We start from the raw sequence: 72,089 nt of genomic DNA on the forward strand, positions 1-72,089 counted from the left end.
TTTTTAGAGAACCATTACTGGCACCTTCCAGTGTAGTCTTATCCTGGGGGTTCATGCCTTGGGTGAAGTAGCTGATCAATACTAGTTTACCAATCATGTGATGGGGACATGCATCCAGGAGATTGTTGAAGCGCTCCCAATATTCATAGAGAGTCTCTGATTTACCTTGAACAATGCAGGAGATCTCTTTTCTCAGTCTATCTGTGACTTCAGCTGGGAAGTATTTTTTCAAAAATTCTCTCCTGAGTGTATCCCAGTTGGTAACAGTTGCTTCAGGTTGGGAGTAGTACCACTCCCTTGCCTTTCCCTCAAGAGAAAATGGGAAAGCGGTTAACAGAATGGAAGTTTCATTTGCACCATGACGCCTAACAGTAGAACAGGCTGTCTAAAAATCCCTAAGGTGCTTAATAGGCTCTTGAGCAGGTAAGCCATGAAACTTGGGCATCAAGTTGATCAGTGCGGTTTTTAGTTCAAAATCTGCAGCTGCAGTTGGGTGATGCACTTGATACGGCTGCAGTGTAAAATCTGGGGCTCCAGCTTCTTGGAGGGTAATTCTCCTAGGTGCTGCCATAGTATTTGCACGTGAATCAACTGAATCAGTAGTAAAGGAGCTTGTTTCACTCTCAGATGGCGGTTCAGATTTGCCCTCAGATGAGACTGGTGAATTGATAATAATCACTTCACCACCCTCGGAGGCTAACCAACGTCGAGTTCGTCTAATATGTGAAAGAGTTCTTTCAATTTCAGGATCTAATGGGACTAAACTTGGATTAGGCAATGAATGCGTCATTCAATGAGAAAAACAAATAGCTCATGGTAATAGAAGTAAAAAAATAAAATATGCAAATAAAAATAAAATATATACACTAATTAATAATTTAGCATACTATTGCAACTCCCCGGCAACGACGCCAAAAATTGATGCGTGGCAGAAGTTAACCAATTTAGAGATTTCAATTAAGAGACAGCGTTGCACGTATAGCTCTTAACCGGCTAAGATCTGCCTCACCAATTTAAAAAGGGTTTTCACAAATTTTAGAAATAAAATACTAGGAGTATGGGTCCCAAGTCGTCTCCCAACGAGTTGCAGGAACTAACTCTTACCCTCAGATCCTAGTCCTCTCCCTTGGTGAGGTCTAGTTTTAGTACGTATGGAATTAGCTAACAACGTCCAGTTTAACCAAGCACTTGAGCATTCCAACTCAAGTATCGCCTCTTAATCAACCCCCATGTCAAGTAGAAATTCTACTCCATTGACATGAAATCAATAATCATAAAAATATGAGAAGACATAATTAATTAGAATAAAATTTCAAAACGCAACATAATTATCTGAACAGAGTCAATGAGTAACTAATTGAAAATAAGAGAATAAGGAAACAAACTAAAGTACTGTCTTCAACGGAGGTAATGACTCTCAGCATCCAAAAATCCAAGCAAAAGCATAAACTATCAATGTAATGCCAATCTAGAAACTCATATCTAAAACTGAAGTAAGCTTACTGTGATCAATCCCAATGTGTGTGGATGCTTCTTTGAGTTTTTGCATGTTCCCTAGGTTTAGTCTGTGTTTCTGGGCCGAAAACTGGGTCAAAAAACGGCCCGAAATTGCCCCCAGCGTATTCTGTCATTTTTGCAGATCGCGCAGGTCAGGTGTACGCGTCGTTCATGCGTTCGCGTCAGTCGGCGATTTTCCTTGTCACGCGTTTGCTTCGTCTACGCGTTCGCGTCACTCGTGCAGACTCCAATCCACGTGTTTTCGTCAGGCACGCGTTCGTGTCGCTGCGAATTCTCCATTTTGCGCGTTTGCATGGGCCATCCGCTCGCGTCATTGCTCGCTGGTCATCTCTTTAGTTTCTTGTGTTCCTTCCATTTTTGCAAGCCTCCTCTCCAATTTCCAAGTCATTCATGCCCTATGAAGCCTGAAACACTTAACACACGGATCACGGCATCGAATGGGATAAAGGAGAATTAAAATACATAATTAAAGGTCTCTAGGAAGCAAGTTTCCAACCATGGAGTGATTTTGGGATGGAATTGTAAATACATGCTAATCATATGAATAAGTGCGTAAAGATTTGATAAAACCACACAATTAAACCCAAGATAAATCATAAAATAATGGTTTATCAATATGCCCACCTTGAAGCAAGCTTATTGTCTTTCTCTTTTCTTTCTTAGCTTAGCTTATTGGGTGCTTTCCACTATGAGTTTAGCTTTGATTCTAAGTGCTTTGTTTTCAAGTTTTACCACTTGATACATAAGCACCACAAGCATGTGACCAGAGGACTCTTTGAGCCTTATATTTGTTTCTTTCTTTTCTTTATAGTCATTGATGCTCAGAGCCTTGAGGTTGAGGGAGTGCTTTGCACTTTTGATCCTAGCCTTGACTCTAAGTATTTTGTTTTCAAGTTTTTCTTGATACATAAACACCACAAGCACTTGACTAATGGTTAGTTATTGGTACTCAGAGCCTTCGGCTTCTCTTTCTTTCCCCTTTCTTACTTAATCATGAATTTGTGACTTTTGCTTCTTCAAATTTCTAAATAATTTGTAAGGATTTCATAAAGTTTCTCTAAACTAAAACCTCAAACAATCAGGTTCAAACGTGTTGAGCGAAACAATTATTTTAGCCTCTCAATACTCTTATGATCATGCTAGTTTCTTCTTTATTCAACCCTTGTTTGTTTTCATTTATGTTCATGATTCCTACTTGCCTTGACTAACAAGTTTCAATATAGTGAATATAATGAAACCGCAGCATGATGCAACTCACAATAATACTCCTAATATGCTCATACTAGAAAGGAAAATCACACATGCATACACTAGAAATAGAAGACAATCATGCATTCAGTTGAAAGTAAAGAAGGAAAATAAGAGGAAAAGAAACTTAGCCACCTTGAGGATCACTCATCTTCATTGTTATTGTCATTTTTCTTATTAACTTCCTCTCCAACACCAAACTTGGAATAGTTGCTTGTCCTCAAGCAACAACAAAAAAATAGTGGTGATGAAATTATGATAAATCATGTATATCTCCAAAAAGTGATGTAGGTAATGCATGCTTTTATTCAAATAAAGCAAGCAAAATTAAAGACAAAATAACAAAATAAAAGAAATAGATAATATGATTGTATGAAAAAGTGGGTTGTGCATGATACATTGCATGGAGAATACGTGCTAGGACCAAACTTGGTGTGACACTTTCATCTTGGAACTATGCTAAGTACCCTAGTGATGATTAAGATTCATGTAGTTGTAGGACAACACCAAACTTATTCCATACAATCATATACTAAATTATTTAAAAGTTAAAAAAGTATAGCAAGAAATTTAGTTACCAATTGTTGGGTTGCCTCGCAACAAGCGCTCTTTTAACTTCACTAGCTTGACGATTGATCCTTACTAAGTTGGGGATGGATCGTTGTGCTTCATCTTCTCCTCTCTCACTCTAAACTTCCATCCAATGTCCTCTTTGGTGATCTTATCTCCAGGTGAAAGGTCACTTGTAGGGATTTTCTTATCTCATCAACCTCTGGGCTTCTTCAAATTCTTCTCTTCCCCCTTGGGTGGTGGTACACACTTAACACTAGACTTAGACTCAATTTCAAGAGGGTTCTTGTTGGTTGCCAAAAATAGAGGATTAGGTTGCAAATTCTTGTAAGCTCCTTTGGTGCCTTTGGCTTGTTGCACCACTTCTATTTTTTCTTTTACTTTCAAATATGGAGGTGATTCATTAGGTGCTTCCTTCAAGTTTGGATCCATTGACTCAACCTTCATGCAATTGTTCTTTCCACTTGAATGGTGCATAGTCTTGAAAACATGAAACACTAAGTGTTTATCATGCACCCTCAACATAATTCACCCATCTCAATATTAATTAAAGCTCTGCTAGTAGCTAAGAAGGGTCTCCTAAGAATGATGGATGCATTTTTATCTTTCTCCATATCAAGGATGATAAAATCAGCTGGGAGGAAGAACTTTCCTACTTTCACCAAGACCTTCTCTATGATGTGTGAGCATCTTGTTTTTAGTTGGATTTATTTAGTTTTACTTGATTTCAGAGCAAAAATCCCCTTTGGATGTTACTTTGAGTTGTTTTACTATTTTTTATGATTTCAGGTGAAATTTGGAGCAGTTTGGCATAGTTTGGAGCTAAAAAGGAAAAAAGCTAGCAACACTCCCCTTGGCGCTAAACGCCCAACAGCAAGGGACTCAAGACCAGAAGCGCACTACCCCCCTTAGGGCATTAAACACCCAAAATGGCATTTAACGGCAGCAGCAGTCTGAATTCACTCTCCCTTGGGCTTGTCAAGTGGATTTAGCATTTATTAGTTATATTTTATTTTCCTTTTGTAATTTTTATTTACGAACAATATCTTTTATTCTTAGGTTTTATTATTTTATTTTATTTCCATATCAAATTAGGTTAGTATAAAAGGAAAAAGATCACTTGTGACTCGAATCCTCTCCCTTTCGCACGTTTTTCAGAACCCTAGTTTCTCTGTAAGTCATGAGCAACTAAACCTCTTGGTTAAGGTTAGGAGCTCTGTTTATTTCTATGGATTAGAATTATTGCTTTGCTATTTTAATTAATGTATTGATTTAATTCTAAGGATTATTTTCGTTCTTAATCTTATGAATCTTGGTGGAATGAGAGTATGACCCTTATTCTACCTGAGTTCTTGTGATTCTTGAGAGAGTTATCTCGCTTGAACAACAGCTTGAAAACAAATTCCTCCTAAATTCCTAATTACACAAACTAATTGGGATATGTGACATATAATCCTGTTAGCTTTGGGTAATTAGGGGTTTTGTGGCCATAAACTAGTTTTTGAACTTAACCCTCTAATTGGAATTAAGTAGTGGTTAATGAAGGTTAGAGGATGCTAAATCACTAAGAGATTAGGGTTTAGACATTTACAATTTACCATGGAATGAATCATACATTGTTATAATAGTTGGTAAGAACTTTTAATCCAGAAAGATAAACATCTCCGAAGCCTTAACAGTTTTCTTATACTGTTTTTTTACACCAAACCCATTTATTGCTTTCTTTACTTGCTTATTTACTATTTTATGCATTTCAACCATCAAACCTCTTTTCTACTTGCATAACTAAGTCCAACTGGATAACCATTGTTGCTCAGTCCGACAATTCTCGTGGGATCGACCCTCACTCACCTGAGGTATTACTTGGATGACCCGGTGCACTTGCCGGTTAAGCTGTGGATATTCTCAAAATCCGCACCACTCTACCACTCCTTATGCATGCTTCATAGATCTATCAGCCAATTGTAGAACTATTTTCGTTGGCCTCATCTCATGAATTTATAGCTTCTTCATCACAGAGAGAGGCATTAGATTGATAATTCACCCTAGAGCACACAATGCTCTTTCAAAGGTTGTTTCCAATGGTGCAGTGAATTTGGAAGCTCCCTGGATATTTCTTCTTTCTTGGCAAATCCCTTTGAATTTTGGCACTACATTCTTTAGTCATGACCGCAGTTTGACCCCTTCAAGGATCTTTTCTTGGATAACAATTCCTTCGTAAACTTAGCATACGTTGTCAATTGTTCAAGTATTTCTCTGTATTGAATGTTAATGTGGAGTGTTGATACGGGATTTTACAATCTCGCATAACTACCAGCAAGTGCACCGGATCGTACCAAGTGATAAACTCATGGTGAGTGAATGTCGATCCCATGAGGATTAAGGAATTAAAAAAGTAATGGTTGATTGAGTATTCTAGTAAGACAATTCACAATTTGATGAGGAACATTTGATAATATAAGCATGAATTTTAAATGACTTGAGCAATAAGTAAATGGAGGCAATAAATGACTGGAAAACAAAGAACGTAAATGTAAAATTGTTGGGAGTTTAAATTGCTTGAATGTAAATACTAAGAAAGTAAATTTAAAGAAAAGTAAATTGTGAGATTGTAAAGTAAGCAATGTAAATGAGCATTAATTAAAAGCAATTAATAAAGAAAGGGAATAATAGAATGAGGGAAGATCATTGGGGTACATAGCTATTGAATTCTCTAGATCAAATAGTTTTTCATCTCAATTTCAATCATGCAATCATTGATCTCTTGGCAAATTGATGAGCGGATAATTTATACCCATTTTGGCATTGTTTTTACATAGTTTTTAGTATGTTTTAGTTACTTTTTATTATACTTTTATTAGTTTTTATGCAAAAATCACATTTCTAGACTTTACTATGAGTTTGTGTGTTTTTCTGTGATTTCAAATATTTTCTGGCTGAAATTGAGGGACCTAAGCAAAAATCTGATTCAGAGGTTGAGAAAGGACTGCAGATGCTGTTGGATTCTGACCCTCCTGTACTCGAAGTATATTTTTTGGAGCTATAGAAGCCCAATTGGCACGTTATTAATTGCGTTGGGAAGTAGACATCTTGGGCTTTCTAGAAATATATAATAGTCCATACTTTGCCTGAGATTTGATGGCCCAAACTGGCGTTCAAACGCCCACTAGAGACCCTTTTCTGGAGTAAAACGCCAGAACTGGCACCAGAACTGGAGTTAAACGCCCAAACTCGCACCCAAGCTGGAGTTTAACTCCAAGAATGGCCTATGCACGTGAAAGCTTCAATACTCAGCCCAAGCACACACCAAGTGGGCCCCCGAGGTGGATTTCTGCATTCTCTGCACTTAGTTACTTATTTTTTGTAAACCCTAGTAACTAGTTTAGTATAAAGAGAATTTTTTACTATTGTATTCGTATGCTATCATAATATCATACATTGGACTTGGAGGCTGGCCACACGGCCATCCCTAGACTATTTTCTCTTATGTATTTTCTACGGTGGAGTTTCTACACCTCATAGATTAAGGTGCGGAGCTCTGCTGTTCTTCATGAATTAATGCAAGTACTATTGTTTTTTCTTTCAATTCATGCCTACTTCTTCTCCAAGATATACTCTTGTACTTAATTCAGTTAAGTCAGAATGAAGGGGTGACCCGTGACAATCATCCAATCTTCGTTACTCGCTTAGCCAAGATCCGCGTGCCTGACAACCACAAAGCGGTCTACATGATGTTCAACGTAGTCATTGGACGACAGTCGGATATATTCTCTTGGGTATCTAATACACGAACCGAGTCTGTGAGATTAGTATCTTCGTGGTATAGACTAGAACCATTGGCAGCCATTCCTGAGATCCGGAAAGTCTAAACCTTGTCTGTGGTATTCCGAGTAGGATTTGGGAAGGGATGACTGTTACGAGCTTCAAACTTGCGAATGTTGGGCGCAGTGACAGTATGCAAAAGGATAAGGGTCCTATTCTGACGCCAGTGGGAACCGACAGATGATTAACCGTGCGGTAGCTGTACTTGCTATTTTTCATCCGAGACGAGAAATCCGACAGTTGATTAGCTGTGCAGAGATAGTACCTGGTATTTTTCATCCGAGAGGATCATACAGCTTGCCATGGAAGGGAGCATGCATGGTTGGAAGAAGACAATAGGAAAGCATTGGTTCAGAAGCAACAAAGCATCTTCACACGCTTATCTGATAATCCCACGAATGAATTATATAAGTACCTTTATTTTATTTTATGTTTTATTTATCTTTTAATTATCAAATTCTCATAACCATTTGAATCCACCTGACTAAGATTTACAAGATGACCATAGCTTGCTTCAAGCCGACAATCTCCATGGGATCGACCCTTACTCACGTAAGGTATTACTTGGACGACCCATTGCACTTGCTGGTTAGTTGTGCGGAGTTGTGAAAAGTGTGAATCACAATTTCGTGCACCAAGTTTTTGGCGCCGTTGCCGGGGATTGTTCGAGTTTGGACAACCGAGGATTCTCATCTGGTTGCTTAGATTAGGTAATTTTATTTTAATTAAGCTTTTTATTTTTATTTTTGAAAAATTCAAAAAATATAAAATAAAAAAAAATTGTTCTTCAGAGTTTTTAAGAATGAATTCTAGAGTTTCATGAGATATGTTGAAGCCTGGCTGGCTGTTAAGCCATTCTAATCTTTTGGACTGAGGTTTCCACTTATCTTTGTAGGAGCCTTTGGATTCCTATCTATTTGGTTGTTGTATGTAATGCTCTGCTAAAGCTTGGCTGGCTATTTGGCCATGTCTAATTCTTTTGGACCGAAGCTTTAGACTAACATTGCACGAATCCTGGAATTCTTATTAAAAATTTTGAATGTCTTTATTTTCTTTTTCCAAAATAATTTTCGAAAAATATAAAAAAAAATTAATAAAATTATAAAACCAAAAAAATTTTGTGTTTCTTGTTAGAGTCTTGTGTCAAATTTTAAGTTTGGTGTCAATTGCATGTTTTAATTTTCCTTAAATTTTCGAAAATATATACATTGTGCTCTTCTTTGATCTTCAAGTTGTTCTTGATGATTTTCTTTGTTTAATCTTGTAATTTTCTTGTTTTGTGATTTTTGTTATTTTTGATATGCATTTTCGAATTCATAGTGTCTAAACACTAAAAATTTCTATGTTTGGTGTCTTGCATGTGTTTCTTTTCTTAAAAATTTTCAAAAATATGTTCTTGATGTTCATCATGATCTTCAAAGTGTTCTTGGTGTTCATCTTGACATTCAAAGTGTTCTGGCATGCATTATTTGTTTTAATCTTAAATTCTTATGTCTTTGTGTCATTTTGTTGTTTTTCTCTTTTCTCATTAATTCAAAAAAATCAAAAATAATATCTTTCCCTTATTTTGCTCATAAATTTCGAAATTTTGGGTTGACTTAGTCAAAAAAATTTTAAAATTTAATTGTTTCTTGTTAGTCAAGTCAAAATTTCAATTTAAAAACTTTATCTTTTCAAATCTTTTTCAAAAATCAAATCTTTTTCATTTTTCTTTCATATTTTCCGAAAATTTTTTAATTAATTTTTAAAATATTTTTCTTATTTTCGAAATTAATGCTAACATTTAATGTTTTGATTAAAAAATTTCAAGCTTGTTACTTTCCTATTAAGAAAGGTTCAATCTTTAAATTCTTGAATTATATCTTTTAAATTTCTTTTTCAAATCTTTTTCAAAATAAATTTCAATCATATCTTTTTCAAAATTTAATTTCAAAATCTTTTTCTAACTTCTTATCTTTTCAAAATTTATTTTCAAAATCTTTTTCAATTAACTACTTGACTTTTTTTTATTTTAAAAAGTTTACTATTTCTTATCTTTTTCAAAACCACCTAACTACTTTTCTCTCTCTAATTTTCGAAAACCACTAACAACTTTTTTCAAAATTCGAACCCTCTCCCTCTCTCTGTGTTCAAATTCTTTTATTCCCTCTGTACCTCATTCTTCTACTCACATAAAGGAATCTCTATACTGTGACATAGAGGATTCCTCTTCTTTTTTGTTCTCTTCTTTTTCATATGAGCAGGAACAAGGATAAGAACATTCTTGTTGAAGCTGATCCTGAACCTGAAAGGACTCTGAAGAGGAAGCTAGGAGAAGCCAAAGCACAACACTCTGGAGAGGACCTTACAGAAATTTTCGAAAAAGAAGTAGAGATGGCAGCCGAAAATAACAATGGTGGAGATACAAGGAAGATGCTTGGTGATTTTACTGCACCAACTTCTGACTTCTATGGAAAAAGCATCTCAATCCCTGCAATTAGAGCAAACAACTTTGAGCTTAAGCCTCAATTAGTTTCTCTAATGCAGCAGAATTGCGAGTTTCATGGACTTCCATTGGAAGATCCTCATCAGCTCTTAGCTGAATTCTTGCAAATTTGTGACACTATTAAGACCAATGGGGTTAATCCCGAGGTCTACAGATTTATGTTTTTCCCTTTTGCTGTAAGAGACAGAGCTAGGATATGGTTAGACTCACAACCTAAAGAAAGCTTGAACTCTTGGAAAAATTTGGTTAATGCTTTCTCGGCCAAATTCTTTTCACCTCAAAAGTTGAGCAAGCTTAGAGTGGAAGTCCAAATCTTCAGACAGAAAGAAGGTGAATCCCTCTATGAAGCTTGGGAAAGATACAAGCAATTGATCAAAAGGTGTCCTTCTGACATGCTTTCAGAATGGAGCATCATATGTATATTCTATGATGGTCTATCTGAATTGTCCAAGATGTCATTGGACCACTCTACTGGTGGATCTCTTCATCTGAAAAAAATTCCTGCAGAAGCCCAGGAACTCATTGAAATGGTTGTAAATAACCAGTTCATATATACTTCTGAAAGAAATCCTGTGAATAATTGGATGACTCAGAAGAAAGGAGTTCTTGAGATTGATACTCTGAATGCCATATTGGCTCAGAACAAAATATTGACTCAGCAAGTCAATATGATTTCTCAGAATCTGACTGGAATGCAAGCTACATCTAGCAGTGCTAAAGAAGCCTCCTCTAAAGGAGAAGCTTATGACCTTGAGAATCCTGCAATGGAAGAAGTGAATTACATGGGAGAATCCTATGGAAACACCTATAATCCTTCATGGAGAAATCATCCAAATTTCTCATGGAAGGATCAATAGAAACCTCAACAAGGCTTTAATAATAATAATGGTGGGAGAAATAGGTTTGGCAATAGCGAGCCTTTTCTATCATCTTCTGAGCAACAGACAGAGAATTCTAAGCAGAGCCTCTCTGACTTAGCAACCGTAGTCTCTGATCTATCTAAGACCACTCTCAGTTTCATGACTGAAACGAGGTCCTCCATCAGAAATTTGGAGGCACAAGTGGGTCAGTTGAGTAAAAGAGTTACTGAAACTCCTCCTAGTACTCTCCCAAGCAATACAGAAGAAAATCCCAAAAGAGAGTGCAAGGTCATAAATATACCCAACATGGCCGAACCTATAGAAGAGGAAGAGGCAGTGATTTCCAGTGAGGAAAACCTCAATGGACGTCCACTGACCACTAAGGAGTTCCCTCCTGAGGAACCAAAGGAATCTGAGGCTCATACAAAGACCATAGAGCTTCCACTGAACATAGTGTTGCCATTCATGAGCTCTGATGAGTATTCTTCCTCTGAAGAAGATGAAGATATTGTTGAAGAGCAAGTTGTTCAGTACCTAGGAGCAATCATGAAACTGAATGCCAAGTTAATCAATAATGAGACTTGGGAGGATGAACCTCCATTGCTCATCAATGAACTGAATGCCTTGGTTCAACTGAAATTACCTTAGAAGAAACTGGATCCCAAAAAATTCTTAATACCCTGTACCATAGGCACCATGAACTTTGAGAAGGCTTTGTGTGACATGGGGTCAGGAATAAACCTCATGCCACTCTCTGTAATGGAGAAACTAGGGATCTTTGAGGTACAAGCTGCAAGAATCTCACTAGAGATGGCAGACAAATCAATGAAACAGGCTTATGGACTTGTAGAGGATGTCTTAGTAAAGGTTAAAGGCTTTTACATCCCTGCTGATTTCATAATCCTAGACACTGGGAAAGATGAAGATGAATCCATTATCCTTGGAGGACCCTTCCTAGCCATAGTAAGAGCTGTGATTGATGTGGACATAGGAGAGTTAATCCTTCAATGAATGAGGACTACCTTGTGTTTAAGGCTCAAGGATCTTCTTCTGTAACCATGGAGAACAGGCATGAAAAGCTTCTCTCAATACAGAGTAAAACAGAGCCCCCACACTCAACTTCTAAGTTTGGTGTTGGGAGGCCACCATCAAGCTCTGAGTCTCTGTGAGGCTCTCTAAGAGCTCACTGTCAAGCTATTGACACTAAAAAAGCGCTTATTGGGAGGCAACCCAATGTTAATTAATTATATTTATTTATTTTCCATTGTTATTTTATGTTTTCTTTAGGTTGATGATCAAGTGGAGTCATAAAAATAGCTGCAGAATTAAAGCAAAATCAAAAACAGCATCAAAAATAGCACACCCTGGAGGACAGGCTTACTGACGTTTAAACGCCAATAAGGATAGCAGAATGGGCATTTAACGCCCAGTCTGGCAGCATTCTGGGTGTTAAATGCCAGAATAGGCAGCACTCTGGGTGTTTAATGCCAGAAAAGGGTGTCTGGTGTCTGGCTGGTGTTAAACGCCAGAAATGGCAGACAGACTGGCGTTTAACGTCAGAAAAGATAGCAGAGTTGGCGTTAAACGCCAGAAATGGCACACAGAGGGCCTTTAAACGCCAGAAAGGTGCAGGGAGCAGAATTCCGTGACACCTCAGGATCTGTGGACCCCACAGGATCCCCACCTACCCCAACTCACTCTCTCTCCTCTTCACACCTCTCCATAACACTCTTCCCCAAATACCCTTGACCAATCCCATCAATACCTCTTTCCCAAATACCGTTCACCTATCAAATCCTACCGTCTTCCCTACAACCTCTTCACCACTCACATCCATCTATCATAAAACCCCACCTACCTCACCATTCAAATTCAAACTACTTCCCTCCCAAACCCACCCATTCTCACATGGATTCCCTGATAAACCTATATTTTATGATATATATTATGCTCAATTTGAGTGATTTATTCAATCCTTCACCCACTTATTCATGTTAATTGCATGGTTTTACTTTCCCTTCCTTATTATGTGATGTATGTGAAAAACATGTTTCCTATGCTTTAAAAATAATTATTTTAATTACCCTTTACTTCCATTCGATGCCGTGATTCGTGTGTTGAGTAGTTTCAGATCTTCTAAGGCAGGAATGACTTAAAGGATGGAAAGGGAACATACAAAAATGGAAGGAAAGCACAAAATGGAGTTTTTGAAGAAACTGGCAGTGACGCGATCGCATGGACGATGCGGCCGCATGCCAACGCAAAATAGCAGTGACGCGACCGCGTGATTGACACGATCGCGCGCCATAAGCGAAACGCATATGACGCGGACGCATGACAGAAGCGACTGCGTGACAAGAAAAACTCCAAATGACGCAACCGCGTGACCCACACAGACACGTGACAGAGGCCACGCACCATAAAGTACAGAAAACGCTCCCAGCGATTTCTGAAGCCCTTTTTGGCCCAAATCCTAGTCCAGAAGGCACAGATCAGAAGTTATGAAGTGGGGGAATGCATCCATTAGGAGGAGAGTCTCCAATTTAGTTAGTATTGATGAATTAGATGTAGTTTGGCGGGAGAGGTTCTCTCCTCTCTCTTTTAGTATTTAGAATTAGGATTTCTTTTGCTTTCAGGATTATTTCTTTTTATCAGGTTCAACATTCCTTTTTATTTATCTTATCAATTTAGTTTATGAATTCTTCTATGTTACAGATTATTCTTTGAATTAATGTTATTTGAGGTATTTCAGTTTATTATTGCTCTCTTTTATTTATTTTACTATTGCTTCCAATCTGAAGACATTTTTATTCCAGTAGATTTACTTTTTCCCTTTTGGTCTTGGTTAAGAAATCAGTAACTCAGGAGTTATCAAACCCAACGTGATCGATAATTGTTATCTTTGCTAATTGAATTGAACTTCAATAATCCAAATCTTTTTCTAGGAATTAACTAGGATTTGAAGATCAAGCTAATTAGTCACTTGACCTTCCCTTGCTCTAGTAAAGGTTAACTAAGTGGAATTAAGATTCAATTTTCATCATCATTGATAAGGATAACTAGGATAGGACTTCTAATTTCTCATACCTTGCCAAAAGTGTGTTTTACAGTTATTTATTTATTTTATAATCTTTTACTTATTTTAATTGCAATTTAAATTACTTGTTCCTCATCTTCAAAACCCCGATTTACAATCTTCATAACCAATGATAAGAACATACTTCCCTGCAGTTCCTTGAGAAGACGACCCGAGGTTTAAATACTTCGGTTATCAATTTTTAAGGGGTTTGTTACTTGTGACAACGAAAACGTTTGTAAGAAAGGTTGATTGCTTGGCTTAGTAACTATATTTGCAACGAGTGTTTACTATAACCTCTAAACCATCAATCTTCAGTTCTTTTTCAAAATGGCGCCGTTGCCGGGGAATTGCAATCGTGTGCCTTATTATTGGTTATTGTAAATATTTTTCTTTTACTTGTTTATTTGTCTTTATTTTCTCCTTTTACTTCCATTAGCTACTATGATATCTCACCCCCCTCGCTTTGAGTTTGGTTCTAATATTGTTGAAAGGAGTGAAAGTTATAATAGGAACATGCATCAAGGTCAGAGCAATGAAAGATGGATGGAGCCAAGAGGATCTGATCAACCCTTTAGGCAACAACACCCTCGAAGATATCATGGACAAAGACCATTCTACAATGCATACCAAGCCAATAGACATGGTGGACAACCTTGTAGTTACCAACAAGCCCCACCTTGTGCTTATAGACCATCCTCTCAACGTAACTTCAAACAACCACACTCACAAGCTCCTTTTCACCATTCACCACCTTATGATCCTCATTTACCCCAATTCCAATCCAATTACTCCCAAACACCACCACTTTCCCGTGTACCACGTCCAAATTCATCACCCCGAGAATTAGAGGTTCGCCTCAAGGAAACAGTAGATCAACTTCAAACAACCCTTCATCAACTGGAGCAAGCTATAAGTCAATTATCTTCTAGACGTTCGAACATTCAAGGACCTTCCACAGCCCCATGTGGACAATCTAAAGAAGAGCGTAGCATGAAGGAGATACTAGAAACTCCAGTTGAAAGAACAAGGCATGACTTCGTACTGGAACAAGTAGAGGAAGCTATCATTGTAAACAAAGAAGAGTTGGTTGAATACTTAGGAGACGCTGAACTTCCATGGGAATCCAGAGTTATGGAGAATTCTGTCAAAAATGTTACAATTGATGCTAAGGAGGATAGTGCACAACTCCCAAAGCAAGTCTTTTATGAAGAACTAGACGGAATAATCCAAGAAGCAAGTTTCTTTGATGATGATAATCTCAAGTCAAGTTCTCCCAGTAATGAACTTGCATCAGCAAGTGAATTCTCTGAGATCGAAGAGTCTTTCCCAAGTGAATACGAAGATGATGCGGAGGTAGATTTCTCTCAACCCCCCATTTATGACTTAAGTGACGAGGAAGACATAGAAGGCTTTGATCAGGACATGGATGCAATTGATGAAGTCTACAAGGAAGTGAAGAAATTCACCGAAGAGCACAAGGGAGTAGAACTTACAGAACCACTGGAAACACCTATCCCAAGGCCATTACCAACCAATACAAGCTTTAAGTGGGTACAATCCTTAACCTTTAGCTTTATTTTCCCACTTGAATATGGTTTGCTTGAAATAGATGGCCAGCTTAGAGCTCTCTGCGGCTTTAAGAGTAAGAGGGAAATGGCTCGCACTCAGAGCTGGTGCACAAGGATCAATAAGGTTCCACGCTTCAATTCGAAGCGCACGGATTGGCATCATGATCAATCGAATGGATCTCGGAAAACGTTTGGTCATCTTGGTGAAAATCTACTTTCTAAACCGCCCGGATGAAAAAATATAGATCAGGACGAAGGCAGATTTAAAAGCAAAGTTTGGGATTCTGGAATCTATTCTGACATTCGTCACCCCGGGAGCCTGACAACCTGCTTGAAGATACTCAGAAGCTTTACATGCCGAGTTTGGGACCCCGGAGGCTGTTGGTATTCCAAACATTGGTGGAGATTTCTGGACGAATTTAAGCGCAAGCCGCCATAACAGGAAGCTCATCCAATGTCCAACTTAAGGACTTTAACTAAAAGTGCTAGGTGGGAGACAATCCACCATGGTATGGTCGTTTCTTTTTTAGTTTTATTTCGTGTTATTTATTTTTGTTTTCCTTTTCAATTGAACCTGAATATTATTCATTCGCATTGCATACTGTATAATTGCATACCTGCATAAAAAAAAGCGAGTAGGCGTGCGATGTGACTGCATCAGTCATGCGATCGCGTCAGTTGCGAAAAACAACCCCCCATGCGTCCGCGTCATTCACGCGGCCGCGTGACCTGGAAATCGGCGTAAGAATGCAACGCCCAGAAAGTTGGGCTGGAATCATGCGGCTGTTATGCGTTTCGCACAAAACGATCCACGCGGTCGCGTCCATGACGCGATCGCGTCACTTGCACAACACCAATCCCACGCGACAGCGTGAATGACGCGATTGCGTCGCGTGGATTGCACAACACCCCAAACGAGACAGAGAGTTGCGCTGAATCGACGCTGGAATTGCGCGTTTAGAACAATTTCCAGCGACGCGATCGCATGCCTCATGCGACCGCGTCATTCATCCTTTTACCCATTCCATGCGATCGCATCACTCACGCAATCGCGTCAACCCCCATTCCACCCCAGCCACGCGACCACGTGCCCCACGCGATTGCGTGGATTCAAATTCGATAACCCCCCCAGCCACGCGAAACCCTACCCTTTTGCGCCCCCCCAACCCCCTTCTCCTTCTTCTCTTCTCTGCAACCACCACCACCCACTTCCAGCCACCACCACCAACCACCACCCTACCGTCGACCACCCAGACCCCACTGCCGCCGCGCCACCTGATGCACAGAAAACTTGTCTCGTAACAAATTTTCTTCGACAAGTGTACCGAATTTCATCGTCAAGTAAATACTCACAATAGAGTGAGGTCGAATCCCATAGAGATTGATTGATCAAGAAACTTTAATTAGAGGACCATTACCCCCTACCCTACCCCCATTACCCCACCCGAACCTCCTGCCTCCGAACAGACAACACCACCGTGCCACCCTCAACCACCGCGTCAGCCGCCACCACCACCATTCCCCAGCCATCTCTCTACCCCACTTTCATTCATCCGCCTACCAGGTTTCGCCAAACACCACCCTTCTTTCAATTCCCAGTTATTTACATATTTTTCTGTTTATGTTCATAATTAGCCTAGTTAGATATGCATGTTGTAGTGGATTCTAGGTGGTTAGGTAGCCTAGGATGTGGTTAGTGGATTTAGGCCTGATTAATTGCGCTGTTCATGCTTCTTGTTTTATAATTCTTGCAATTCTACTGTTGCTGTGATGTTAGTATTGTTCATATGCTGTTCTTACTCTTCATGCTGCTATTGCAAATGTTCTTTCTTGTTCACACTAATTATATCTAATTGCAGTTTGTTTTAATTCATATGAATTGTCCTACTTATAGTTTATTTCCTGGGAACATCTAATTTTAGCCGGAATGCTGCCCAATTTTCTGTAAACTGTTTTGTTTCCATTCATGTCTTGGTTTTGGCACTTTGAACTCTGCTTTACTCTGCTTTTACCAAACCAATTCATGAATACCAGGGCAAGCTTTCTTATTCTTTGTGATTTCCTGGTTCATAATCTGCATTTTTGATGTCTAGCTTCCAATTTTTGATTCATCATCAACCTGATTCCCTTGTTTGGATATGAGTTAACTGTAGCTTCTAATTGAGAATGCTTGTTACTTAGAAATGATCATCATGCCACTTACTCTAACCCACTTTTTACTAATTCACTAATTTTAACCTCCTAAACTCTTTTTTCATTCCTAACCAACCTAACCTTTCAAAACATCTCTTCTGGTTTTTCACTATTCTCTTTAACCATCTAACCAAGGCATGATGATAATTTTTCCTAATTAACATGATTTCGAATACATTTTGGATTGTTAATTTTTCTTCTCGGACTTTTAACTCCTATTCAATCCTTAATGCACATTTACTTGACTCATTTTTATTACTCCACTGCTCCTTTGCCACTATATGCTTATTTTGTGATTTTCCTACTTGTTTTCCTATTTTTATTATATCCTGGTTTTCCGTTTTTCAGGATGTCTGACACCCAAAGAAAAGAAAAAGGAAAGGCAACAACTGGCAAATGAAAAAGAGGAGAATCCTCCATGTCCATCCTGGACATCATGCATGATGACTCCTGGTGGGAGAAACACTTTACTCCGCAGGAGAAGGCTGACCAGCTACTCCCTGCTACTGATCCCATTAAGTTTGCAAACCGATACTGCGAGATGAAGTATCCGGTGTTTGCAACCTCCAGGAACCTGTACCTGGAGAGGACTCTGAAAATCCCAAAAGAACTCCAGTAATACACCTCTGATCAGATCAAATAAAGAGGCTAGTTCTTCCTGGAGAGAAACCTGACTGAGGTCAATGCATCTTGGGTAAGGGAATTTTACTGCAATTACTTCAAAGCTTCCCTAGATGCAGTAAACCTAAGAGGGAAACAGATACTGGTCACTGAAGAGGCCATAGAGGATGTTTTGAAGCTCCTGCCTAAATCCGATCAGCCGGATGGTTATCAAAAGGCTGAGGAGGACATGCGCTTCATGAAGTTTGACTGGGATGCCGTCAAGGCAAGGATAGCCCTTGACCCGACTGTTCCATGGGTCATGGGTCAGAACACCACCATGCCTAAGGGAATCAAACGGGCATACTTGAACGATGAGGCTCGGCTATGGCATCAGATCCTAAGCAACTTTATTATGCCGAGTACTCACGAGACAGAGCTACCTACCGCTATGATCACCCTCCTATGGTGTGTGATGGAGGGTAAGGACCTGTACCTGCCACGCTTCATTCGGTACTACATGGCCAGGGTCCACGTCCGAGACACTCTCCCCTTTCCATATCTGATTACACAGCTTGGCCGTCGAGCTGACGTGCCTTGGGAGGATGCTGATGAGAAGCCACCTGCTGCAAAATGCAAGAAAATTATCCCTCACAGCAGGAACTTTCTGGCTTTGGGCTACAGACCTCCATTCCTCACTCCTACTGATGAGACAGCCACACCATCTGCCGGCCCCCTTCCTCTACAGCTACCCTAGCTACCCCTGCTACCACCACTGCACCACCACCTGCCTCAGAGCCAGTTTATCACTTAGTGCACCCCCTGTTTCCGCAGCTAGACCAGATGGAGCACCGCAACCGACGGTGATACGAGAGATTTGAGTGTCGCAGCAAGCGACGCTATGAGCACCTGAAGCTGATGATCCGTTCTGGCAGCGACATCCCCTCCGACCCTGACACCCCATCAGAGCCATCTGAGGAGGAGGCGGATGATCACGAGGCGGAGACCCATCCAAAGAGAGAGGTTGCACAGGCAGGCACGGAGCAGGTTGCGACCCAGCAGGAGGCCCCGCATCAGATTCAGGCTGCAGACCCAGAGGTTCCTATTTAGTCAGCACCTCCTCTGCAGCAGGCAGATCCTCAGACGACCACCACAGAGACTCCAGCTACCCATCCTTCCAGTGATGACACCCCTTTACACCCTGCTTGAGTGAGCATCAGGGACGATGCTTCATATTAAGTTTGGGAAGGTTGCCATCTCTGGCGTATATTTTTTGGTGAACCACTACAAACTCTTTTTACTTTATTATTTTTCTGTATTTTTCTCTTTATTTTTATTTTTATTTTTTCAGTACTTATACATTGCTATTTTCATGTATTTTTACTACATTTCTGCATGTTGCACTTTAGTTCATATTTTAGCCATTTAGTTTAATTGCAATTCTAACTTATTAGTTATAGAAAATGTGGATTAATTAGTATAGTTTACCCTTTTTAGCATAAAATAACCTAGTTTAAATTAAAAATATAAAAAGGAAGTAAACTAGAGACTTTAACAGAATAAAAACAACCCACACCTTGTATATATAGTGTTACATGTTAGTTAGTTAACAACATTTCATCAAGGAGAAACACTAGAACTTTAAAGCCACCTTAAGATTTACATTGAGAATAATGGGAACTCTTAATTTTTACTTGCTTGACATATATAACTGATATATGATTTTTGAGTTAGAGAACACACAGCCTGTGAGTTTTGAGCTTAATTGTATGGTTACATTTAAACTATAATATTTTATTCCTGTGGGTTCTGCCCTTCTTATTTATTCTGGTGTTCTTTACTTTGTTTTGATCTATATGTCCGATTATAGAATATAGATACATACCAAGAAAGTGATTGAGGCCATTGTTTGATTCTAGCTCACTATTCCCAAATTAGCCTACCTTTTACATCACCCTTGTTAGCCCCCTTGAGCCTTTAAATCCCCTCTTGTTTTATTACCACATTACTAGCCTTAAGTAGATAAACAAAATAAAAATCCTAAGTTGAATCCTTGGTTAGCTTAAGATAGAAATTGTGTATTGTGTAAGTGTGGGAACCTTATGGGAACATGGATGATAGAAAAAAAAAGGGGGTAGAAAGTTAAAAAGAACAAAAATTTTTATTTTTAAAAGTTTTGGGAAGCATGCTCATGTGAAATCAAAATAATTTAATTACCATGTGCATTCAAAAAAAAATATTATTTTTCAGTATTTGAATAAAGGGGATACAAAAGAATTCTCCAAATGCAAAAAGTGATGCACATGGGATAAACATAAATAAAAATTAAAATATGAGCATGTAACATAAAAAGTGGGAAAAATATGGGAAAATAGGTAAAGAAGCTTTGCTTTACAAAATATGTATGTTAGGTGATATCTTAGACTAATCAAGGATTCACTTAATTAGCTCACTTAGCCTTATACATATACCCTTACCTTTACCTTGGCCCCATTACAACCTTAATTAAAGACCTCATGATTTTTGTATGCCTATATTCTATAATTGTTGATTGGTTAGATGAAGAACAAAGTTATTGGTGCACGAATTGTGAATCACACTTTTCACAACGCGTACCACTAACCAGCAAGTGCACTGGGTCGTCCAAGTAATACCTTACGTGAGTAAGGGTCGAATCCCACGGAGATTGTTGGTTTGAAGCAATCTATGGTTATCTTGTAAATCTTAGTCAGGAATTCAATTATTTTTATCAGTTGAATTGTGAATAACCAAGAGAGCATAAATTAAAGGTTACTTGTTGTGCAGTAATGGAGAATATGTTGGAGTTTTGGAGATGCTTTGTCTTCTGAATCTCTGCTTTCCTCTGTCTTCTGATTCACGCACGCACGTCCTCCTACAGCAAGCTGTGTGTTGGTGGATCACCATTGTCAATGGCTACCTTCCATCCTTCCAGTGAAAACTACGCTCACGCGCTCTGTCACAGCACGGCTAATCACCGGTTGGTTCTCAATCCGGTTGGAATATGATTTACTATCCTTTTGCATCTGTCACTAACGCCCAGCCTTCAGGAGTTTGAAGTTCGTCACAGTCATTCAATCCTTGAATCCTACTCGGAATACCACAGACAAGGTTTAAACTTTCCGGATTCTCATGAATGCTGCCATCAGTTCTAGCTTATACCACGGAGATTCTGATCAAGGAATCTAAGAGATACTCATTCAATCGGGCGTTCAACTCCCGTTTTTGATCCTTTTCTGGCGCTGGACGCTAGAATTGGGCAGAGGACTGGCGTTGAACGCCAGTTTACGTCGTCTATTCTTGTGCAAAGTATGTACTATTATATATTTCTGGAAAGCCCTGGATGTCTACTTTCCAACGCAATTGGAAGCACGCCATTTCGAGTTCTGTAGCTCCAGAAAATCCACTTTGAGTGCAGGGAGGTCAGAATCCAACAGCATCAGCAGTCCTTTTTCAGCCTGAATCAGTTTTTTGCTCAGCTCCTTCAATTTCAGCCAGAAAAATACCTGAAATTACAGAAAAACACACAACTCATAGTAAAGTCCAGAAATATGAATTTTTCCTAAAAACTAATAGAAATAGACTAAAAACTAACTAAAACATACTCAAAACTATATGAAATTATCCCCAAAAAGCGTATAAAATATCCGCTCATTAGTTATAGACAGTAAGGATAAAAAAAAAGAAGAATAGAGTGATTAACCCAAAACACTGAGTGACTAGAGAGTAAACACAAAATCTAGTGAGGGTTCAATAGCTCATCAACATATATCTCTGCTTAAATTATTAATTGTCTTGCAAAATTGTAAAATGTTTTTCTCTCCCATCTCAATTATAAAGGTACTTTATCACTATCTAAGGTTTGGCTATATATATAAGATTCCTTGACAATGTGAATTAATTCAACTACATGTAAGCTTTATACACAAGGGAATAACAAATTAGAATTGCATGATTCATTTAGGTAGTTGCATTTAGAATAGATTGCATTGCATGAGATTCCACCACTTTAACCTTACCTTACTCTTTGTCTTGGATTTAGCATGAGGACATGCTATTGTTTAAGTGTGGAGAGGTTGATAAATCTATATTTTATGATATATATTGTGCTCAATTTGAGTGATTTATTCAATTCTTCACTCACTTATTCATGTTAATTGCATGGTTTTACTTTTCCTTCCTTATTATGTGATGTATGTGAAAACATCCTTCCTATGCTTTAAAAATAATTATTTTAATTACCCTTTACTTCCATTCGATGCCGTGATTCGTGTGTTGAGTAGTTTCAGATCTTCTAAGGCAGGAATGACTTAAAGGATAGAAAGGGAGCATACAAAAATGGAAGGAAAGCACAAAATGGAGTTTTTGAAGAAACTGGTAGTGACGCGATCACATGGACGACGCGGCCGCATGCCAACACGAAATAGCGGTGACGCGACCGTGTGATTGACGCGATTGCGTGCCATAAGCGAAACGCATATGACGCGGACGCATGACTGAAGCGACCGCGTGACCCACGCGGACGCGTGACAGAGGTCACGCACCAGAAAGTACAGAAAACGCTCCCAGCAATTTCTGAAGCCTTTTTTGGCCCAAATCCAAGTCCAGAAGGCACAGATCAGAGGTTATGAAGTGGGGGAATGCATCCATTAGGAGGAGAGTCTCCAATTTAGTTAGTATTGATGAATTAGATGTAGTACTACAAGAAAAAAGGTCTATGGCCACGCTTTTTTTTTGCTACGCTTTAAAAGCGTAGCCAAAAATGGTCTATGGCCACGCTTTTATGAGGGTGGCGATAAAATAAAGATTTGGCCACTTTTTTTTTGCTACGCTTTAAAAGCGTGGCGAAAAGTGTCAATGGCCACGCTTTTATGATAGTGGCAATTGATGCAAGATTTGGCCACGCTTTTATTTGCCACGCTTAAAAAGCGTAGCCGTAGAGAGAAACCGGCACGCTTTTAAGGCGTAGCAACAGAGTTTTGTTATTGCGGCGTTCGAAAAGCGTAGCCATTTCTTAGAAGCCTTTTGGCACGCTTTAAAAGCGTAGCCAAAAGGTTCCCTCGGAAAAAAAAAAAAGATAGGGATAAATTCAAAAAACCCCTTCTTCGTTTAAAGACTCAGTTCACTTAGAGAAAAAGGTTCATTGTGCTCTGCCCTAACCCGTTCTTGTTCGTGCTCTGCCCTAACTCCTCCATCAAAAGCCCCAACACGACGAGACACTCACTGCCCTAACTCCTCCTCCTTCATTGTGCCTCGCCCTCACTCACCGTGGATGCTCCCCTTTGCCGCTGTTCCATTACTTCGCTGCAAAACCCTAACCCCCTAACCCCTCCCGCGCCGCTCCCTTCCTGCTTCTTGCTTCTTTGTAAGTCCTCTTCCTTTATTTCTTTTCCTATTTCACCTTACCCCCTCTCACTCCCTCCCACCTTTCTGTTCATTTATTTTTTACTTTTAATTATCTTTTACTTTTAATTACCTAATTCGTTGAAATCAGGATGTATTGAAGGCAATCTCGTTGAAGCAGAACTGGGATTTGAACGATTTGCGGGTTCTTAATTCGGAATCTGTTGGGAACAGGTTCAGGTTCGGAACGTTTCAGAACTTCGAGTTCAGAATTGGGTTTGGGAAAAAGAGCAATTTTTCTGTGAAATTCCCTTAGCCACAGGCGCCGCAGACGCAGAACGCGGTCACCGCCGAGGCGCCGCACAAGGCACAGAAGCAGAAGCACTTCGTCGCCCTCTCCTCCTCCTCCTAAATCACGCAGTCCCAGTGTTGTTGCGAACCATCAGAAGCTCAAAAAAGACGAAGAAGAAAAGAGAAGGTAACTGATTTTTGTTATTTATCCCTTCATTTATTTATCTATTTTGTAGTTTGTCTTCGTGATTTTTTTCCTGAATTGGTTGATAATTTAGTGTGTAATATTGGTGAGAAAATGTGAAACGAAGAGAATTCTATTGGTTGAGACTAGCAATTTCTGATTCGTGCTTGCTAGTTTTAACCTTAATTTATGAAGAATGCACCGCACTGGAAATTGGGTATGTTGAAAACGCGTGATAATTTTTGCAGTTATTCGATGTATTTTAGCAGTTATTCGATGCTTGCTAGGTTCTTGGGGATCCCAAATATAATTTCGAGAGGGTGAGCCTTTGTATTTCTACAGTTAACATGAATATGAAGATATAAATCTGATAGCAGTTTGGAGATTATGTATGTGTGCGGATTAGGATAAGCATATTTTTGTCTGACAAATCTATTATCATCAAAAGCTTATTGACTGTGAGAGATTTTTTTAAAATGGTTTTAGAAAGTTAAATGTAGCATGCTTGCAATCTAGGTAGATCTTTTGGAATGAATTTCCTTCTTCTTTGAGGGTAAGTGATGCCAATTTGAAAATGCAACAGGTTAATTTCCTTTCAGAATTCTGATTTTGCTGTACTCTATGTGCAATTTGGTCTTCAATTTATGAGTAGAGGAAATTGGTTATGTGGCTATGAAAATTAAATATATATATATCTCACATTAATTAATGTTTACAAGGTTAGTAGCTATAGGTTCTAATGATTTCACTGTCACTTTCTTTGCTTCACACAGTTGTTGGATTAGATCACATGACATGACATGTTGGTAAATGGTAATTTATGTGTGTTTATTTTAAAAATGAGTTTGCCAATATTAAACAAGTAATCTGAATTCAAGTTTCAACACAGAATTTAACACGCAATGTAACTTGTTTTGTTGTTTTGTTCTAAGGCCTTAATCAAAGAATATTTGAATTGTGCAGTGGATCTGAAAGGTTTGGGTCAAATTCATTCTTTCAAGTCCTTTTTTTCTTGTTTAATTCAATTTAGCGATTGGTTGGGTTAACCTGAAAGCCCACTTAATTGAATTTACGTCCACTTGATGATATATGATTGTATAGAATGAATCACAAAGTAACATTTAAAAAAAAATTAGAACTAATAGAAGCTGAAAGTAGACTTGCTTGAACAAAGCAATCATGGAAATGAAGGCAAAGAAGGGAAGCTCCCATGCGAGCTTCTTTGCTCACAGCAGAGTTCATTGTTGACTTAATTGTTGAAAGTGTATTCGGACATTTTGTGGCATAAAAATTAGATGACAATTGAGCTGGCTCTAATCCTATAAGACACATGAATATTAAGAAATCAACTTTGCTAATTGGAAGTGTCGTGCTGGCAATGAGGGAAAGGTTGGAGAACTACACTTTGTCGGTTATTAGATATGATTTTGCAATTTCTTGGATTATGATATTATTACAGGGACAATAGTAAGGGCTTTATACTTTATATGAAATTGCATCCCATAATTCATTGGGCTGTAATTTATTTTTTAGTTTAAATCAGTCTGAGTAGTTTAGGATGAATTTTTGTTGAATATGATGCTAGAGCATAGATTATAAAAGCTGATATATCTAACTTAAGAGTGTATAACGTGGTTGCTAGATGTTGAAACTAAAATCCAGTTTCCTCTAATTAATACTTTGTTGATCTTAGCATGGAATTTGCCTCTTGTAATTGACAGGGAATGAAACTGCTTCCAACTAGTCGGAAGAGTTCCCTTGGTCGAATTCTAGTTAAGACCTGCAAAAAGAATAAGCCAAATATTAATTAGATACTAATTGTTCGTGTAAATATCAAAAGAGATACAATTATCATAAGTCATTACCAGTTTTCAATTCTCATGTTCATCAGGTCATAGCTACCGGACTGACTACTTTTAGTGAACCAGAGTCTGATCCGGTCTGGCATTATTTCAATATACAGGTTTGGAAATTTTTTTCGTACCCATTATTTGAAATAGTAATTTATTTTCATATTTTACTGCTAGAGTTGTTGTAACTTTGCATATATATTGTGTAGCTCTATAGCTCCCCTATCCAATGTCCCTTTTACTTTTAATATTCTCTCTTCAATTGCAGATCTTATCTTGTTGGTGGTTACATTAACCAAGATTACTTTTTTCTTATGATTTAGCTTTATGTTGGGGATGCATCTAAGAACTGGAAGTTGGTTCAGTCGAAAGGGAATAGTCGATTCTCTCTGAGAGCCATCAGAAAATCTGATCTTGCTGGACTATACTTCAACCGAGAAATGGAAGGGTATTGTAGATTTCGATGATCATCTTGACGATATAAGCAAGTAAGTGCTTTTGCCAGGCAGCACTTTATATTTTGGTATTATAATTGATTACACACAATCTATAATGATGAGAGCAGAATGCAATTAAACCAAAATTATTTATCAACATTCAAATTGGTTTCTTTTGTTCTGCAGGAAAGACTGGGCCAGCTGTAGCAGCATGATGGCAAAGTAGAACTAAAGAAGCATGATTTCTTGCACTATTCTTATCTGTAAATGTTCTTCATTATTGATTACTAATGAGCTTGTACTGATGTTTGTGCCTCGGCCATTGAAATTTTATGTTAATATGTACTTTATAAACGTGCTTTTAATTTCTTAGTCAATGCCCCAATGGTCCTTATGTTGATTTCTGGCAAAATCATGGTGCTGTTGTACTTCCATTGTATAGTTGCATTATTAGTTATTGATATCATTGCCTTAATGTGTACAGATATTTCCTTCTCCTTTTTCTAAATTATATTCAAGTTTAAGTGCTAATTTTATTGGGGAAATTCGTTAGTTACATTGATCATTGTTAATTGAGCTCCAAGTTTTCTATGCTAAACAGGATTTTTTTTTTCAAATTTGACAAGGCTATTGGCATGCTTTAAAAGCGTGGCCATATATCTCTATTGGCACGTTTTAAAAGCGTAGCCATATCTGGCACATATGGCTACGCTTTTAAAGCGTGGCGATCTTTAAAAGCGTGGTAAAAAAAAGCGTGGTGATAGATCACCAAAAGCGTAGCGATAGAGCAACCGGCACCCTTGCAGTTGTGACCCTTTCAAAAGCGTGCCGATAGTTCAAAAAGCGTGGCGAAAAGCTATCGCTACGCTTTTTTGGACTTTTCGCCACGCTTTAAAAGCGTAGCAAAAAGCTTGTTTTCTTGTAGTGAGTTTAGAGGGAGAGGTTCTCTCCTCTCTCTTTTAGGATTTAGAATTAGGATTTCTTTTGCTTTCAGGATTATTTCTTTTTATCAAGTTCAACATTCCTTTTTATTTATCTTCTCAATTTAGTTTATGAATTCTTCTATGTTACAGATTATTTTTTGAATTAATGTTATTTGAGGTATTTCAGTTTATTATTGCTCTCTTTTATTTATGTTACTATTGCTACCAATCTGAAGACATTTTTATTCCAGTAGATTTACTTTTTCCCTTTTGGTTTTGGTTAAGAAATCAGTAACTCAGGAGTTATCAAACTCAACGTGATCGATAATTGTTATCTTTGCTAATTGAATTGAACTTCAATAATCCAAATCTTTTTCTAGGAATTAACTAGGATTTGAAGATCAAACTAATTAGTCACTTGACCTTCCCTTGCTCTAGTAAAGGTTAACTAAGTGGAATTAAGATTCAATTTTCATCATCATTGATAAGGATAACTAGGATAGGACTTCCAATTTCTCATACCTTGCCAAAAGTGTGTTTTACAGTTATTTATTTATTTTATAATCTTTTACTTATTTTAATTACAATTTAAATTACTTGTTCCTCATCTTCAAAACCCCGATTTACAATCTTCATAACCAATGATAAGAACATACTTCCCTGCAGTTCCTTGAGAAGATGACCCGAGGTTTAAATACTTCGGTTATCAATTTTTAAGGGGTTTGTTACTTGTGACAACCAAAATGTTTGTAAGAAAAGTTGATTGCTTGGCTTAGTAACTATATTTGCAACGAGAGTTTACTATAACCTCTAAACCATCAATCTTCAGTTCTTTTTCATTCCCTCTCACCCCTACCCTATAAATACCACATCCTTACTCCTCCACTTTCCACACATCACAAACACTTCTTTTCCCCCTTGGCCGAACCACTCACCCCCCTCCATTTCCTCCATTTCTTTTTATTCTCCTCCTTTCTTTCTTCTTTTTTCTCGAGGACGAGCAAACATTTTAAGTTTGGTGTGAAAAAAAGCTTTACTTTTTGTTTTTCCATAACCATTAATGACACCTAAGGCCGGAGAAACCTCTAGAAAGAGGAAAGGGAAGGCAATTGCTTCCACCTTCGAGTCATGGGAGATGGAGAGATTCATCTCAAAGGTTCATCAAGACCACTTCTATGAAGTTGTGGCCAAGAAAAAGGTGATCCCCGAGGTCCCCTTCATGCTCAAAAAGAGTGAATATCTAGAGATCCGACGTGAGATTCAAAGAAGAGGTTGGAAAGCTCTCACCAACCCCATCCAACAAGTCGAAATCTTAATGGTTCAAGAGTTCTATGCTAATGCATGGATCACTAAGAACCATGATCAAAGTATGAACCCGAACCCAAAGAATTGGCTCACAATGGTTCGGGGGAATTACTTGGATTTCAGTCCGGAAAATGTGAGGTTGGCATTCAACTTGCCAATGATACAAGGAGATCTTCACCCTTTCACTAGAAGGGTCAACTTTGATCAAAGGTTGGACCAAGTCCTTAGGGACATTTGTGTGGAAGGAGCTCAGTGGAAGAGAGACTCAAGATGCAAGCCGGTTCAACTAAGAAGGCTTAACCTCAAACCCATGGCTAGGGGATGGTTGGAGTTCATCCAACGCTCTATCATTCCTACTAGCAACCGGTCTGAAGTTACAATAGACCGGGCTATCATGATCCATAGCATCATGAAGGGAGAGGAAGTAGAAGTTCATGAGATCATACCTCTAGAACTCTACAAGGTGGCGGACAAGCCCTCCACTTTGGCAAGGTTAGCCTTCCCTCATCTCATCTGTAACCTATGCAATTCAGCTGGAATTGTCATAGAGGAAGACATCCTCATTAAAGGAGACAAGCCTATCATTAAGAAGAGGATGGAGCAAACAAGAGAGCCCACTCATGGACCTCAACAAGAGCATGAGAAAATTCCTCATCAAGAAATCCCTGAGATGCCTCAAGGGATGCACTTTCCTCCACACAACTATTGGGAGCAAATCAACACCTACTTAGGAGAATTGAGTTCCAACATCGGGCAACTAAGGATGGAGCACCAAGAGCACTCCATTATCCTCAATGAAATCAGAGAGGACCAAAAGGTCGTGAGGAAGGAGCAACAAAGGCAAGGAAGAGACATAGAGGAGCTCAAGCACTCAATAAGATCTTCAACAGGAAGAACTAGCCGCCATCACTAAGGTGGACCCGTTCTTTAATTTCCTTGTTCTTATTTTTCTGTTTTTCAGTTTCATGCTTTATGTTTTGTCTATGTTTAAGTCTTTATTACATGATCATTAGTGTCTAGTGTCTATGTCTTAAAGCTATGAATGTCCTATGAATCCTTCACCTTTCTTAAATGAAAAATGTTTTTAATTGCAAAAGAACAAGAAGTACATGAATTTCAAATTTTATCTTGAAATTAGTTTAATTATTTTGATGTGGTGGCAATACTTTTTATTTTCTGAATGAATGCTTGAACAGTGCATATTTTTTATATTGAAGTTTATGAATGTTAAAATTGTTGGCTTTGAAAGAATAATGAAAAAAAGGAGAAATGTTATTGATAATCTAAAAATTCATAAAATTGATTCTTGAAGCAAGAAAAAGCAGTGAAAAACACAAAGCTTGCAAAAAAAAAAGGCAAAAAAAATAAAAAAGAAAGAAAGAAAGAAAAAAGCAAGCAGAAAAAGCCAATAACCCTTTAAACTAAAAGACAAGGGTAAAAAGGATCCAAGGCTTTGAGCATTAATGGATAGGAGGGCCCAAAGGAATAAAATCCTGGCCTAAGTGGCTAAATCAAGCTGTCCCTAACCATGTGCTTGTGGCGTGAAGGTGTCAAATGAAAAGACTGAGACTGAGCGGTTAAAGTCGTGGTCCGAAGCAAAAAGAGTGTCCCTAACCATGTGCTTGTGTGCTTTTATTAGTTTTTATGCAAAAATCACATTTCTAGACTTTACTATGAGTTTGTGTGTTTTTCTATGATTTCAGGAATTTTCTGGCTAAAATTGAGGGACCTGAGCAAAAATCTGATTCAGAGGCTGAGAAAGGACTGCAGATGCTGTTGGATTCTGACCCTCCTACACTCTAAGTGGATTTTCTGGAGCTACAGAAGCTCAATTGGTGCGTTCTCAATTGCGTTGGAAAGTAGACATCTTCGGCTTTCTGGCAATGTATAATAGTTCATACTCTTCCCGAGATTTGATGGCCCAAACTGGCGTTCAAATGCCCACTAGAGACCCTTTTCTGGAGTAAAATGCCAGAACTGGCACCAGAACTGGAGTTAAACGCCCAAACTGGCACCCAAGCTTGCGTTTAACTCCAAGAATGGCCTATGCACGTGAAAGCTTCAATACTCAGCCCAAGCACACACGAAGTGGGCCCCGGAAGTGGATTTCTGCACTCTCTGCACTTAGTTACTTATTTTCTGTAAACCTTAGTAACTAGTTTAGTATAAAGAGCATTTTTTACTATTGTATTCGTATGCTATCATACTATCATACCTTGGACTTGGAGGCTGGCCACACGGCTATCCTTTGACTATTTTCTCTTATGTATTTTCTACGGTGGAGTTTCTACACCTCATAGATTAAGGTGCGGAGCTCTGCTGTTCTTCATGAATTAATGCAAGTACTAATGTTTTTCATTCAATTCACGCCTACTTCGTCTCCAAGATATACTCTTGTACTTAATTCAGTTAAGTCAGAATGAAGGGGTGACCCGTGACAATCACCCAATCTTCGTTACTCGCTTAGCCAAGATTCGCATGCCTGACAACCACAAAGCGGCCTACATGATGTTCAACGTAGTCATTGGACGACAGCCAGAGTATATTCTCTTGGATATCTAATACACGGACCGAGTTTGTGAGATTAGTATCTTCGTGGTATAGGCTAGAACCATTGGCAGCCATTCTTGAGATCTGGAAAGTCTAAACCTTGTCTGTGGTATTTTGAGTAGGATTTGGAAAGGGATGACTGTGACGAGCTTCAAACTTGCGAATGTTAGGCGCAGTGACAGTGTCTAAAAGGATAAGGGTCCTATTCTGACGCTAGCAGGAACTGACAGATGATTAGCCATGCAGTAGCTGTACTTGGTATTTTTCATCTAAGACGAGAAATCTGACAGTTGATTAGCAGTACAGAGATCGTACCTGGTATTTTTCATCCGAGAGGATCATACAGCTTGCCATGGAAGGGAGCACGCATGGTTGGAAGAAGACAATAGTAAAGCAGAGGTTCAGAAGCAACAAAGCATCTTCACACGCTTATTTGAAATTCCCACCAATGAATTATATAAGTACCTTTATTTTATTTTATGTTTTATTTATCTTTTAATTATCAAATTCTCATAACTATTTGAATCCGCCTGACTAAGATTTACAAGATGACCATAGCTTGCTTCAAGCCGACAATTTCCATGGGATCGACCCTTCCTCACATAAGGTATTACTTGGACGACCCAGTGCACTTGCTGGTTAGTTGTGCGGAGTTGTGAAAAGTGTGAATCACAATTTCGTGCACCACAAATCATAAGTGATTAAATTCCAATGTCTTGGTAATTGATGCGGATTTTATAAATCTCAAAACACCGACAAGTGCACCGGGTCATATCAAGTAATAACTCACGGTGAGTGAGTGACGATCCCACTAGGATTAACGGATTAAGCAAGAAATGATTGATCGATTAATTTAGTGAGACAATCAATTTAGGGTTTTGAAAGACTTAAGCATAAACAGCAAGTAACAAGAGTAAACACTGAGAATTGAAAGGATGATATGATTAAGAAAATTAAAGTTTTAGAGATATTAAAACTTCCAGATTAATGCTTTTCACTTTTCACTTTAATCATGCAAAGATACTTCCGTGGAAAATCATTAGTAATCAAACCCCAATCCCTTAGTGATTCAATTTCTCTTTAACCTAATTAATCGCTAATCCCTTAGTCAATTATTTAAGAAAAGAGTTATGCATGTTCACTGATTTATAAATCCACACCATTCATAAGAATCTCCCCTAGTTAATTCAATGTCACTTATCAAGTCTAGTTTTAAAACTTAAGAGTTATGACAATTGGTTTTCATGCTTAATTCAATTAATCAACTTTTCCTAGAGGTTAAGGGAATTCAAGTTAGAGAAGAATTGTTTCCCAACACATTCAAACCCTTTAAGATGAAGAGCAAAAACCTTTTCTTAAAAAGGAATCAATGCATGAATTAGAGGTAGAAAAGCTAGTATATTAAACCATGGAATTAACAGTGCTCCTAACCTTAACCAAGGAGAATTAGTTGCTCATGTTCTTCAACGAAATCCTTAATTATCAAAAACTCAAAACTACAGATGAGTCCATATTTGATGATATATTTTGACTCAATTTGGATGGATTTCATCACATAAACTCACACTTAAGCACCAAAATAGCATACTTTTGTGATTTCTCCCCAATTTGATCCTAAATGTGAAAACATGTGCTTTTGTGCTTAAATTGAGTAATTTAATTCCACTTTCATGCCATTCGATGCCGTGATTTGTTTTGTGAGTGATTTCAGGTCATTTTGGCAAGATTGGTTAGGAAAAAGTGGAAGAAGGCATGTACAAGGGAGAACAGTTGAAGAAAACAAGGAAAAGTACACACAGACAAGTGTGCATGCGCACAAGCTTGCGTGCGTGTACACAAGAGGAAATTTGTATGTGTGAGTGCGCACAAGTACCTGTGCGTACACACATGTGGATTTTTAGCAAAGTGTGCGTACGCACAGGACCCTGCAGGTGATTTAATTAATGAAACACGTGCTGTGCGATTTCTGAAGGCTTTTGGCCCATTTTGGAAGGCTTGAAGGCTGAATTGAAGTGCTATATGAAGGGAATTCAACACATATGAAGGCATGCATTATTATTAGGTTTATTTTTAGTTTTTCTTAGTTAGGAAGCTTCTATAGGAGTAGTGTAGAGTAGAATGCATTCTTAGGGTTTTATCAATTTTGATTGTAGCATTTTATAGCAAGTTTGATCTTGGATTTTGCTTCTCTAATTGTAAGTACTCTTTAATTCCTCTTTAATTACATCAATTTTACTTTCAATTTCCCTTTGGTTCAAGTACTTTGTTTATAATTGCAATTTTGAGTTCTCGAGGTTTTGATTGATAAATTTAATGCTTTATGCTCTCTTTATGTTTGATTGCTTGTTTATATTTGGTTTTGTGAATAGTTGGTTATAGTTTTCCATTTTCCCTTGCAAATTCTTATGTTTTGGTTTTATGCACACAAGGTGTTTGTGGAAATGCCAATCTTAGAATTTGAGTAGATTTTCACACCTTGGCTTGGAATTTGAGTTCCTAGGATACTAGAGTCATAATGTCCGACATTTAGTGGTAATTCTTGGGGAGTTAGTTGACTCCTGTTTCCATTAAAGCTACCCTTTTATCAACTAGTTTGGTAAGTTGGTTAAGACTTATGGATTAAGGTCAATTATGCTTGCTTGACTTACTCCTCGATGTTTGGGGTTAACTAAGCAAGATTGACTTATGATAATTACCATAGTTGTGGTTATGGCAATGATAGGATTCCTTGGATCCTCTTATTTCCAAGTCAAGGCTCTTTTACATATCTTTGCATTTTCACTAGTTTTAATCTCATCTTCTCTTTAATTGCATTAATTACAATTTTTCTCATTCCTTAGTTCTTTCATTTCTTAAGTTCTTTTAATCTTTAGTTCTTTGATTTGATTCAAAAACCCCTTTGCCCTCACAACCGAAAGCGTAACACTTTCAATTGCATTCCTAGGAAGAACGACCCGAGGTTTCATTACTCTCGGTTAATTATTGATTTGAAAATTAAACTTTGATTGAGAGGACTATTTGTTAGTTTGGACTATGCTACCAATGAAGAAATTGTTTTGCTAAATTTCTGAACCAACACTAATTCATTCATCAAGTTTTTGGCGCCGTTGACGGGGAATGCAATTGAGCGCTATCTTTTAGTTGTTGTGAATATGTTAAGAGTGTAAATAGCACTTTTTGGTTGTTTGTTTTCTCTTGTTAGTAAGTTTTATTTATATTCTCTTTATGACTTTTTTACACCATTACCATAATGCACCCTGATGAGTAGATAATTTATACGCTTTTTGGCATTGTTTTTAGGTAGTTTTTAGTATGATTTAGTTAGTTTTTACTATGTTTTTATTAGTTTTTATGCAAAATTCACATTTCTAGACTTTACTATGAGTTTGTGTGTTTTTTTGTGATTTCAGGTATTTTCTGACTGAAATTGAGGGACCTGAGCAAAAATTTGATTCAGAGGCTGAAAAAAGACTGCAGATGCTGTTGGATTTTGACCTCCCTGCACTCAAAATGGATTTTGTGGTGCTTCAGTAACCCAATTGGCACGATCTCAATTGCGATGGAAAGTAGACATCTAGGGCTTTCCAGAAATATATAATAGTCCATACTTTGCCTGAGTTTTGACGACGCAAACTGGCGTTCAAATGCCAACTTCCTGCCCTATTCTGAAGTTAAACGCCAGAAACAGGTTACAAACCAGAGTTAAATGCCACAAACAGGCTGCAACCTGGCGTTTAACTCCAAGAGAAGCCTCTATATGTGTAAAGCTCAATGCTCAGCCCAAGCACACACCAAGTGGGCCCCAGAAGTGGATTTCTGCACTATCTGCACTTACTTACTTATTTTTTGTAACCCTAGCTACTAGTTTAGTATAAAAACAACTTTTAGAGACTTACTATGTACCTGATGAGATTTTTGATGGCATGAGTCTCTAAATCCCATGGTTGGGGTGAGGAGCTCTGCTGTGTTTCGATGAATTAATGCAATTACTACTGTTTTTCATTCAATCACGCTTGTTTCTATTCTAAGATATTCACTCGCACTTCACCCTGATGAATGTGATGATCTGTGACACTCATCATCATTCTCACCTATGAACGTGTGCCTGACAACCACCTCCGTTCACTACAAGAAAATAAGCTTTTTGCCACGCTTTTAAAGCGTACCGAAAGGTGCAAAAAAGGGGTACCGTTAGCCTTTCGCCACGCTTTTTGAGCTATCGGCACGCTTTTGAAAGGGTCACATCTGCCAGCGTGCCGGTTGATCTATCGGCACGCTTTTCTTGATCTATTGGTACGCTTTACTTTTTGCCACGCTTTTATCTATTGGTACGCTTAAAAGCGTGACTGTATGTATAACCCTATAGCCACGTTTTTAAAGCGTGCCAAAAGATGAATATACAGCCACGCTTTTAAAACATGCCAAAAAATGGATATCCAACCACGCTTTTAAAACATGCCGAAAGATGGATATCCAACCACGCTTTTAAAGCGTGCCAAAAATTAAAAACTTATCGTTACACTTCAAAAGCGTGGCCTAATCCTTTTTCAAATAAAAAAAAAAGAAAAATAAGAAAAATAGAAATACTAATAAGTTAATCTTTCAAATAAAATATAATACTAAAAAATTAATCTTCCATTGATTTATATGAATTATGTACATGATAAAACATGAATAAAATATTTAAAAAAAATAAATTCAAATTCCAAAATAAACATTTAAAAAAATTACAATTCTATGTTATAAAAAGTCTAATATAATTCCTAAACAACATTCGGACTAATTTGTAGCACACGAATGGTTGCCCGCAACTCTTGTATAGCTGTTGGAGGTGGAGAAGCTGTTGAGCAACAGTAACCTGTATGCATGAGAACTATACAACAAATTGCAAAATCAGTACTAATTTCAACCATGTCAAATTTGTCACTTAGTAATCAAAACTAGTAGCCTCCTTTTTATAATAATACGTACCTGCAACAAGACCCGAGTCATATGTGTAGACATCACCTCTGACCTGAACATATTAATATTAACTCTCATTACTTGGTATAGCATCAGAATTCAGAATATTAGAGGCTAAAGGCAGATTTAAATTTCATACATTGGGTTCCCAAATAAAAAATATAGGTACATTTTTCTAATAGCAAAGTGAACAAATGAAAATTTTCATCTCATCTCATTAAATCATTTCATTAACTGAATTAATGTAAAAAAATTCATGCCGGCATCAAGGAAGCATTAGTGAAAAGTATGCATTAAAATCACATAAAACATTGACAAATGGAATGTAAACATTGCATTGACTGCAACGATAGCAAGCAGCCATAATGAATCAAATGATGCATATAAGTTGGCACTAGTTGAGCATGTTCAAACTTGAAACACCAGTTACATTAAAAAAAAAAAAGAAAAATACTCGATGTCTAAGCTGAGGTTTCAACAAATACAACAAACATATAGCTATTACTAAGTAGTGGAATTTCACACTAAGAAGAATAGTGGCAAACCATATGGTGGTAGTGTCCAATTACAGCCAATACCACTATACGTTAATGCATCATCTGTTATCTGAAAGCTCATCAAAATTCACAGCACTGAGTTAACATACAAATGAAACCTAGAAAAAAGTTATGATACCTTGATAGTCTCGCTTAAATCTCCAAAACCGTGGAAGCTGTGCAGGGGGCAGAACTACCAGCGGGAAATTTCCCAGCCTTTGATAGTGGCAGTAGTGTTTGCAGAACTAATCCAAATTCAAAACTTGTTAATTTCCCAGCCTTTGAACACCTTTTGATGCGCCCACTAAAACTGCTTTAGCAGACTCAAATGATTCTAAGCACAAATATTGCATGGGAAAGAAAATAAACATAAGAATACTCATGTTAATCATTAACCCTGAGCAACAAAGTGGATTAAGAATGAGCTATGATATAAAACCCTACCTTGAAGGCCTCCATATGGTTTCAACTTCTCAAGAACTAAAGCTAGAATTGGTCCATGAATGTCCAAAACTTACTGTCATTGCAGCAGAGGCTGGCTTCAGAAGTTGTGCAGCTTCAGCAAAACTGCTTTGCACAGAAAGTTGCCTAGATAACCAATCAAAAAGTTCTTTACGCCCCTTCCGCACCAAGTTTAGAATTCGTCAAAGCAATTGTAATATAAGGAACCTACAATAGTAACATACTCAGAGGATAGACACAAGACAGAAGAATCACTTAAAAAAAGATTGAAACAGACCATTTTATCAAATTGAACTCCTCCCAAGTCAAATTGAAGTGTAGTCTTACAACTGTTTGAGAGTGGAATTACTTTCTTGACTTACTTTCTTGACCTCCAAGCCTCTGAACAGCATGGACAAAGGAGAGATGAAGATTAGGAGTCCAACGAAGCCTTAGCATCTTTGATCTCACATATTGTCTCACACCACTCCATCTCTTCCCTTCTCTTGATGCTGTGCTGCTGCTACTTGGGTTTGCTGAATTCCCTTCTTCATTGTTATCCTCCTCCTCCTCCTTTGCTTCATTATTATTCTCTTCTTCTAATTCCTCATCATCACTCATAGCTGCTCCTTCATTCATGTCAAATGAATTTTCCTCACCCTCATTATCATTACTACTCTTGCCGCCACTTCCTTCATTATTCTCTTGATGAATCTCAAATCTCTTTGACATATTTATTTATTTTAGGAGATGCGATGGTCAGTATAAATGCTACAATAATTTCTTGAATTCCTCCTTTACTAAATTACCTCTGAAAACCAAAACAAGGATGCAAACATTTAAACATACACACAACTAAAAATAAATAATTAAACAAGAACATAGAGGCTGTAGTAGTGACCACTCTCTATCTATATATACAGTAGTAATTAATTACTAGCTAGCCTTTAAAACCTATATTCACTGAAGCAATTAAGCTGCCTACTTCGCTATCTGATCTTTAATATACCTTAGCTTGAAGAGCGCTGTGAAAAAATACAAGAATAAGTTATTCCAAAATGTCTACCTGAACAAAGTTCAAAAGAATAAAAAGAAGAATCAGAACCCATAGGAAGCTTATCTTCTTCCATTAGATAACATGATGGAAGAAAAAATACAATCAAATATCTCATAGTTTTTCAGTTATAGAAATGTAAGGGATAAAGCTGACCTTCCCAGGGTGATTATACAAAGACGAAAGATCAGAGAAAAGAGATGGAATTCCCTGGAGAGAATACAAAAGAAAGAAATCACAATCAACTTCGAAAAACCTGAGCGAGGCATAATTTGAAGCTAAAAAGAAACTTGAATACCTTAGTTAGGGGAGGCCTAATGTAATTATCTGCTGTTGCTCTAAATTTGCCACCTTGCAAAAAATCTAGAGGTATTCTCTGCCAAACGAGATTCAGCAAAGAATGAACTCAAAGAATGAGCACCACATATTAGTAGCTGAGCGCTACCACAGCTACAGCAGAACAGAACCAAATGTCAAGAAGTTTAGAGAAAAAAAAACCCTAAACCATAGATCATATTAGAACAAAAAATAGAAATTTAGAAAAATAAAAAAAATGAAGAACCAAGAAAATCAAATTCAAAAATCAAATAATCAGATCAAGGAAAAAATTGACCAAATAATTTACCACGGCATTGTGAACGTTGAACATGGCTGACGGAGGTGCGACGAGTGAGGGAAAGGGAGACGGCGGCGCGACGACTTCAGAGAGGGAGACGGCAACGCAACGGGTGCTGAACCATGGAGGGAGGAGCGGCGATTGAGGGTTTGCGAAATAGAGTGAGCAACGATTGAGGTTCCGAATCCAACAAGGGTTTGCGAGACAGAGACCACTGAGAGAGTAGGAGGGCACGCCGAGACAGAGACCACTGATGGTGCGTGGACAGAGCAACACCGATGGAGGGTTCCAAATCTAACGAGGGTTACGTCGATGGTGTGAGGGTTGGGTGCGAGAGACCGTCGAGAAACAGCTGGGCGCGAGAGATCGTTGATGGTGCGGGGTTGGGTGCGACAGAGAGAGGGATGGGTGTGAGGGCTAGATGAAGGGCTGGGTGTGAGGGTTAGATGAACATGACGACGAGCTGTGTGGTGCGACGGTCTTGGCGATAGGCAGTGATGAACTTAGTGCGATGGCTTGCTGGGTGCGACGGCTTGCTTTTAGGTTATCTTCTAGGTTAAAAATGAATTTGGAAATAAAAGTGAAGTGTATGAGAAGTTACAACTTCTATAGGTTAAAAGTTAACTTAGAAAAAAGTGAAGTGTGTAAAAAATAGGGTGGCACTCTATCGGTACGTTTTTGTAGGGTGCCTATATAAACACAGTATATGGGCACGCTTAAAAAATGTGACTGTTAGAAAAAAATTAGTCACGTTTTTAAAGCGTGCTGATTTCTCTCTATGGGTATGCTTTACAAGTGTGGCAATAAGAAAGCGTGGCCAAATTTTAAATAAGTGGCCACCCTCGTAAAAGCGTGCTGATTTCCCTCTATGGCCACGCTTTTCAAGTGTGGCAAAAAAAGTGTGACGAAATCACAAATCAGTGGCCACCCTCACAAAAGCGTACCCATAGACCACTTTTGGGCACGCTTTAAAAGCATGGCAAAAAAAAAGTGTGCCGACAGACCTTTTTTCTTGTAGTGGTTCTATCTGTACTAGCTTGAGTGTGTATCTCTTAGCGTCCTGGTTCATGATCAGAGTCTTCGTGGTATAGGCTATAATTATTGGCGGCCATTCCTGAGATCCGGAAAGTCTAAACCTTCTCTGTGGTATTCCGAGTAGGATCTGTGAAGGGATGACTGTGACGTGCTTCAAACTCGCGAGTGTTGGGCGTAGTGATAGACGCAAAAGAATCAATGGATTCTATTCCAACATGAGTGAGAACCGACGGATGATTAGTCGTGCGATGACAGCACATTTGGACCATTTTCACTGAGAGGATAGATGGTAGCCATTAACAACGGTGATCCACCAACATACAGCTTGCCATGGAAGGGCACCTACGTGCGTGAAGAAGAAGATAGTAGGAAAGCAGAGATTCAGAAGACAGAGCATCTCCAAAACCTCAATCTGTTCTCCATTACTGCATAACAAGTATTATTTAATTTATGCTATTTACTCTTCATAAATATAATCACTCTTATCATTGATTTCCTGACTAAGAATTACAACATAACCATAGCTTGCTTCAAGCTGACAATCTCCGTGGGATCGACCCTTACTCACGTAAGGTATTACTTGGACGACCCAGTGTACTTGCTGGTTAGTGGTACGAGTTGTGAAAAGGTGTGATTTACAATTCGTGCACTACACCCCAATGGAACCCAAACACTTACCTTTCTAGTCACCAATTCTATACACCATCACTTCACTACATACAAAACCAAAACCCTCACCCTCATGAGTTGGATTGTCAACCTTCATCACCTCAATTTTCATCTTCATATGTGGATCAAGCCACACAAGAAGAACTTTTAATGCTCATTCAAGAAGAACAAGAGTTTCGAAAGAAGCAAGAGCAAGTCATGTCTACTTTGGCGGAAACTCTTGATTGATTAGCTTCATTGTGTTCATGCCACAACCAAGAAACTCTAGTGGATGAATGTGTGGAATCAAGTGTAAGGTGTGGAGTGAACAAAGAATTGCAAAATCAAGTAGAAGATGATAAAGTTCTCTTAATTGACTTTGAAGGAGATGTTGATGTTGACTTCACACAACCCCTAATTTTTGACTTAAGTGATGATGAGGAGGATTTAAAGGAGGTTGAGGAAGATCTTTGCTACCAAGAAGTGAAGGTATTTGTGCAAGAGACAATTGAGTGGGTGAAGATTTCTTCAACAAACTTTTTAGGCCCGCATTAATATGCCATCTTAGAAATGGATTATCAACTTCAAACCATTCTTAGAATAGTGGATGGTGGAGAGAAGAATGTTAGTTGGCAAGAAAATATAAAGTTCATCAAGGAAGCCAATTCAACATTTGGAGCTCAATTATGGTGCAAGAGTAAATTTAGTGGATTCCCGGGAGTGTACAAGTGTGTCAATGGTGACTCAAGACAAAGTTCATCTAAGTGCAAGAGTGAAGATCAACAAGAAGATGAACAAGAAACTAGAGTATGGGATCCAGGCATTGGTTTCAAGAGTCAACAATTATGAATCCTAGTTGCTAGCTTGGGATCTCTCAAGAGTTTGATGCAATTCATTTGGGACCCTGGAGGTCAAATCAAGAGCAAACTTGGTTGGAGATTCAAGGAGGAGTGGAAACATAAGCCGCTCTAACAAGGATCTCCTCAAAAGTCCAACTTGAGGACTTTAAACCAAATGATCTCCTCAAAAGTCCCTTTCAACACCCATAATGTTGATTTTCCTTTGTTAATTAGGATGAATTTCATGATTAGTTTTTGTATTTGAACACTTCTTGCATGTTAGGACTACTTGGTTAGTTGGGGTGATAACTTCGTTTCCAAGAAATCATCTATAGGACACCCTACCAATTTGGAAAATTTTTGTGTTAATCTTGCTTGAAGAATGTATTTTGGAACTTGGTTTTTGGGCTAAGAACACAAGCATGTGAGACTTGAGCCTAATTGCGTGGTTACATCTTATAACCACTTATTTCTATTCTTGTGTGCATTGTTCTCCTTCTATGATTGTGATCCTTGATTTGTTCGATTCTTTATATCCATCATTCCATGTAGACATGCATTTTATATAATTGAGGCCATCATTTTATTTAGCTCACATACCCAAATGGCCTACCCTTCATCAACCATTGCTAGCCAACTTTGAGCCTATGACAAACCCTTTTGTTATAATATTAGCACATTACAAGCCTTTAAGCGAAAAACAATAATTATCCTTATTTGGATCTTCGATTAGCTTAGGCTAGTGTGTGTGTGTCATTCAAGTATGGAGAAACTTGGGACATTGGTTGGGATAAAAAGGGTGCTTATAATTTTCATTGAAGATCTTGGGAATTGAGTACATCTTCATGCATTAAAAGTGAAACCATGTGCATTGATGCTCTTATATATGTTTGTAGTTGAAAAGAAAGAAAAAAAAACAAAAATACATACAAAAGAAAAAAAAGGAGAAAGAGAAAAAGAAGAAAAGAAAAAAAAAGAAAAAGAGAAGTAATAAAAAGGGGACAAAATGCCCCGAAGTAAAGTCTAATAATAATCAATGCATATGGGAAATGATAAAGAAAAGAAAATGCATGAAGGTGTGGAAAAAAAAGGGGAATGGGTAGTTAGGCCTATACTAGATTACCATAGGTTGCTATATAGGTTAGGTGGGAAGCTTATGTAAATCAAAGATTCAAATCTTGAGCTCACTTAGCTATATATAACCTTATCTTGACCCTAGTCCCATTACAACCTAAAGAAAAGACCTCATGATAGGTGTATGCATGCATTGGATAATTGTTGATTGTTAGATGACAAACAAATCGGGGAAAGCATGATTAGAGGAGGATTGAGTGGTCAACCCTACACACTAGAGGGAATAGAGTGCAAACACTTTCGGTGAGGGTTTGACGCTCGATACCTTGTTCCCGGCTTTCACGAGCTTTCTTCATGCAAGTTGTATACACTCCACTTTGATTGCTTTGAATTGGTAGAGTCAAGAACTATTTTGTCATTTTGGCCCTATGTGCTCATACATATTCTTGGAAGTTGATTTACCTTTGACTAAGTGGATAGATACATTTGCATTAGTTGCATCTATATAGGTAATTTGCATTTAATAAATTCTCATTCTCCTATGATTCATTGGTCTTTCAATCCCTTTAAGCATGAGGACATGCTTGGTTTAAGTGTGGGTTGATTTGATGAACCGCAATCTTAGGGTTCACTTTGTGTAGAATTTAGAGGGTTTTATCAACATTTTGTCACACTTATCCATATAAAATGCATGGTTTTATGTCTCCTTCCCAATTTCGCTTGATGAATGAAAACATGCATTTTAGGCCGTAATTGTGCTATATTTTCATCCTCCTCTATTACCATTCGATGCTGTGATCCGTTTGTTGAGTGATTTCAGAGTTTATAGGAGCAAGAATGGTCTAGAAGAGAGGAAGGAAGCATGCATAAGTGGAAGGAGCGTGAAAAATGGAGCTTTGAAGTATTGGCATCAACGCGCACGCATAACCGACGCGCACACGTGGAAGTTGAATTCTGGAATTGGCGCGCAAGCATGGACGCGTACGCGTGGATCGCAAAAGCCCATCGACGCATACGCGTGACCCACGCATACGCGTGACGCGTGCACGTGACTTCTTTAGTGAAAACGTGCCTAGCGATTTCAGAGGGTTTCCAGGCCCAATTCTGAGTGGAATTCTGGCGGAAAAAGATTAAAAGAACCAAGGATTGAAGGAGAACACATCTTTTACACACTTTTAGTTAGTTTTGGGAAGTTACGCTTTTCTTAGAGAGAGAAACTCCAACTTCTCTCTAGGATTTTTGGCTTTCTCAATCCCAATTGTACTAAGATCATTTGGTGAGATCTGAATTTGATTGAATTTTACATTTCTCTAGATTTTAGATCTTCTTCTTCTACTCAATTTAGTGTTTTTATTGTTCTAGTATTGCATTGTTACTTTGATTTCTATTAATGCATTGAGGAATTCCATCTTTATTGTTGTTAATTATTTGATTGTTGTTAATTGTTTGCAATAGATAGCTTAGATTCAATTTCTCTTCTCAATTTCATGATGTATCCCATTATTGCTCACCAAATGCTTGATAAAATGTCAACTATAACTATGGAGTAGAATTTCACTCTTGGCTTAGAGGTTGGGTAATTGGAGACACTTGAATTATCAAGGTCTTTTGTTGATTGACAATTGGAAATTGCTAATTGATTTGAATGACACTAACTCTAGTCTCTCCCTAGGATTAGACTAGGACTTGTGGGCTCAAATTGATTATCTTCACTTGACTTTCCTTCATAGTCAGAGGTTAACTAAGTGGAACAACAACCAATTAATGTCATAGTTGATGGAGATAATGATGATAGGACTTCCAATTCTCAATCCTAGCCAAGGCTTTTATATTGATTGATTGTCATTCACACTTGTTTCGTTCAAATTCTTGTGTCCATTGGCTTACTTATTAATTGGTCATTGCTTTTATGCAAGCTTGTTTACATTTCTTACATTCAACCTCAAACACCAAAGAGACGCCTAACCAATGATGTGCATCCTAAGGCAACTCCTAGGGAGAACGACCCGAGACTAATACTCTCGGTTATTAATTTGAATTATGGACACACACTTTCTTTGTTTGATGCGTTATAGCTTGTTGGTCTAGACTATACACACGACATAATTCCATTGGAGAATTCTATACCGACAAATTATCACTCATCAGAGACACCACACCATGTTAATATCCTTCTAACCCTCTTTCTTTTAGCTTTTATTTCTTGAATAATTGGTAATGTTGCTTAGTTAGTTTAGTTAAATTTTGATGTTAGTTAGGTAATTTTAGTAGAATAATGTGTTTATGGAGTTTTATGTTGTTTTGGGACATGAAAATCTGTTTTGGACATCATGTTCGGTGCCTTAGAAGCACTGAAAATTTTGCAGAAACAGAGTCCCGTGCGTACGCACAAACTTGTGCGCGCGCACACTTCCCCTGTTTTTCACTATCTGTGCGTGCGCACACTCCTAAACACCAAGTCTGTTCGCAGCACTTTCACCACTTGTGCGTGTGCACCCAACCTTCTTTTCCTTCTGTGCATACGCACATTCCTTGTGCGCACGCACACTCGCTACTATACTACACTTTAAAAAAAAAACTTTCTGTGCGTGCGCATAGCTGTGTGCGCACACACACCCTTTTGGCCACCCCTCCGGTCGCAGCACACGCACCCTTTGTCCGTGGGAACATGATGAATGGATTTTTCGTATGATTTAGAATTTCGTAAATGAAATCTTGTTGCAAGTATAGTTTCTAAACCAACAAATAATCCTCTTATGCAAAAAATTGTTTGTCTCAAGTACAAACCCCAATAAAAATAACCGAAGTATTCAAATCTTAGGTCGTCTCTCAAAGGAATTGCAGGGAAGTGTTCTTATTATTGGTTATGGGACAAGTATTTGGGGTTTTCGAATAACGGACATGAAAGATAAATTTCAAGAAAGTAAATGAAACTCAAATAGTAAAAAGGTCTTGATAAGGGTTGATGGTTAAGGATCTTTATCCTTGTTACTAACCAAAACATGATAATTGTAAGGATTAATCTCATTAAGTCATCCTCTAACAAGTGAAGGAAAGTCAAATGTGCTACACCAATCCTAATCCATAAGTCCTAGTCACTCACCAATTAACTTAGTGAAAGCTAGAGTCAATGGACACCAATTATCAACACTTGGATATTAGCAACTCAATTTCACTTAAGTTACCATCCTAAGCCAAGAACCCAAAAATTTACTCTAACATCCTTCCAAGCATTTAATCAAATACTTGGAAGGTATAAAAGGAAAGCAAGATAAAATTGCAAGAAAAGTAAATCTACACTACTAATTGCAAGGAATTAGCAACAACAAAGCAATTGAACAATAAAAGAAATCAAACATAAATTACATTAAAGAAAAATAGAAGAAACAAGAGTGCATCAACAACAAAGTGAACAAATACAAGGAATGAAATACTAAACTAGAGAGGCAAAGGTAGAAGAACAAGAAATTGAAAAGGAAAAGTAAATCAAAGCATGAATTAAACCTAGATCTAAGAAATCCTAATCTATATCTAACCTAATTCTAGAGAGAATAGAGAGCTTCTCTCTCTAGAAACTAACTAAAGCATGATGAAAACTCTACTGTGTTCTCCCTGTTGACTCCTCCTGAATTCTGCATGTAATAGGCTCTGGAATGAGTTGGATCTGGGCCTGAGAAGCTCAGAAATCGCCCCCAGCATTTTCACTTTAATGAAGTCACGTGCGAGCATCGACGCGTACGCGTGGGTCACGCGTACGTGTCGTTTGGCATTTTTGCTTTCCATGCATACGCGTCATGTCATGCGTACGCATCGCCATGCAACTCCATATTCACACGTGCGCGTCTACTATGCGTGCGCGTTGATGAATGCATCCCAAATCCTTGATTTTCCATGATTTCTCCACTTTGCATGCTTTTCTCTTCAATCCTTTGATCCATTCCTAGGCTTTTCAATCCTGAATTCACTAACAAACACATCAAGGCATCTAGTGGAATCAAAGGTGAATTAAAATTAGCAAATTAAAGTCCTAAAAAGCATGTTTTCACATTTAAGCACAAATTAGGGAGAATATACAAAACCATGCTATTTCATTGAATAAGTGTGAGAAAAGGTGATAAGATCCCCTCAATTCAGCATAAAATGCACCACCAAATAGTGGTGCATCAAATCTCCCCACACTTAAACAATAGCATGTCCTCATGCTAAAACAAGAAAGAGACAAAGGGTATCAACATTTATTCAATGTAAACTATCTAGATGCAATCTACCTACATGTAATTTATCTAAATGGATGCAATTACTTGGTCAAAATAAATCAATTCCCAAGAAAACCAATATAAGCATAAGGGCTAAAGGTATTAACAACCAAGCCAAACCACAATTGAATTGAGTTATTAAAGGTTTTACAAACTTGCATGAAAAGTGATGATTCTAGGTGAAAACATGTAATTGAGCAATCGAACCCTCACCGGATGTGTATCCGCTCTAATCACTCAGGTGTATGGGGTTGATTCACTCGATTCTCCCCTAATCATGCTTTTCAAGATTTATTTTTCATCTAACAATCAACAATTATTTCATGCATGTATACAAATATCATGAGGTCTTTTCCATAGGTTGTAATGGGGCTAGGGTCAAGGTAAGGATGCATATGGTCACGTGAGCTTGAAATTTGAATATTTTATTAACCTAAGCTTTCCACCTAACCTATATAGCAACCTATACAATTCTAAACAAACCTTACCATCCATTCTTCACTTTTTTACACACTCATGCATTCTTTTCTTGATCACAACTCATATGCATTGATTATTATTGAGCTTCACTTTGGGGCATTTTGTCCCCTTTTTATTACTTTTCTTTTTCTTTCTTTTTCTATTTTTTTCTTTTTTTATATATATTTTTTCTTTCTTATTTTCTTATTTTTTTCTTTTTGCAATAAAGTATATACAAAAGTATCAATGTATATGGTTTTACATTTAATTAACACATGAGTATATACCCATTTCCCAAGATCTTCAATGAAAATACAAAACATACCTTTTTCTCAACCAATGTCCCAAGTTTCTCCACACTTGAATGATACACACTCACTAGCCTAAGCTAATCAAAGATCCAAATTAAGGACATTTATTATTTTTCATTTTAAGGCTTGTAATGTGCTAAAATTAAGAATAAGTGGGTTAATCGTAGGCTCAAAGTTGGCTAACAATAGAAGATAAAAGGTAAGGCTATTTGGGTAAGTGAGCTAATTGAAACAATGGCCTCAATCATATAAATGCATGTATAAACAAAATAATGGACATAAAGAATCAAACAAATCAAAGATCACAATCATAAGAAGAGAATAATGCACACAAGAATGAAAATAAGTGGTTATAAGATGTGACCACACAATTAGGCTCAAATCTCACATGCTTGTGTTCTTAGCTCAAAACATGATCCACAAGATATAATTCAAGCAAGTTCGATGAAAAATTTTTACTCAAATCAATTGGAGTGTCAATGCCCTATAGATAAATTTCTTGAAAAATTTTATTACTTTGTCGAAGCTTATTATGTATATATATGCTAAATAAGAAAATGCAACTAAAAAAATTCCTAGAAGACCTAAAAATAAAATGCAAAAGTATTGGGATTAGAAATTTGTCACTCAAAAATACCGATTCGGTCAGACGACCTCCCCACACTTAAAAGTTTGCACCGTCCTCGGTGTATTCAAAGATGAACAAGGGGGTACGGCGACTATACGGGTTGCCACCTTCAGCTGGTGGATCAACCGTTGCTGCATATTCTTTTTCATGCTTCCATTTTTGCTTATAAAGACTCATCCTGAAAGTAGGATATAGGATAGTAGGAAAAAGGAATGTGAAAGCAAGGAAGCATACATTGTTGGAATGAGGTAAATCAGTAGAATGAAGTGAGTGACCCAATGTGTGACATGGATAAAAGTAAGTGTGCATTCTATGTTGCGCACAGTTTAGAACACACACACTAACATAAAAAGCTATGTCACAGTTACAGAAAAAGGAACATGCACTCTAATCATCCTAATGTGCTTGAGATGTTCTAAACTTGTAGGTTAAGACAACCAAACAAGCAATAAAGAAGCATGAAAGCATTAAAGCCAAAAACATATGGATGCATATGATCCAGAAATACAACGCATTAAGATAAATGCACGACATCCATCAAGAAATTGCCTAATCAAAGAAAAGGGTTCAAATCACATGGTGGCTAAAGCATGCAATTCAAAGAGATTTAACATGCTTTAAAGGAAATGGCATTCACTTGGTGTTCACAAGAGTTAAGCATTAAAAAATCAAACCAAGTAAAAATTTGTAACCTCAACAAGAGAATCCAACAATGACAATTAACAACAATGATATTAAACTAACATCGCATTAATAATCAGCAGCAAGAGATAGTAAACAAGATTAACAATCCAACACTTATTATGAAAACAAAAAAGTAAACAAAAATGAAACTAACTAACTCAACTAACTAATGGTTGATGGTGTATGGTAGTGTTGGATGATGGTGGAAGAAGGGAGAGAAAAGAAGAGAAGAGAGAAGAAGGAAAGAAATGGAAAGAAGAGAAGAAAACAAGAGTGGTGAAGAAGGGTGATCCATGCATACGCGTGGTGTGACGCGTGCGCGTGGTGTGACGCGTGCGCGTGGGGTGGTGAAATGAGACCGATGCGTACGCGTGGGTCACGCGTACACGTGATGGGTTATTCAGAGAGGCGACGCCTACGCGTGGGAGGCCTTGTGCCTCATGCACAAAGTTGGCACGAAGTGGGCACAACTCTCTGGATTTTGTATGGAGGTGGAAATTTTGGATCCACGCGTACGCGTGGGTTGGTGCTGTGTTTTTCAAAATTTTTCCATATTTTTGCACTAAACCAAGCATTCCAAACCTCTAAACATCTACCAAAACACCATAAAATCTTATTTAACATACTAGACTACCAAATAAACTCAACAAACCAACAAAATAGGAAATTAAACTAATCTTACCAATATTCCCAAAAGAGAAAAAGGAAAGATTTTACCATGGTGGGGTGTATCCCACCTAGCACTTTTGTTTATTGTCCTTAAGTTGGACTTATGGGGAGCTCCTCATCAAGGTGGATTGTACTTGAAGCCATCCTTGAACATCCACCAATGCTTGAGTCTCCAATAAGCTCCATTCTTCAAATTTAATACCTTCAAGCCTTGATGGAGTTCTTCACAAACCGTGAGCTCCCAAGATTGATTCTCCTTGTGTGATCGGGGATCCCACACTTTGTTTTGACACCCGTCTTCAAGTTGATCATCATTATTCCATTTGGGTGGTATGACCTTGGAATTCTCACTTAAGCGACCAAACATCCTCCTAGACCCAAGCAATCTAGCTCTACACCAACCCTTGCTTTTAAGCCTTGAACATGCAACCATAATGAACTTTGATTTATAATGCCAACCACTAACCATCTCCCTTTTACTCTTAAAGCCACAAAGAACTCTAAGTTGCCCATCCGTCTCAAGCAAACCATATTCAAGTGGACTAATTAAGCTTAGAGATGAGAGATTTACCCACTTGAATGTAATAATGGATGGTGATGGCTTGGGGAGAGGTGTTTCCAATGTCCTTACAAGCTCCACTCCCTTGTGTTATTCCTTGATTACTTCCACCTCTAAGCAAGCTTCTTCAATTCCAACCTCTTCCTCTTGGTAGCTTCCTTTCAACTCAATCTCTTCTTCATTGCTTACCAAGGGCATGGGAGGTCGTGCCTCTTCTTCTTTAATCTCTATGTCAAGTCCAATGGGGGAGGATTCAATTGTAGATAAGAATTCACCAATGATTGATTCCATCTCTTGATAAACCTCTTCAAAATCTTCAACCATGATATGTTTGGGAGGTTGTACACCCTCCTTAACATCAATTTCAAGCTTCGTGGAAGAGGGCTCCATGATGCTACATTCCTATAGACTCTCAACATCTCCTAAGTCTTCTACCACTTCTTTCTTTTCTTCAACAATCATAGCTTCCTCCAATTGTTCCAATACAAAATCTAATCCCTTATTTTCTACCGGAGTTTTTAATCTCTCTTTCATGCTACACGCTTCTATTAATTCTCCACAATTGGCAATGAAAGTGCTTTGAATGCATGAGAATCGGGAGGCTAAAGTATTTACTACCTTGATCAAGGTGGCCGTGGATTCTAGTACCTCCCTTTTCATCTTTTCTTGCCTTTGAAGGAATAAAGTGAGAGAATCATCCATTGGGGCTTGGGGTGGATAGGAGGATTCATTATTTTGGAGAAAGGGTTTATAATAGGAAGTTGGTTCTTCTTGGTGAAAATGTGGAGGTGGTGTATATTGAGGTAGTTCTTGGGAGTATTGATGTTGGAATTGTGGTGGCTCTATGGATTTTCTTACATAATGGTAACAAGGGTGAGATAAGGGTGATTGGTCATATAATGGATAAGGGTCATAGGAAGGTGTTTGGTGAAAAGGGGCTTGTGAGTATGGTTGAGGGCTATGTTGAGGGTGAAGTTCATAAGCATATGGTGGGGCTTGTTGGTAACTACAAGGGGTCTACCATAGCTATTGGATTGATATGCATTAGGGGTTGGATTATACCTATAAGAAATCAGAGGAGGTTGTTACCAAGAAGGTTGTCTATAAGCTTGAGGCTCCTCCCACCTTTGATTGTTCTATCCTTGGTGCATATTCTCATTGTAATCTCCACTTCCTACAACATAGTTGCAACCAAACTCATAGCCAAAAGGGTGAGAATTCATGATAGCAAGAGCAGATGAAAAAAAGAATTAGTAACAAATAAAGAAAACAAACTCCAACAACTACCAAAAACTAACAAATAAGAAAAAGGCACACATATTCACAATATTCACATATATACAATAACCAATAACAAGGCACACATTTGCAATTTCCCGGCAACGGCGCCATTTTGATGAATGGATTTTTCGTATGGTTTAGAATTTCATAAATGAAATCTCGTTGCAAATATAGTTTCTAAACCAACAAATAATCCTCTCATGCAAAAAATTGTTTGTCACAAGTACAAACCCCAATAAAAATAACCGAAGTATTCAAACCGCGGGTCGTCTCTCAAACAAATTGTAGGGAAGTGTTCTTGTTATTGGTTATGGGACAAGTATTTGGGGTTTTTGAATAACGAACATGAAAGATAAATTGCAAGAAAGTAAATGAAACTCAAATAGTCAAAAGGTCTTGGCAAGGGTTGATGGTTAAGGATCTTTATCCTTGTTACTAACCACAACATGATAATTGTAACGATCAATCTCATTAAGTCATCCTCTAACAAGTGAAGGAAAGTCAAATGAGCTACACCAATCCTAATCCATAAGTCCTAGCCACTCACCAATTAACTTAGTGAAAGCTAGAGTCAATGGACACCAATTATCAATACTTGGACATTAGCAACTCAGTTTCACCTAAGTTACCATGCCGAGCCAAGAACACAAAAATCTACTCTAACATCCTTCCAAGCATTTAATCAAACACTTGGAAGACATAAAAGGAAAGTAAGATAAAATTGCAAGAAAAGTAAATCTACACTACTAATTGCAAGGAATTAGCAACAACAAAGCAATTGAACTATAAAAGAAATCAAACATAAATTGCATTAAAGAAAAATAGAAGAAACAAGAGTGCATCAACAACAAAGTGAACAAATACAAGGAATGAAATACTAAACTTGAGAGGCAAAGGTAGAAGAAAAAGAAATTGAAAAGGAAAAGTAAATCAAAGCATGAATTAAACCTAGATCTAAGAAATCCTAATCTATATCTAACCTAATTCTAGAGAGAAGAGAGAGCTTGTCTCTCTAGAAACTAACTAAAGCATGATGAAAACTCTACTATGTGTTCCCCCTTGACTCCTCTTGAATTCTGCATGTAATAGGCTTTGAAATGAGTTGGATCTGGGCCTCGGAAGCTCAGAAATCGCCCCTAGCATTTTCACTTTAATGAAGTCACGAGCGAGCATCGACGCGTACGCGTAGGTCACGCGTATGCGTTGCTTGGCATTTTTGCTTTCCACGCGTATGCGTCATGTCACGCGTACGCATCGCCATGCGACTCCATATTCACGCGTGCGTATCTGCTACGCGTGCGCATCGATGAATGCATCCCAAATCCTTGATTTTCCATGATTTCTCCACTTTGCATGCTTTTCTCTTCATTCCTTTGATCCATTCCTAGACTTTTCAATCCTGAATTCACTAACAAACACATTAAGGCATCTAGTGGAATCAAAGGTGAATTAAAATTAGCAAATTAAAGGCCTAAAAAGCATGTTTTCACTCTTAAGCACAAAGTAGGGAGAATATACAAAACCATGCTATTTTATTGAATAAGTGTGAGAAAAGGTGATAAGATCCCCTCAATTCAGGATAAAATGCACCACCAAATAGTGGTGCATCAGAACGCAACTCCCTTTTCCCCTCTGTGCACAAGCACACACTCTTGTGCGCGCGCACAAGTCGCGTTACCCCTTCTGCTCGCAGCGCCCGCACGCTACCGTGCGCGCGCACACCCTTCATTTCTTTCTTCTGTGCTTCCGCACACTACATTGTGTGTACGTACGGAACCCCTTTTCGAACATTAATAAGAAAGGGAACTATCGCGCCCTATCAGTTTCCCCAAACCTAACCACCCAACCCTCCGCCACTCAACCCAGACCACCACCTTCGTCCGAACACACCACTGGCGACCACCGATGCCCATCCTCTCTCTCTTCCTTCTTCCCTTTCCTTCTCTATTTCCCTATTTCTCTTCTTTCTTTGCGCGACAGCCCTAGCCCGCGCCATTCCTTAGTCCACATTCTTCAAGTCCGGTGAGCAGCAACCAGCAGCGGCGAACTTCTGTGCCACTGCGACCACCACAACTCCCCTCTCCCTTCCTGTTCTTCTTCATTCCTCATCAACGCAGGTTCCACCCGTTCCCCCTCCCCTATCTCTGTCTTTCCTTTATTTATTTTAATGCCTTTTAATTTTTCTTTTTAGTGATTAGGAGGCTTTAGGATAGATGACTTCTTGTGTTCTGGATTAGATATTGTTGTTGGCTGATTGTTTTAAATTTTCTGGGTTGATTGCCTGCTACACTACACTGAGATTGTTGTTTTTCCATTTTTGCACATAGCCTGCTTGATATATTACATGAATGAGTATTTTTGATTTGATTCCCATGTCTGATCAACATGGGCTTTGAATTTTGTTCTCATTTAACATTTTAATTCATACTTGTGCAGTTTTATGTAGTTTTGGATGATGATTGATGATGAATTTTGAATAAGCATCTAGTTGCCATTTTTGCTTGAAAAACCAAAAATTTGGATTGAAAATTTGCAGTTGTGACTATTCTGTTTGGTGTTACCTTAGCTATGCATATTTTACTTTAGCCTAGTAAGTTGTTGAGCTATGTACTTATTGCTCATTTTTGCTTAAACACCAACTTGATTTGAAATTCCAGTCTTGATTACTTGGTTGGTGCATTTTAAGTACATAACTGATTTTGCTGAGTGAAATGAGGTTATAGCTTATTCATGTTGTTTTGACATAACCAATCACATGTATAGCCAGTTGTTCCTTTAAATTTTTGAGAAATTCAAATTGAACTTTTTCAACTTATTGCTTTTTGAACAAGGGCTGTATGAGTTGATTGTTTTCCACCTTTGAACAGGAATAAGTAAGCTTCTCATTGTCAAATTGGTTATTCGGGTGCTGAATTTTGATTGAATATTGCATTTTTAATGCACAATTAGGTAATAACCAAGCTTTGATTCAATTCACTTGTATTGTTACACCTAAGTCATATATGTCCTTCAATTGTTGTTCATTCTCTTTTCTGTTACTTAGGTTGCTTGATTGTGGAAAAATACAATTCCTTTTGAACTTGTCACTTGTTTTGAACATGTTTTCCTCAATTGGGTGTTTGTTTACCTTATTGGCTCTTATTTGAATTGTTTTACTATTTCCTCCTTCTTTCTATGATTTTTATCTATTTTTCCTGAGTTGTATTCTATTTTTATCTTTTTCAGGATGCGTCACAGAGGAAAGGAGAAAGCCAACCTTTTGGCCCCTCCTCCTCCTGTGCCTCCGAGTACTCAACTGGACACGTTCATTAATCAGGAAGCCCAAGAACAGTATAAAAAAGTAAAAACAAAAGCCTTCCACTATGAGAAAAATCTGAACTTACCAAAGAAATATGCGGACCAAATTCTTGACAGACTCAATTTTTACCAATGGAAGTTCGTAGGATTCGACCCGGTGGAAATCAATGAAAACCAGGTCAAAGAATCTGCTTAGAAGGGATGCCACAACTATTTTTCTGAGGTATCATACTGGACACCTCTGACTCTGCTTTGGAGGCCCTTCTGCAGATTTCGCATGTTCCTCCAGCCCGTGACGCTTATCCTCAGATAGTGAAGGACTTAACATCAGACAAGCTTTCTTTGGATGTGGTTATAAGGAAGATTGGCATACCTGAGGCCAGATGGGAATACAGTATGGGAGAGAATGTGGTTCCACTAAGCATTGCATGCTCCGACCGAACTCCAGAGGTGAGTATCTGGTACCAGATCATTGCCGACTACATCTTGCCGAGCACGCATGCTACTCATATTCGCGTCCGTGTGGCTGTGCTTTTTTGGGCTATTCTGGAGGGGAAGAGGATCTCTGTTCTTCCCCTTATCAGAGACTCGATGAGGAAGGTTACCCAACAGCAGAAATACCACATTCCCTTCCCTTTGATGATCACCAGATTGGCTACCTTATCTGGAGTGGAGCGACGTCCGACAAACCGGACTTTTGTTTACGTCAGCACCCAGCCATTCCTGCCATATGGCGAGTATGAGGGACCGCCACAGAAGAAGAGGAAGACCACTGAGCTGCCATCATCATCCGCTCCGTCAGCACCTCCTGCACCTCCTGCACCCACACTCCGACCTCAGACACCTTATGAGCTGGGTAGGGAGATTCTTCAGGCCATCCACCACTATGAGCATAGCAATGCGCGCCATTTTCAGTGGATTGTGGCGAAGTTTGAGGGTAGAGACCAGCAGCTGACAGAGCTGAGGAGAGGGCGGAGCAGCCTACAGCAGAGTAGCCAGTGGTTGAGAGAGCAGAGCCGGCAGCTGTAGCCGAGCAGAGAGCTGAGCCCACCAAAGAGCCTTCCCGAGCTATCATTGTGTATCAGCGACACCACCACCTACCACCGCCAGACGGTGGAGCTTCCCAGAGTTGACCCCCCAATTTGATTCTTTTGGCATGGAGGACCGTGTGATTTAAGTGTGGGGGAGGATCTTTTATTTTTAGCTGTAAAAATTCTCTCCTAAACACTTGTCATTTAGTTTACTTTCAGTTTTTATTATGCTTTTTGTGGATATTTCTGATATTTTATCTTCTGCACTATATTTTAGTACTTTAGTTTGTGTATATATTAGTTGCTTCCAGCTTATCTTTAGCATTGCAGTTTTATTATGGTTTATATATATATATTTCCCTTTATTTTGCTTGATATATAGCTTGTAGATTTTGGTTGTGAATGGATAATGTGAATAGCATGTGCCTAGTCCAATTTTGATCCTAATTATTCATGTTAATTTTTGCTTGTTGAAAATCAGGAAGAGAACTAGGAAAATTTTGAAAAATTTCCATCAATCATAACATCATACATACATATAGGAAATAATTTTGGTGAAAAATAACAAAAATTTTCCAAGAATTTTGTTATAGGGCATTCTATTGAATTGATTGAGAAAATTATTTTCAAACTTGCTTGAATGATTTTTTCGGAACATAGAAGAGTAAAGAACAAATATCTTGTGAGTCTTTGAGCTATACTGAGTGGTTACAGCTTTTAACCACTAATTTTGTTCATTTTGTGTTATATCTCTTCTATGATTGTAATCTTGGTTTTGCATGATTCTTTATTTCCAATGATTGATGTTTTGAATTACATTGAGCATGATTGAGGCCATCTTTGATAAAAACTCACTAACCCATATAGACTTACCTTTGCATCTATCATTGTTAACCCTTTTGAGCCTTATTTACCCTCATTATTTGTAATATCGCCACATTACAACCTTAAGAAGAAAACCATGATTTACCTTGGATTGTATCCTTGATTAGCTTAGGTTGAGGAGTGTGTATCATTTAAGTGTAGGGGAAATGCTGGGAAACATTGGTAGTGAATGAAAATTGTTTGAATTTGGGTATTTCATTGAAAATTTTGGAAAATGGGTGCATTCATGTATGAGCTATTGAACCATATGCATTTATCTTTACTTTCAAAAAAAAATATCATCAAAAAGGGGGACAAAAGTTACCCAAAGAGAAAAGAAATAAATAAGGAATGCATATGTAACGTAAATGAAAGAGCATACATGAATGTGTGAAAAAAGTGAGAATAGGAAGGTTAGGTTGCATTTTTTGTTATTGGATTGATATAGGTTGAGTTGGATACTTAAACTAATCAAGGATTCAATTGAATTATTCCACTTGGCCATATTTATCCTACCTTAGCCCTAACCCCATTACAACCCTAATAAGTCCTCATGATAATTGCATTCATGCATCCATGGTTGTTGATTGTCAGATGAAAAGCAATTCCTTGAAAGCATGATTAGAGGAGACTTGAGTGATTTGACCTTAGACGCAGAGTGATCAAAGTGTATACACACCTAGTGAGGGTTCAATTACTCAATTCTATGCTTCCATACGTCTATCATGTATTCTTGCAAGTTGCTACATTTTGATGAGTTAAATAAATTCTCTAGATTCTTGATTGCATTGAATTAATTCTTTGCTTGGCCCTATATGTCTATATACTTGCTTGGAATTTGATTGTTTATTTTCACCAATTCAATAGGATACTATAGGTAGATAGATATAGATAGATAGATATAGACAGTATATAGTATACCTTGCATACATATAGATAGTTGCATTCAATAAGTTGATTACCCCTTTTGATTATTCTCCTTGTTTGGTTGAGCATGAGGACATGCTATTGTTTAAGTGTGGGAAAATTGATGAGTCCATATTTGATGATATATTTTAACTCAATTTGGATGGATTTCATCACATAAACTCACATTTAAGCACCAAAATAGCATACTTTTGTGATTTCTCCCCAATTTGATCCTAAATGTGAAAAGATGTGCTTTTGTGCTTAAATTGAGTAATTTAATTCCACTTTCATGCCATTCGATGACGTGATTTGTTTTGTGAGTGATTTCAATTCATTTTGGCAAGATTGGTTAGGCAAAAGTGGAAGAAGGCATGTACAAGGGAGAACACTTGAAGAAAACAAGTAAAAGCACACACAGACAAGTGTGCGTCGCACAAGCTTGCGTGCGTGCGCACAAGTACCTGTGCGTACGCACAGGTGGATTTTCAGCAAAGTGTGCGTACGCACAGGACCCTACACATGATTTCATTAATGAAACACGTGTTGCGCAATTTCTGAAGGCTTTTGGCCCATTTTAGAAGGCTTGAAGGCTGAATTGAAGTGCTATATGAAGGGAATTCAACACATATGAAGGCATGCATTATTATTAGGTTTAGTTTTAGTTTTTCTTAGTTAGGAAGCTTTCATAGGAGAAGTGTAGAGTAGAATGGATTCTTAGGGTTTTATCAATTTTGATTGTAGTATTTTATAGCAAGTTTGATCTTAGATTTTGCTTCTCTAATTGTAAGTACTCTTTAATTCCTCTTTAATTACATCAATTTTACTTTCAATTTCCCTTTGGTTCAAGTACTTTGTTTGTAATTGCAATTTTGAGTTCTTGAAGTTTTGATTGATAAATTTAATTCTTTATGCTCTATTTATGTTTGATTGCTTGTTTATATTTGGTTTTGTGAATAGTTAGTTATAGTTTTCCATTTTCCCTTGCAAATTCTTATGTTTTGGTTTTATGCGCACAAGGTGTTTGTGAAAATGCCAACCTTAGAATTTGAGTAGATTTTCACACCTTGGCTTGGGATTTGAGTTCCTAGGATACTAGAGTCATAATGTCCGACATATAGTGGTAATTCTTGGCGAGTTAGTTGACTCTTGTTTCCATTAAAGCTAGCCTTTTATCAACTAGTTTGGTAAGTTGGTTAGGACTTATGGATTAAGGTCAATTATGCTTGCTTGACTTATTCCTCGATGTTTGGGGTTAACTAAGCGAGATTGACTCATGATAATTTTCATAGTTGTGGTTATGGCAATGATAGGATTCCTTGGATCCTCTTATTTCCAAGTCAAGGCTCTTTTACATATCTTCGTATTTTCACTAGTTTTAATCTCATATTCTCTTTAATTGCATTAATTACAATTTCGCTCATTCCTTACTTCTTTCATTTCTTAAGTTCTTTTAATCTTTAGTTCTTTGATTTGATTCAAAAACCCATTTGCCCTCACAACCGAAAGCATAACACTTTCAATTGCATTCCTAGGGAGAACGACCCGAGGTTTCATTACTCTATGTTAATTATTGATTTGAGAATTAAACTTTGATTGAGAGGACTATTTATTGGTTTGGACTATGCTACCAATGAAGAAATTATTTTGCTAAATTTCCGAACCAACACTAATTCATTCATCAACTATCGAAGAAGAGAAGAGGTCAGATCCCTATTCTCTTATATACTAACTATATCGTGGGTTACCTGAAACTGAAGGTCGATCTCGGATGAGATCTGTAGTGGTGGCTGGAGCTGTTGTGTCTGGCTTGTTGACTTTGGTGGTGCTGCTGATCCTTGATCACCGGAGGGGGGTGGTACCTACAAGAGACTCCGATGCTTAAGTTAGCATGGGATTTAAGCAGGTATTTTATGTAGAATCAGAGCATGAGTTATACCTGGGTGCTCCAGTGTATTTATAGTAGTGTGGAGTGACTTCCCTTGAGATAAGATAAGTTATCTTATCTTATCTTTTGTGGGTGAGTTCCTTTATCTTTGGCCAGCCGCCTTTAGATGGGCTGTGATCTTCTGCTTTGGGCCTGCTTAGGCCCTTATAGCGATTTGTCCGAGCTCTTTAAGGAGAGGTCGGGTGCGATCCAACCTGAAGAGGTTGGTCACTTTTGTCTTCAGTCAACCTGGGCTACGAAACTCGACCCAGGGTATGAACAGTGCCCCTACTTGAGCTCGACTTTTACCTTTTAAGGTCGTGTCATCAGACTTCGACCCTTTTTGAGAAGTCGAGCTCGAGCATTTTGCCTTTTAGTCGATCTCTGTATAACTCCTGCTGGACTACTTGAATGCGAAGCGTTTTTCTTTTTTCCTTTGTTAATTGTGGCGCACGTTGCACTTTCTTTGGGAACGTGCGAGGGTTAACTGCTCATTAATTCCCTTCGCCGTTTCCCTTTTTTCCCTCTTTCATCTCTCATTTTGAATTTCAAAGAATCACTTTACAGTTTCTTCCTCCCGTTCTTTTCGCTCTTTGCTCATTGTTTTCTGATTTCTCCTTGCTTGCACGCCCTCAACCTTTCTATCTTCTTTGCTCGAGAGCATTTTATTGGTGCAAATTTCGATCATTGCCTCTTCCTTCGTACCCATTTCCTCTTTTTTTGCAGGTTGGTATTTCTTCCTTCGTTCTTCATTTCGATGATTTCCTTTGTATTTGCATGTCTGTGAAATTTTGGTTCTCACCAAGTCTGTTGTGAAAAGCTTGATCCTTTTGCCAAAGATTGCATCTTTTATTTTTAATCAATGCTGCGATTCCCTCTACTTGCTCCTGTTTGAGAAAAATACGTTCTTTTTGGTAATCTTGCTTTCCATAGGATTTTTGCTTTACCACTGTTCCTGTATAGTTTTGGTTTGAACTGTTTGGTAGAAAAAGGCTATAGCTTTGATGATGAACTGTTGGTGAAAAAGGGTTGTAGCTTTTTGATGTTTTTGGCGTGGTCCATGATGATGATGGTTTTTACTGTTTGGATGAAGAGATGCTGGTGCCTAGGTTGCATTTTTGAGTGGTTTTAGGGCTTTATGTCGTCCCATTTTTCTGAGTTCTTAGTCCCGTTGTTGCCTCCAAAGGGTGGCTCTAGATTTTGGTGTAAGTCCTGGGGTTTCCCTTTTTGCTGCCACATCTGACACTCATTTTCTTGCTTTTGTTATTGACCGAGTTGTTTGGTAGTGACCCCTCTTTTTTCTTTTTCTTACTATAGGGATAGTTGGCCTATGTCTTCACGAAAGAATATCGTCGAGATGTCTTCGAGAGTTCCTACTGGTATGGCCGATTCGCTGGATTCGATAGTTCTCATGTGTGTGACTGTAGCTGACCCCGAATATTGTGCAAAACTTAGGAGGTTTCATAGGATTTGTAGTGATAGGGACAAGGAGATAAAGTATGAGTTAGTGTCCCCTGATCCTGAGGAGAGGGTTTGTTTTCCTTCTTTGACTCTAGGGAAACGACCTTTTTTCTATGCTTATGACTAATTTTTTAGTCAGTTGAATATTACCATCCCTTTCACTGCTTTCGAGACCAAGCTGTTGTGGTCTTGCAATATAGCCCCTTCTCAACTCCATCCGAACTCATGGGGTTTCATAAAGATCTTCCAACTGCTGTGTCAGGAATTGGGTATCCATCCCACCATAAATCTCTTTCTACATCTCTTTATTTTGACAAAGCCTGGGGTAGCTAAGAAGAAAGCTTCTTGGGTTTCTTTCTGAGCTACTCAAGGAAAAAAAGTTTTTTCTATGTATGATAAGTCCTTTAGGGACTTTAAGAATCACTACTTCAAGATTTGAGCTGTTGAGGGTGTTCACCCTTTTTTCTTGGATGAAAACAATGAGCATGCCTTCCCCTTATGTTGGCAAGAAAATGTAGTAGTGACTAAGTACTCTTGGGAGAGTCTAGATGAGGTTAGGCAGGCTTTTGTGAATGTATTAGAGGAGAACTAGGGCGAGCCACCTCATCTTGACACTAAGAGGTTTCTAGGAGATCCTTCCCTTTTCTGGTCTGAGCTAGGTAGTATCCGACTTCTTCCTTTATAGATAGTTTTGTTCTATTGTTTGTGAATTCATTCGAGATGGTGAAATCCATGGATTCCATGAAACACTTCTGTAGGACTAAGAAAGCAACAGTTGCTCAAAACTTCTCGGCGAAGGTTTCTGGAGAAGGATCTACTCAAGTTCCTCCGAAGAAGCTGACCTCGGACACTTCTGGGCCGAAGAAGATTATTCCGACTCCCCAAGTTCCCATAGTTCCTTCCGACCTTCTCCAGCTGACTTCTGGTGCTACCTCCTCTCCTACTACTGGTCCTCCTCCAAAGAAGCAAAAAACTGTTAGTCCTTATGACTTGAATGCCCCTGATTTTGATGTTGTGGGGTTTGTCGACAATTAGATTGCTTCTTATGGCCATCTTCCAATGGACGATGTATCCATCCTTCATCACTTTGATTTCATCGCCAGCAATAGTATCCAGATGGCTCATATGGGTGCGGCTTTGTTTCGTACGGTCCAGAGTTCCCCGGTCCATGCAACTAAGGCTTTTCTGGAGGATGCTAAATCGGAGTTTGATAGGATCAAAGGGTTGAAGGATGAGCTTGATGCTAGGGTGATTAAGCTGGAGTTGGATCTAGAGAAGGAAAATTCCCGAGCTACCAGGGCTGAGGCAGCTGCGAACTTGGCGGAGGAGACCTGAAAAAACACAAGGAGAGCTACACCCGCACATATGGCGAGCTACTAGAGATCAAGGAAAGGCTTCAATCTGCTCATGCTGATTATGCCGAGCTTCAGGGTCACCTGGTGGGTAGTGTGACTGATGCTTATGAGAACTTGAAGGCTCAAGTCCGGGTCCTTGCCCCCGAGCTCGACCTGACTCTCTTCAGCTTGGATAATGTGGTGGAGGACGACAAAATAGTGCCTGTTCCTGACGATGAGGATGAAAGCCCTCCCCTTGTGCCGCCAGGTAAAACTGTAGCTACTTTAGCCTCTTCTGCCCCCTCTGAGGTCGACCAACCAGAATCCGATCCTGATGTGCGAATCTTAACTCGCCCCGATGGAACTGTTGATGCTGTCTCGATCGCGACTGCTCCTCCTCCTTCAGCCAAGGATGCTGCTACCGGGGAGCATTTGGACCCCTTATAATTTCTGTATGTTTGCATAGTCTGGACTGTGGACTTTTGAACTTTTATTATTTTTTGTAACTTTTTGTGGTGGATGACTTTTCTGATACTTTGGTTGCTTCTATGCAACCTTATTTTGGAAAAACAAAACACTTTTGAACTTTAACGCTGCCCCTTAGGCGGCCTTTTGAGTTTTTAATGTTTTTTGATGGATATGCTTCTCTGATATGTTGATCGTATATTTTGCAACCTTTGCAAATCTTTATAGAGGATTGGTACTTTACTGTCTGATGAGCAGATAATTTATACCCTTTTTGGCATTATTTTTACATAGTTTTTAGTATGTTTTAGTTACTTTTTATTATATTTTCATTAGTTTTTATGAAAAAATCACATTTCTGGACTTTACTATAAGTTTGTGTGTTTTTCTGTGATTTCAGGTATTTTCTGGCTGAAATTGAGAGACCTGAGCAAAAATCTTATTCAGAGGCTGAGAAAGGACTGCAGATGCTGTTAGATTCTGACCCTTCTGCACTCGAAGCGGATTTTCTAGAGCTACAGAAATCCAATTGGCGCGCTCTAAATTGCATTGGAAAAGAGACATCTTGGGCTTTCCAGCAATATATAATAGTCTATACTTTGCCCGCGATTTGATGGCCCAAACTGGCGTCTAAACGCCCACCAAAGACCCTTTTCTGGCGTAAAATGCCAGAACTGGAGTTAAACGCCCAAACTGGCATCCAAGCTGGCGTTTAACTCTAGAAATGGCCTATGCACGTGTAAAGCTCAATGCTCAGCCCAAGCACACACCAAGTGGGCGCCGAAAGTGGATTTCTGCACTATCTGCACTTAGTTACTTATTTTCTGTAAACCTAGGTTACTAGTTTAGTATAAATAGCACTTTTTACTATTGTATTATGGAATCCTTTTATCTTGTCATCAGCTTGGAATCACTTTAGGGAGGCTGGCCATTCGGCCATGCCTAGACCTTTTTCTCTTATGTATTTTCTACGGTGGAGTTTCTACACCTCATAGATTAAGGTGTGGAGCTCTGCTATTCTTCATGAATTAATGCAAGTACTATTGTTTCTCTTTCAATTCACGCCTACTTCTTCTCCAAGATATACTATCATACTTAATTCAGTTAAGTCGGAATGAAGGGGTGACCCGTAACAATCACCCACTATCTTCATTACTCGCTTAGCCAAGATCCGCATGCCTGACAACCACAAGCGATCTACATGATGTTCAACGTAGTCATTGGACGACAGCTGGAGTATATTCTCTTGGGACTCTAAGCCACGATTCGCTTCATCTCTCTTGACAATAGAGCATCCGAATCCGTGATTAGAACCTTTGTGGTATAGGCTAGAACCATTGGCAGCATTCCTGAGATCCGGAAAGTCTAAACCTTTTCTATGGTATTCCGAGTAGGATCTGGGAAGGGATGACTGTGACGAGCTTCAAACTTGCGAATGTTGGATGCAGTGACAGTGTGCAAATGGATAAGGATCCTATTCTGATGCTAGTGAGAACCGACAGATGATTAGCCGTGCGGTAGCTGTACCTGGTATTTTTCATCCGAGACGAGAAATTCGACAGTTGATTAGCCGTGCAGAAACCGTACCTGGTATTTTTCATCCGAGAGGATCATACAGCTTGCCATGGAAGGGAGCACGCCTGATTGGAAGAAGACAATATGAAAGCAGAGGTTCAGAAGCAACAAAGCATCTCCAAATGCTTATCTGAAATTTCCACCACTGAATTACATAATTATCTTTATTTTATTTTATGTTTTATTTATCTTTTAATTGTCAAAGCCTCAAAACCATTTGAATCTGCCTGACTAAGATTTATAAGATGACCATAGCTTGCTTCAAGCCGACAATCTCCGTGGGATCGACCCTTACTCACGTAAGGTATTACTTGGACGACCCAGTGCACTTGCTGGTTAGTTGTGCGGAGTTGTGAAAAGTTTGAATCACAATTTTGTACACCAAGTTTTTGGCACCGTTGCTGGGGATGGTTCGAGTTTGGACAACTGACGGTTCATCTTGTTGCTTAGATTGGGTAATTTTATTTTATGTTTAAGCTTTTTATTTTATTTAAAAAAAAGGTTTTCGAAAAAAAAAAATGTTCTTTAGAGTTTTTAAGAATGAATTTTAGAGTTTCATGAGATATGTTGAAGTCTGGCTGGCTGTTAAGCCATGTCTAATCTTTTGGACTGAGGCTTCCACTTATCATTGCAGGAGCCTTTGGATTCCTATCAATTTGGCTGTTATATGTAATGCTCTGCTAAAGCTTTGCTGGCTATTTGGCCATGTCTAATTCTTTTGGACCGAAGCTTTAGACTAACATTGCAAGAATCCTGGAATTCTTATTAAAAATTTTGAATTTCTTTATTTTCTTTTTCCAAATTAATTTCCAAAAATATACAAAAAAATTAATAAAATCATAAAAACCAAAAAATTTTATGTTTCTTGTTTGAGTCTTGTGTCAAATTTTTAAGTTTAATGTCAATTGCATGTTTTTAATTTTTCTTAAGATTTTTGAAAATATATGCATTGTGTTCTTCTTGATCTTCAAGTTGTTCTTGATGATTTTTCTTGTTTGATATTTAATTTTTCTTTTTTTGTGTTTTTTGTTGTTTTTCATATGCATTTTTGAATTCATAGTATCTAAACATTAAAAATTTCTAAGTTTGGTGTCTTGCATGTCTTTCTTTTCTTAAAAATTTTAAAAAATATGTTCTTGATGTTCATCATGATCTTCAAAGTGTTATTGGTGTTCATCTTGACATTCAAAGTATTCTTGCATGCATTATTTGTTTTGATCTTAAATTCTTATGTCATGTGTCTTTTTGTTGTTTTTCTCTTTCTTCATTAATTCAAAAAAAATTAAAAATAATATCTTTCCCTTATTTTACTCATAAATTTCAAAATTTTGAGTTGATTTGGTCAAAAATTTTAAAATATAGTTGTTTCTTATTAGTCAACTCAAAATTTCAATTTAAAAATTTTTATCTTTTCAAATCTTTTTCAAAAATCAAATCCTTTTCCTTTTTCTTCTTAATATTTTCGAATTTCTTAAATAAATTTTTAAAATCTTTTTCTTATTTTTATTTCATATTTTCGAAAACTTTACTAACATTTAAGGTTCTGATTCAAAAATTTCAAGTTTGTTACTGTCCTGTTAAGAAAGGTTCAATCTTTAAATTGTAGAATCATATCTTTTAGTTTCTTGTTAGTCAAGTCATCAACTTTAATTTTTAAAATCAAATCTTTTTAAATTTCTTTTTCAAATCTTTTACAAAATAAATTTCAATCATATCTTTTTCAAAACTTAATTTCAAAATCTTTTTCTAATTCTTATCTTTTCAAAATTATTCTCAAATCTTTTTCCATTAACCACTTGACTTGTTTGTTTCAATTTTAAAAGAGTTTATTATTGCTTATCTTTTTCAACACCACCTAACTACTTTTCCACTTCTAATTTTCAAAAATCACTAACCACTTTTTCAAAACTCTTTTTAATTAACTAATTACTTTAAATTCTAATTTTATTTTATTTCTTTTCTTAAATTTCAAATTCTAACTTAACTAATTAAATAAAAATAAAAATATTTTTCTTTTCCCTCTTCTTAATATTCGAATACTCACTCTCTCTCTCATCTCTTTCTGTTTATTTTATTTATTTACTAACACTTCTCTTCTACTCATAATTCGAACCCTCTCCCTCTCTCTGTGTTTGAATTCTTCTTATTCTCTCTACCTCATTGTTCTATTCTTCTATTCTTATACTTATATAAGAATCTCTATACTGTGACATAGAGGATTCCTCTTCTTTCTGTTCTCTTCTTTTTCATATGAGTAGGAACAAGGATAAGAATATTCTTGTTGAAGCTGATCCTGAACCTGAAAGGACTCTGAAGAGGAAGCTAAGAGAAGCTAAAGCACAACACTCTGGAGAGGACCTTACAGAAATTTTTGAAAAAGAAGAAGACATGGCAGCCGAACCCAACAATAATGGTGGAGATGCAAGGAAGATGCTTGGTGACTTTACTGCACCAACGTCTGACTTCTATGGAAGAAGCATCTCAATCCCTGCAATTGGAGCAAACAACTTTGAGCTTAAGCCTCAATTAGTTTCTCTAATGTAGCAGAATTGCAAGTTTCATGGACTTCCATTGGAAGATCTTCATCAGTTCTTAGCTGAATTCTTGCAAATCTGTGACACTGTTAAGACCAATGGGGTTAATCCCGAGGTATACAGACTTATGCTTTTCCCCTTTGTTGTAAGAGATAGAGCGATATGGTTGGACTCACAACCTAAAGAAAGTCTGAACTCTTGGGAAAAGTTAGTCCATTCTTTCTTGGCCAAATTTTTTCCAGCTCAAAAGTTTAGCAAGCTTAGAGTTGAAGTCCAAACCTTCAGACAGAAGAAAGGTGAATCCCTCTATGAAGCTTGGGAAAGATACAAGTAATTGATCAGAAGGTGTCCTTCCGACATGCTTTCAGAATGGAGCATCTTATGTATATTCTTTTATGGTCTATCTGAATTGTCCAAGATGTCATTGGACCACTCTGCTGGTGGATCTCTTCATCTGAGAAAAATGCCTGCAAAAGCCCAGGAACTTATTGAAATGATTACAAATAACCAATTCATGTATACTTCTGAAAGAAATCCTGTGAATAATGGGATGACTCAGAAGAAAGGAGTTCTTGATATTGATACTCTGAATGCCATATTGGCTCAGAATAAAATATTGACTCAGCAAGTCAATATGATTTTTCAGAATCTGACTGGAATGCAAGCTGCATCCGGCAGTGCTAAAGAAGACTCCTCTGAAGGAGAAGCTTATGACCCTGAGAATCCTGCAATGGAAGAAGTGAAATTACATGGGAGAATCCTATGAAAACACCTATAATCCTTCATGGAGAAATCATCCAAATTTCTCATGGAAAGATCAACAGAAACCTCAACAAGGCTTTAATAATAATAATGGTGGGAGAAATAGGTTTGGCAATAGCGAGCCTTTTCCATCATCTTCTGAGCAACAGACAGAGAATTCTAATCAGAGCCTCTCTGACTTAGCAACCATAATCTCTGATCTATCTAAGACCACTCTCAGTTTTATGACTAAAACAAGGTCCTCCATCAGAAATTTGGAGGCACAAGTGGGTCAGCTGAGTGAAAGAGTTACTGAAACTCCTCCTAGTACTCTCCCAAGCAATACAGAAGATAATTCCAAAAGAGAGTGCAAGGTCATAAATATACCCAAGGTGGCCGCACCTATAGAGGAGGAAGAGGCAGTGAATTCCAGTGAGGATGACCTTAATGGACATCCACTTACCACTAAGGAGTTCCCTCCTGAGGAACCAAAGGAATCTGAGGCTCATATAGAGACCATAGAGATTCCACTGAACTTACTATTGCCATTCATAAGCTCTGATGAGTACTTATCCTCTGTAGAAGATGAAGATATTGTTGAAGAGTAAGTTGCTCAGTATCTAGGAGCAATCATGAATCTGAATGCCAAGTTATTTGGTAATGAGACTTGGGAGGATGAACCTCCATTGCTCATCAATGAATTGAATACGTTGGTTCAACTGAATTTACCTCAGAAGAAACTGGATCCCGAAAAATTCTTAATACTCTGTACCATAGGCACCATGACCTTTGAGAAGGCTCTGTGTGACCTGGAGTCAAGAATAAACCTCATGCCACTCTCTGTAATGAAGAAACTAGGGATCTTTGAGGTACAAGCTGCAAGAAACTCACTAGAGATGGAAGACAACTCAAGGAAACAGGCTTTTGGGCTTGTAGAGGATGTCTTAGTGAAAGTTGAAGGCTTTTACATCCCTACTGATTTCATAATCCTAGACACTAGGAAGGATGAGGATGAATCCATTATCCTTGGAAGACCCTTCCTAGCCACAGCAAGGGCTATGATTGATGTGGACAGAGGAGAGTTAGTCCTTCAATTGAATGAGGACTACCTTGTGTTTAAGGCTTAAGGATCTTCTTCTGTAACCATGGAGAGGAAACATGAAAAGCTTCTCTCAATACAGAGTCAAACAAAGCCTCCACACTTAACTTCTAAGTTTGGTGTTAGGAGGCCACCACTAAGCTCTGAGTCTTTGTGAAGCTCTCTAAGAGCTCACTGTCAAGCTATTGACATTAAAGAAGCGCTTATTGGGAGGCAACCCAATGTTATTTAATTATATATATTTTTATAGACATTTGTTTTCCATTGTCATGTTACGTTTCCTTTAGGTAGATGATCATGTGAAGTCAGAAAAACAGCTGCAGAATTAAAGCGGAATCAAAAACAGCATAAAAAACAACACACCCTGGAGAATAGGCTTAGTGGCATTTAAACGCCAGTAAGGATAGCAGAATGGGCTTTTAACGCCCAGTCTGGCAGCATTCTGGGTGTTAAACGCCAGAATTGGCAGACAGACTGGCGTTTAATGCCAGAAAAGGGTGTGTAGTGTCTGGCCGGCGTTAAACGCCAGAAATGGCAAACAGACTGGTGTTTAACGCCAGAAAAGGGTGTCTGGCTGGCGTTAAACGCCAGAAAGGGGCATCAGACTGGCGTTTAACGCCAAAAAAGGTAGCAGAGTTGGTGTTAAATGCCAGAAATGGCACACAGATGGCGTTTAAATGCCAGAAAGGTGCAGGGAGCAGAATTCCTTGACACCCCAGGATCTGTGGACCCCACAGTATCCCCACCTACCCCACCTCTTCTTCTCTCTCCTTCACACCTTTCCATAACACTCTTCCCCAAATACCCTTGACCAATCACATCAATACCTCTTCCCCAAACACCATTCACCTATCAAATCCTACCCTCTGATAAACCCCAATTTTGTGGTTTATATTGTGTAGAATTTGGGGGCTTTTTATCAATATTTCTCACACTTATTCACAAGAAATGCATGGTTTTATGTTCTCTTCCTAATATTGCTCTATGATGTAAAACATGCTTATTTTGCCTTAGAATTGCTATATTTTGATCCTCTTTTATTGCCATTTGATGCCGTGATGTATTTGTTGAGTGATTTCAGGATTTATAGGACAAGAATGGCCTAGAAGAGAGAAAGAAAGCATGCACAAAAGGGAGGAACATGAAGATTTGGATTTTGGGAACTTCAGCATCGGCGGGCACGCACACTTCACACACACGCGTGGATGTAAATAGCTGGAGGCGGCGCGCAAGGTGGACGCATCCGCGAGGATCAAAGAAATCCCATCGAAGCGCACGCGCACATGGCGCGCATGCGTGGATCACAAAAGCAATCGACGCGCATGCACGCATGGCGCGTACGCGCGGAAAGCTCACGTGACCTCATTAAAGGAAATCATGCTTGGCGATTTCTGAGGCTCATCAGGCCTAATTTCAAGCTGTTTCTGCATGGAAAAGACCCAAGGATGCTAGGGGAAAGGGGGGATCAATCATTTTACACTAAGACATAATTTTAGCTAGTTTTTTGGTTCTTTGTTCTTCTAGAGAGAGAAACCTTTGTTCCTCTCTAGATCTAACTTTAATTTGATCTTTCCTTGTTGAATTCTGAATTGGAACTTGTTGATTACTAGTTTTTATTGTTTAATTTGAATTCTCTAGTATACTTTTGCTTAGATCTTGTGTTAGTTTTATGTTTCCTTGTTGTTTGTCATTTTATACCTATTCCATGAATCTTGTAGATCTTGATTTGTTATTGTTGCATTGATGATTTCCATGATCAATTGTGTTGTCTGAATGATTATATGTTGATAATTGTTAGTGTGTACTTATTAGTTTCAATTTAATTGCAATTTAAGTAGATCTTTTATTAATGCTTACCATGTGTTTGATGAAATGTTTCCTTTGATTATGGAGTAGTTCTCTTTACTCTTAGCCTAGACTAAGGGAATTGGGTAAGCTTGAGTCATTGGGTCTAATGGATTTGATGATTTGGGAACCCTTAGTGGTCAATTTGATAGCCATTGACACTAGCCTACTACTAGGTTAATTAATAGTGAGGTTGGACCTTATGGGTTGATGTTGACCAAACCATTTAACATACTTCAAGTATAGAAGTAGATTTAATGAGTTTGGTTCCTCATAATTGTCAAGATATAGTTATTAGACAAGGATAGTGACCTCAATTCCCATGCCTAGCCAAGAGTTGCTTTTATCATTCATATTTGAAAACCCAAAAATCTTGATTGCTTTGTCTTAGTTATAGTTACTTGTTTAGTTAGAATAGAATTACATTGGATGTTATTTGATGAGTTTGGAATTATTCACATTTTGTTCTAATTGTTTGCATTAGTTTCTTGCATTCCAAGATTACTTGCTTGTTAAGATTCCTAGTTTAATTTCTTGCTCATGACTTGCAACCCCGGATTTCTAACCAATGTTGAAGCACATGTTTGCCCATTCTTTGTGAGACGACCCGAGGTTTGAATACTTCAGTTACTTTTATTGGGGTTGAACTTGTGACAACCAAATTTCTTCTAAATTCGATACTCAAGGATTGTTGTTGGGAAGAGCTATACTTGCAACGGGATTTTATTGAGAAATTCTATACCAACATAGTCTCTTGAGTCACATCAAATTTTTGGTGCCGTTGCCGGGGAATGGTTGCAACATATGCCTTGATATTGGTTATGTGAATATTTAGATATTGTAGATAGTTTACTTTCTTTTAGTACTTAGCTATAGTTTAGATTTCTTTTGTATGTGTGCTATGACTCCCAAGTTTGATGACTCGGTCTCAACCGAATTCTAGCTTAGCTGAGTTTGATCCTGAGATTGAAAGAACCTTATTACACACTCGGCAAGCTAGACGTCGATTGGATTATACGGCTAGTACTTCGGCCTCTCTTGAGGAACATACCGGATCACTAGACGGCACCGAGAGTGACTTGAAGTCCGCTACTTCCTATTCTTCTGTTGGCACTACTAATACATCTTTGCATCCTACAGGTGAACCATACATGGTGGAGCCACGACGGATCGCTTTGCATGAGCAAGGAGCTCCGGATATCATACTTCAACCTTTGTAAACAAGGTATCCTAACCTTGATCCAAACTTTGAGTTGAAGAGTAACTTGATAAATCTGCTTCCTAAGTATCATGGGTTGCCGGGTCAAGACCCCATCCGACATCTAAGGGATTTTCAAGTTGCTTGTTCTACGGCTCGAAGGCATGGAGCCGATGAGTTGGCTATTGTGGTTTTTGCCTTCCCTTTCTCTCTTGAAGGGCAAGCAAGGATGTGTTTTTATTCACAACCGGATGAAATTGTGACTAATTGGGATTTCTTGAGAAGAGAGTTTCTAGATAAATTATTCCCACCGGAGAAGACTGACTACATCCAGAAGGAGATTTCGGGTGTAATGCAAAAGGATCAAGAGAGTTTGTATGAGTATTGGACTCAGTTCAAGAGGCTATTGGAATCTTGTCCACACCATGGATTGAACACTTACTTGCTTATTAGTTACTTTACCGGAGGTTTTTGTGCGGAAGATAGAAGATTGCTCACCGCTTCTAGTGGCAGTTCCCTTTCAAAGAACAAGATGGAGGGAGAAGCTTGGAAATTGATAAATGATGTTGCCGAGGCTATACAACATGTGAGGGTGAGAAGTAATCCTCTCAAGGGTGTGGTAGAACCATCCCCTTCTAAAGCAAGCTTAACCAAGGTGCTTGGGGACATGACCACTATCCTCACTCAAATACAAAAAGATCAATAGGAATACTAGTCCATCCAAGCCATCCAAGCCCCACCTCAAATTGCTCAACTTGAAGGCCCTCCTAGAATTTGTGGTTTGTGCTCTAGCACCACACATTACACCGATCAATGCCATCAAATTCAAGAGGAGCATGCTCTTGTTGTGGCCAATGTGAATTACAACAACCGTCCACCTTATCCTTCTCAAGGCTAAAACAACTACTCTCATGGT

General features: G+C 38.2%; 1 protein-coding gene and 4 long non-coding RNA genes across 5 annotated transcripts; 2 read left to right on the forward strand and 3 right to left on the reverse strand.

The window, feature by feature from the left end:
* On the forward strand, positions 10,734-24,612 carry LOC110264226. The gene is made up of 3 exons (XR_002349977.1): positions 10,734-10,744; positions 23,100-23,326; positions 23,456-24,612. It is a non-coding gene; the product is annotated as an uncharacterized LOC110264226 (long non-coding RNA).
* On the forward strand, positions 25,409-26,553 carry LOC107608229. Its single transcript, XR_001612771.2, has 3 exons — positions 25,409-25,742; positions 25,953-26,117; positions 26,253-26,553. It is a non-coding gene; the product is annotated as an uncharacterized LOC107608229 (long non-coding RNA).
* LOC107608505 lies at positions 35,462-36,546 on the reverse strand. The gene is made up of 3 exons (XR_001612887.2): positions 36,482-36,546; positions 35,816-35,858; positions 35,462-35,717 (listed from the first exon to the last, which is right to left on the reverse strand). It is a non-coding gene; the product is annotated as an uncharacterized LOC107608505 (long non-coding RNA).
* LOC110265077 (probable transcription factor KAN4) lies at positions 36,977-37,515 on the reverse strand. The gene is made up of 2 exons (XM_021107835.1): positions 37,167-37,515; positions 36,977-37,011 (listed from the first exon to the last, which is right to left on the reverse strand). Exons 1-2 carry the CDS (start codon positions 37,513-37,515, stop codon positions 36,977-36,979), a joined length of 384 nt encoding a protein of 127 aa, XP_020963494.1.
* On the reverse strand, positions 37,544-38,043 carry LOC110264229. The gene is made up of 3 exons (XR_002349981.1): positions 37,994-38,043; positions 37,769-37,808; positions 37,544-37,594 (listed from the first exon to the last, which is right to left on the reverse strand). It is a non-coding gene; the product is annotated as an uncharacterized LOC110264229 (long non-coding RNA).

Source organism: Arachis ipaensis, chromosome B07 (genome assembly GCF_000816755.2).
Source record: "Arachis ipaensis cultivar K30076 chromosome B07, Araip1.1, whole genome shotgun sequence".
In the NCBI taxonomy this organism is placed as follows: domain Eukaryota; kingdom Viridiplantae; phylum Streptophyta; class Magnoliopsida; order Fabales; family Fabaceae; genus Arachis; species Arachis ipaensis.

Bases quoted from the DNA above. Each gene is read 5' to 3' on its own strand.
- LOC110265077 (XM_021107835.1), bottom strand. From the start codon at position 37,515: ATGTCAAAGAGATTTGAGATTCATCAAGAGAATAATGAAGGAAGTGGC. The intron at 37,012-37,166 runs GTAAGTCAAGAA...TTACTATTGTAG, and splicing joins GAGGCTTGGAGGTCAAGAAA to GTTCCTTATATTACAATTGC.